A 60,948-nucleotide genomic window follows, 5' to 3' on the forward strand; every position below is an offset into this window, starting at 1 on the left:
GATTATGTTAGGTACTACACAAATATTTTTGTAACTGATTTTGGAATATATTAAGACAAGGATTAGTAAGCTGAGTATTTTAAACTGATTAAGAAAAATGTTAGCAATTAAAAATTTCTTCCAGGGATTTTGAAAATGTGGTAAGAAGCAAATGACATCTGGTTATACTGACATCTTTGAGAAAGCCTGAACCTTCTATATAGTGTTGCTCTGAAGGCTCTAGTCTTGATGAAGACATTTCAGCAGCAGTTCTCATATGGCAAGGTGAAAAAGTGAACAGAGAACTGGCATAATTCTCGGTGCAGGTGACAATAGAGCTGCTGGGTTTACTCACAATGTCTGGATTAAAAGCCCCTATGCAGATTTCAGGCATGTCTTCATCTTGCTTGTGAAACCACCTTAACAATAGAGCCTCTCCTGCCATGTCTTCCAGGATGTGTTGTTTCAGTGTTAGCATGAAACTACTAATGAAAATGACACATAAGCAAAAATGTTGTGTTCTGCTCTGCTACCATTAGCACTAATGGTGTGACTAGATTGCTATTGGAAGATAAAATGGGTTACAGTAAGAGTTGGATTCTCTCCTTCCAGACACAGTTGTAACATAGGACTACTGCCATCAGATTTTGTATATGTGGGAGAATGAATATCAAAATGAACCTTTGCAAATACACAGAACTCTAAAGACTCTTGGGTGGAACCATGACAGACATTTCCACGGGGGATGGTTGTGCTTTTGAGGATCTTAGTAGTTTGTGATTGCATTTTAAGTTGGAAATTTTAATTGCTAAGCAGAGGTATAAAGAGAAATCTAACTTACTGGTTTCATGGTTTGTTGCATTTGTGAACAAGGTTTTCGAAGCTCCAATATTTGTGCAGTAACATCTGAAATGGGCCTTTGCATAAAATAATTTCCCAAAAGCCTAAGTTACCTAGAAGAACTGACTTCCTACAGTAAAAGATTTTTCTGAACAGTTGTGTAACATACATTTCTTACAGTCTGATAAAGGGAACTAAAAATTGACCTTTCAGAGTTTGGAGCAATTACTTGCTCTTCAGCAGTCCCTCTGAAGCTTTCTTCACAGCATTAAACCTTAGAGATTCCTTCCTGTGTTTTTCCTCAAGGCATGTGAAGTTTGATCACTGACATGCTCTCTCTGTGGGCTAAACCTAGTTTTTTTCCCTAAGAAAATGCTGAACTCCCTGGAGCATATAACTTGCCATAATGCATTATGCTCATTTAGCCCAGTTGTGTACCTCTAACTGTTGTCAATTCCCAATGCTTCTGCAAAGTTGCAAACCCAAACGTATTTTCCACAGAATAGGGGTGATGAAGACTTCATCCTAATTACTAATTAACTTGTTTAAACTTTGTGTTTCAAAGTGTATTTTTTTTCAGTAACCCTCTTAGACTTCTTGCTGTGTGCTTAGACTTCAGTAACATCTGAAGCAGTGAGTTTGAGAGTCTTATTTTGTTCTTCAATGAAAAGACAACCCTTAATTTCAAATATACAAGTTGGCAGCTACATAGTTTGCCTCCTCATGTAGTACAAGACTAAGAAAGCTCACAGACTATATTCTCTATTCTATTTCTATGTTTGCATGTCTTTTGCTAGATCTTGACCCAGATTTTCTAGGGAATATTTACTAAAAAGTGACCTAAATAATACTGTACTTACCATTTACAAACAGCTTAAAACAGAACTTAGAAAGGAGAAAAGTAAAGGAAGGGAAGTGGAACAGCAAGTACACTTTCCCTAAAGAAAAGCAGTAATAATTTAGAGTTGCCCTCTGATTTCTTAGGGCAAGTGATAGCTACTTACCTCCTTGAGTGGTACTTTATTCACTGGTACTTGTGTCAGTTCCAGCAGATTGTCCACCTGTTTTAGTTTAGGCTGTTGCATGCTGAATTGTCACTCTGTAATTTGGGTTCCTAAATTACCTCCCACTCACCTGCTGCCTTTTCCTACTTACAATCCTGCTGCCTGTTTCTTTTTGTTTGTCACTCATTAATGATTTTGTGCATTTTAACATAGGTGGTCACATATGAAGACACAAATAATCCTTGTCCAGGAAGATTGATTTTACAGAGCTTTCCATTTCCCCTCTAGAAGCTGCTACAACCCCAGGTTGAGAGGAGAGGTTTTAGATTAGGATGACTGCTTGCTCCAAGCTCATTTACACTGAGTTAGTTTGCCCAGGCTTTTCACACATTACTGCAATTAAACCACTGTTCCAAATTTACCATGCCTGCCCATTTCTGTTCAGCAACTTTTCTATCCAATGATGCCAATGGAGCACTCATCCTTAGTTGTTCCATAGATCCATGTCCCTTAGATTCAAGCCATTCCTCAACACTCTCTTGGTTTCCTGTTCCTCTCAACTGATCAGGAAAAATCTGGGGTTTTGTTGTTTTGGTTTTCTTTGTTTGGTTTAGGTTCTGATTTTTTTCTGTTTTTTATTATTATTATTTTTTCTCCTAAGCCTCAAGCTTCCTATTTATTTTATTTCTAAGGCAAAAAGTTCTAATTAATTTTGTTTCTTTTTCATGCCCTTTCAGTAGTTCTAAATCTCTCTTAATTCTGTAATCTTTTAGGCTGCAACAATCAGAGCTGTACACAGATTTCAGCTGAGATTTCATGTACATATTTAGAATAAACCTTTATTTAGAATAAACCAAACCAGGTTGGAAGACACCTTCAAGATCATCACGTCCAACCTATCAACCAATCCAACCCACCTAAACAACTAACCCATGGCACCAAGCACCCCATCAAGTCTCCTCCTGAAAACCTCCAATGACGGGAACTCCACCACCTCCTTGGGCCGCCCATTCCAATGGGCAATCACTCTTTCTGTATAGAACTTCTTCCTAACATCCAACCTGAACCTCCCCTGGCACAGCCTGAGACTGTGTCCTCTTGTTCTGGTACTGGCTGCCTGGGAGAGGAGACCATCATCTGCCTGTCTACAACCTCCCTTCAGGTAGTTGTAGAGAGCAATAAGGTCCCCCCTGAGTCTCCTCTTCTCCAGGCTGAGCAATCCCAGGTCCCTCAGTCTTTCCTCAGAGGGCTTGTGTTTCAAACCCCTCACCAACTTCATTGCCCTTCTCTGGACTCATTCCAGAGACATCCTTCCTAAACTGAGGGGCCCAGAACTGGACACAGTACTCAAAGTGTGGCTTAAGCAGTGCAGTATACAGGGGCAGAATATCCTCCCTGCTCCTGCTGGCCACACTGTTCCTGATGCAGGCCAGGATGCCATTGGCCCTCTTGGCTGCCTGGGCACACTGCAGGCTCATGTTCATCCTACCATCGACCCATATCCCCAGGTCCCTCTCTGCCTGGCTGCTCTCCAGCCACTCTGACCCCAGCCTCTAGCTCTGCATGGGGTTGTTGTGGCCGATGTGCAGAACCCGGCACTTGAATGTGTTAAATCTCATATGAACACAAACAGTTGATCATAGCCACATAATGTACTGTCTAGTTAGCTCTTCTTCTGGAAACAATATTGTTAACATATAATGTGCAAAAGCGATTTTTTACCTTCTCTACTCTGTTTAAACTTAATTTGCCATTGTGCTTCTAGTATACCAACACTGATTTTCCTAGTCTCCTGTAAACTGACAGCAGAAATCAAATTTGCTGGGCTCAGCTGAAGCAATGAGGGAAGCAATTCTCCGCTGTATTTACACGATAGAACATGATGTACAGAAAAAAGAAAAGGCAAATCTTCATGCTACCAAACTTCAGTTTTCATGGAAAGCCCCATGATGAGCAATCAGCATGGACACCAGAGTAGCTCTCCTCTTAATATGTTAAATGGGAGCAAACAACATATTTTGTTTATATGTTTTTGAACTATTTTCAGCCCAGCTTTTGCCATCAAACTTGGTTCCTCTGCAAGTTTACTTGCTAATTTTAAAAGCTATTAGCCAAATTCAACCAAATGGGAACAAAAAGTAGGGGCCTTGGAAGACATTAATATCCTACAAATTTCATGTAAGTAGCCATCAGAAAAGAAGAAAAAGACAACTGAGGTGTTCCCACCTGGGAAGGACTGACCAGGCAATCTCATAATCCACACCAGGCAGTGTTCTCCAGTCTGCCTCAGCCACAGAAAAGAACTACAGTTGAACCAAGTCATCCAGTTTCCAAGCACACACAACCTCAGTCAATGTAATTTCATTGAACAACTTAACTATTTTGTAATTTCAACTTCAGCAGCATTGGAAGTGTCAAATCTGTCCATATGTGCCATCCATTCAATCTCTGTTCGTCAGTGAACCTCACGAATGACGTGTAATAGAAACCCATTAGAATATAGAGCCTTAAGGGGACTAAGTCAAAGTAATTTTCCATTTCAATTTAATCTGGTACTCCTGTAGTATTTTGTCCCACCTGGTTCTTCAATTGCCTTTGAGGTATCCTTAGGGATAAACAAAGACTGTGGCTTTTAATAGTTCTTCTAAATGCAAATATATGTTCTTACATCTTCCAGACTCTCTTTATACACAGTGAAATAAAAAAGGAGCAGTCTTTAAAAGTATATTTGGAGACATAGCACACTGAAGTATTTGGAGACATAGCACACTAAAGTTCTTAGCAGCCTAGAATTATTTCCCCTTTCTTTCCTGCCTTATGTTTCTCTTCACTGAACTTTAATGGCAGGTGATTTGTTCTGTAGGATTTGATTGCAATGTACTAACTGCTGCAAGAGCAGGTACCCTCTTAAGGATAAATTATCTTCCCAGTTTCAAAATTGCATCTTTCTAGGTGTACTGATGATAAAGCCTTGAGGTTCATCTAGCTCTGCAAATTAAGTGCCTTGATACACTCCTCACTTGCTATGCTTGTGAGGTTAAAAGAAAAAAGAATCTGTGGTGGTATCCATTTCAAGCAATGGAGCTGTAGCTGTTTTTAATGACACATGCTTTTGCTAATACAAGCTGAATTATGATAAAGCCTTGAGATTAATCTAGCTCTGCAAATTAAGTGCCTTGATACACTCCTCACTCACTATGTTTGTGAGGTGGAAAATAATAGCACCTGTGGTGCTATCTACTGCAAGCAATGGCGCTGTAGCCGCATTTAATGACACATGCTTTTGCTAATACAAGCTAAATTCCTTCAGAAGGCCAGAATGTCTGTGGACTTATGACCTTGTACTCAGTACTAGCAGATTAACTCTGAAATAAGCCAGTGATTTCAGTGGAGGCACAACATTTAAAACAAGAGAGGAATTGTGTTCAGTTTCTACTTCTTGACACAATTCTCGTGCTAGGACTTCTCTTTTTTTGGCTACTGTTTTCTTTGTCAGAGTTTTGTGATTAAGGGCTGCACAGGGTTTAGCTGAAAATAGCATTGGCAGAAATTGCTGTTTTCTTCTGACAAACATTTTTATAATAAAAGTGGGTTGCAGGGAAGACTGTTCTGGAATATCCCCTTTAAAGAAGGGATGGGGTGTTTGTATCCTTCAGTTCTGCAGGCGTTTTTTCATCTTTTGAGATGCCACTGGCATGCTGTCAAAAATGTCCCGTATCTGGAAAAGACAAAGCTTAACAGTCTACTTTAATTTTCACTCTTTTTCTCTAAATATATGACAATATTCCAACATTCCACAAAATTCCCATCTTAAGAAAGGAGTCTTAGCTACTGTATTTGGCTAGAGTTGAGGGGGAAAAGTGGACCTCTGTTGTGAGGTTTTGACATCTCCATTCTGGTAAAATATTTGACCCATTTTCCACATGACAATGACAATATCCCAGATGACACAAAGGCTTGAGAATATAGTTTGCCTGAAAATTTGTAACTCTCTTTCCACAGTCTTTCCTATTTCTGCTTATTGGAAGCCAAGGAAATGCAGTAAAATTAAAAGGGGTCAGGACCTAAAAATACTTCAGTAAAAAGTTCTACTTTCTAGTATGATTTTGTTTATTCACCAACTTGTATGTCTATCTCAGAACAGTGTGCAAAACAAAACAAACCCAAAAGCATTTGCTTTATCTCCAACAGTTGTATATATTTGTCAAGCTTTAAAACACTTGCATCCAATTCCTTGGTAACCACTTTCCTTTTTCTTTTTCCCCCACAGATGCAGTTATCTTAAAGGAGCTGTTGTCTGGATTGGTTTAACTCTGCCTATACTTTACATCCTAATTTCATTGTAAACACTTGTCATTATTTCACTGAAGTGAGTGCCTCCATGATTATCAATTACTTTGATTTCCAGTGCCATGGACGTGACCCAGCTACAGCCATGTTATAAAATAAACGCTGTCACTAAAAAAACAATGCTGTCATTGAGTAACAACTTGCACTTGTCATAATAATTATAACCATGAATGAGATAAAAACGTGAAGTGGCCAGAAGCAGGAACTGCAGCTAAGTGTCAGCTGTTATGTGACAACCTTATGTATCAGTGAAGGCATGTTTGGGTGACATGACACAGGAGCAGTGACATTAGCAGATGATGTCCCTTCTCAGATACAGGAAATCAGACAGCTTGTCCCAACCTTAACTGCAAAGCAGCTTAATTTTTGTAACTTGTCCCTTGTGCAGTTACCAATGGTTACAAAAATCATAAAATGATGATGGTGGTTGAAATAGATTGAATGCAAAGACTGCATAATAGATATTGTGTGTGAAAAAGAGATATTAGCACATTATTACCACCGAGGTGGAAATACTAATTCACTTAGAAGGAACTATTATGAACTGTATTTGATACTGTCACATAAACAAACTCCTTTACAAGTGATTTTACTACGTCCTGTGGTAAGCAGTAAAGGTACTAAAATTTGCCCCTAAGATAGGCTGACACCCCTGTGGTATCTTTGCTGTAGTACCAGAGACTAAATATTCAGATGCACAAAGATGTCTCATTGGAAAAGATGCTGACATCTGAGAGATGCTCAGTGGTAAAGCCACAGGCTGTAGGCCAGTTTAACATGTCTGCTTCTGGTGGGCAAAGCCATCAAGAACAGTGGCCTCCTTAAGCCTTTCACTGGCAGGAAGTCATTTGGCCCCAGGACAAAGCTTTTGCAAATAACCTTATAGACTTTCAATGGGAGAAGTGTCTGCTGGCCAGCCAAGTTTCAGTGTCAATGTCAGAGGCTATGCCTCCTCAGCTAGGTTATTAAAAAAGGCAGAATGGCCTGACACCAAGCCAGCTGCCAACACAGCAGTTCATTAGTAATTATCATGACTGCTGTTTTTCAGCTGTTTTGGTCAGGTTTTGGGGTACTGATTCATCCTGTTTCCTCTGTGTCCCTGATGAGGAAGAAGAATCTCCCCTCTATGTAACTTTTTGTGCACTAGGTCCTTCATCTGAACGCTCCTGCAAGGGAATACATACCCAGCTGAAGAGTCCTGGATCTGGAGTCCCTGACGTCTTCCCTGGAGCCAAGGCTCATGGAGGTGCTGCCAACTGGAGGGTCATGACACTGAAGGACACCTAAGTGAGCTTCACACAGCTATGGTATTTTGGAAGGGAAAAGGATAAATCCCTCCACACTCATACCATATTTTGCCTTTGAACTTGATCAAAGCAGGGATTATATATATGCATGCAATAAAGGCAACTCACAATGCTCAGTGTTGCTACTGGAACCCTGACATTTTTATTGCAACCTAGCATTTCAATAATGTATGAAAGATACTTTCTGTAATTAGACACATTTTAGTGGAAATGACAGGCAGATTTAACAACAGATATAAAAACTACTATACCAGACATTTATTGTAGTTTCATGAAATATTTAAAATAGCTGTGAATGGAACTAATCTAATAACCACCACATTCTTTCAGTTCCATTTGTTTCTGGCAGACATTAAAAGGCACTCTAATATAACTGTTGGGAATATAATCACAATTAGTGTCAAGGTAATGTTGTTACTCAGGTACTAACAAAAGAATACACAATTTGTGTTTAGACCATACAATTAGTAATAATAAAATTACCCTGTGATTTCTAGACTATGTAAGGTCTGTTCCTGTAAACATATTAATAGATGAGTATGTGTGTTGAGTCATATGCATAAATATTCCCAGCCACAGTGGCTAGCTTCCAGGCTTGTAGACTAAGTCCATGTATAACTTTTCATCTTAGGGGCACGACACAGGCAGAATTACACTTCTATCCTAGCTGATAGCATATCTCTTCATTGAATTAAAAGAAGTGTGTTGCATACCATTTAAGATTAAAAAAAAAATCAGAAATTCCTCAAGATGATTTTTTTTTTTATCCTTAGTTCTCCTTTCCAAAATATCCTGTCCAGCAAATGCCCCTTAGGTAGTACACTGAGCATTAATAAGAGTAGATTCTAATACACAACTGGATCTTCACGGAGTAATGCTTTATGCCTTTGCAGGTGAACTGAAAAAGTAGGGAAGCACTGGCCTGGAAATGTTTACTTTCAAAAGCGATTGCAGGATTGATTCCTCAGATAGTGCAAAGAAACTTTAAAATCTGTTGTTTGGGGTTTTTTTCCTACAAAGAACTGCTGGAAGAAAATCTTTTGCTATCTTGCAGCTATGGCATCCTTATCATTAAGTTTATCTTTATAACCTACCTCTTACAGAAGTGTGTAATTTAAGTTGATATGAGTATCTGAGAGCTCTCTTTATTGCCTGTAGTTTCAGTTTCATGGTTAAAAAAGAATCCGATCCCCAACTACACTTCTGTTTTTACTGCCCTGTTTTATCAGGCAAAGTGCAACTTTACACCTTGTTAAGGGAGCAAGGTGAGAAGAAAACCACATTATACTGTTGACAAGAATGATAAGGCTATTATTTACCTTGACATTTTTGAGCAATAATAATCTTCACGTAACAGGGTAGGAGATAAAGCGTATCCTATGGCAATAATGCACAAATTGAAAGGAACTGTCTTCCACATCGACACTAGCAAAGAAACTACGTCCTAGTGCAATAAGCCTATGTTTGAGCCAGCTCACAATGGACTATTTTGGAAGAAAACTGAGTCCCTAATTCAGTCAACTAAAGTAAATACATTTTATCTGTGCGCTGCACTGAATCCAAGACAATCTTTTTAGGTGACTGTATGAAACAGGGTTTGGTTTTCCCTGTTGGGTTTTTGTTTTTCATTTCCCTTGGAACTTACTCTGACCTGCAGGGAAAGGTTGTCTGAACACGGAAGAGTATGTTGCATACTAATGGTGTCTGGTCAGTGGAACTGCCTATCTGCAGAGGCTGCAAGACACTTCAGAAGTTTAATGTATTGGAAAATATTCAGTTTCAAGCCAGGATGTTCTTCATGATGAAGAACAGAGAAGGAAGCATCACTGTCACTTCTTACTTGGAATAAAATGGCATAAACGAAGCTGGAACTGGAATTTTAGCCCACAGGAGGAAACTGCACATCCCTTTAATAGATTGAGATGTTCAGGTTCTGTGGTGATGGCTGCTAGAGAAATGCCTCTTTGAAATACACAGTAAAATGCATAAAATCATCACAGGTTAAACTCATTAAATGCCTCCAGAAGAAGCAATTAAACTCAGTCTGACATAATTTAATTTCATCATAGATTTTATTATGCGGTCTAGTTTATTGGAGTGGTCTTTAAAATTTGTCCAAATGAACAAAAAAATTTAGTCACTGAGGCTGCCACAGGTTCTCTGGAATAATATTCTGGATGCTCTCCTCATCCTTTCCAACCTTCAGTTCATCCTAAAATGTTACTATTCTTTTGAAGCAGCTTTAATTGAAAATTCCTCTTAGTTCTTCCCCCAACCTTCCCTTCTTTATCAGACAGCCAGAGGGTGAGGTGTATTAATAGCTGCTGCATGACTCAGGGTTGGTAGCTCAAGTGGATCCTCTTGCACTGAGCTTTGCTGTTTTGGCCTCTCTGGCTATGCTGCCACAGAGCTCATGGAGCACCTTCACTTTCTTGCAAAAAAAACCCTAAACTGCAGAAGCCAGTGGGGGTTGGGATTGTCTCAACCTCTGTCCATCAGAAGGATTCTTCTTACTGCAGTTTTCTTCACTGCCTTTAGGGATTGTCCAAGAAGAAGTTAAAATATGCATATTTAGGGGAAAAAAAAAAAAAAAAAAGAAGTGTGATTCCCATCCCACAGTATGACTCTTTCCTCCACCTAAGTGATGAAAACGGAGCTACAGTCCCGTCACTTCCATGAGAAGGCAGAGACAGCACTCCCCGTTCAAGCTGCAGGATGTGCTCTTTCTCTTAAGGATTCCATTTTCTCATGAGCCATCACAGCTTGACCATTCTCAGCCCCTATCTCATCACAACCCGAATCCGGTTCCTGTCCGCTAAGTCCCTCCCGACTGGTGATATCGCCAGGTCCGTGCCCCTCTATCTGCCGGAGCACCCTGAGCTCCCCACCACGCCCCAGCCGGGCCTATCGCGCCCACAAGGGCCCCTGAAATACGCGCCTGCCAAAAAATGAGGGCGAGTTACTTCCTCGCGGGGTTTTGAATGGAAAACAGCCACGCTGCCAACTGCCCCCTCCCTGCCTTAGGCTTTACTTTCCCGTCTGGCCTTGGAGCTGGCTGTGCTCACGGGAGAGCTCTCCTCATCTTCTCACTTAATGTCAGCAGAGGTTTCCGAGGACCGCTGGACGAGCAAACACGCGCGGGTCGAGCGGGCTCCGGTGATTTCGGCGGGACACTTGTATTTCTCAGCACGGGTTCAGCGCGAGCGTGCCGGCTCTCGGGGGCCTCGAGCCGCCGTGTCCTGGACACCGTCTCTCAGGGTGGGTGCTCGACATCCCTATCCTCACCGTCGCTGTACCTCTATGAAAGATCTTACCCGCCCCGAACCCCATGGTGGGCACCCCGGCCGCTACCTCCTCCTCATGGCCGCGCACGGCTCTTTCCGCGCGCGCGGACCGCTCACGCGCTGCCAACCCCCGCGCCCCTCCGCCAGCGCCGGTACTACGGGCAGCAGCTTCGCCCACCTGACGCGCATGCCCTGATGCTTTGCGCATGCCCAGGACGCAGGAGCAACATTTGATAGGGGGGAAAATCTGAACGGCGGCGGTCGCCGCCATATTGCAGAGCTGTCAGCGGCGGCAGCGCTTGGCGCCTCGTCCCCGGCAGCGCCGTGAGCAGCACGGGGCGGCCCCGCAGCGCTTGCTGCCCCGCTGCGAAGGGGGAGCTGCGCGGCGGGGGGGCGGGAACACGACATCGCCTCGCCCCACGAGGAGTGGAGAGCACCGCGCCCAGCACCCTACCCCGGGGTCCCGTCCCCCCCTCCGCCCGACGCCGCGGCCGCCCCGCTCACGGGGGAGCAGAACCCCAGGTGAGGTGGGGGCGCGGGGGTCGACTGTGCCGAAGCCGGCGCTGCGCTGGCCCGGCGGGGTGCTTAAGCGAGGGGAGCGCGGGAGGCTGTCAGCGGGCGCGGGGGCGGGGTCTGGGTCTGCCCTGCCGCGACTCCCTGGAGGGCAGTGCGGGGGCGGTGGGCAGTGCGGGGGCGGTGGGCCGCGGCCGTGGAGGCCCACTCCTCTCCCGCGCCGTCGGGGGCTTGAGGAGGGAGCTCTCCCGCAGCCCTCGGCTGTTGTGGGAGACGAGCGCGCAGCGAGGCGACTTGTTGCGGCGGTAACGCCGCGTTGCGACGCGCTGCTCGTGTACGGGGCTCGCCTCCCCCTGAGACGGGGGTCCGGCTGGCGCCCCCGCCGCCGCGAGGGGGTGGAGGGCGGGCGCTTTGTTGGGGAAGCCCCGGGAGCGCGCCCTCGGCGTGCCTGTGCCGCGCAGCCCCCTCTGCATTATTCATGCTCCCGAGCGTCGTGGCTCTTGAGGTTACCGTAGACATGTGGCAGTCGGGTCGGCCAGCTGACTGTGGCAGTGTGGAAGAATAATAAGGAATTACTTCATAAACAAGTGCTGTGAAGCATCTGTTGCTGTCTATTGTTTTCAACAAACGCACATTTTTGGAGTCCTTAAATACTGACCGACGTAATGGGCACAGCGGCCCTGAATGAGCCTTTGTGCATTGTTGTTTTTTTGAATGGATTAATGTTTTGTACAAGTCGTGGGCATTTGTAATTAACCTTGCCGCTTAAAAGTCTAGCTCCGATAAGAGGTTTAGTTTCAACTTTGCGGAGTTCATTTCTCTTTTGCCACTTTTCTTGATTTGAACGTGGGGGGGAGGAAACCCAACCAACAAACCTCTGGATTTTATGCCAACACAATTAATCACATCAGTTGCAAGGTGCTATTAAGCTGTCTTTTCCAGTCTGTGTAACACCCTGGGCGAGTATTTCATGTTCTTCTTTCTTGTACAGGCTTTTGAAAAATTACTTCTTTTTTTTTTTAACCGAGTTATTAGAGTTGCAAGTCTGAGTTTTAATTAATTCCACCTTTGTGACTGGTGTGTGTCAGGCCTCAGACGTGTTCCTGCTTCTTACTCTGTTTCGTTTTCATCAGTGCTGCTTGTCATCTTGTTTATGCCACAGAAGTGTTTTGAAGGTGCATCAGCCTGCACAGTACTTGACATATTCAGAAGACTGTAGAAATACCATTGTTGCTGTCAGCTCTTGTGTAGTGCGTTGGCACAGTGTTGCTGGGCAATGTGTGTTGCGAGGGAAGACGTGGAGTTGGTACACAGTAACATGTCTACTGTGATGAGGTAGTGTTTTAGTCATTAAAGATGTGAGACAAGTAGTTACTGTTGATTGGATTACAAGACTTACCCCTATTGATCTATTGATTCAGCATAAGAGGGGCTGTGAGAAAAATAAACTACGAGTCAGTCCAGTGTTCCCAGATAAGCAACTTCCCAGGAACTGGCAATTGCAGGGGCAGTGGCCTATTTCCAAGCTTTGTGCTGAAGTGACACAGCTCTTTTATTGGGTTGGGAGACTAGAGAGTTTAAATACAACAAACATCTTTAGAAAAGACTTGAAAAATGGCGTGGTATGACACATCAGGAGCTGTCCAGAGAGTTTTCCTTGAATACTGACTAAAACAAAAGATGTGAAAGTATTTGTAGAGATGACAGAAAGAGTTCTGGTCTGTCCCTTCCATTGCAGTAGAGAGCATTGCAGGGTTTAATGTTAATACAACTGTTAGAAAAAAGTTGATTCACAGAGAATCAGGTAAAACTGAAAAGAGAGAATATGGATCCACTTACAAGATACCAACTTAAGAGAGTTATGAACTGTAGAGGTTTTGATATTAGAAGGCAGTTCCTGGTAAAGAATGTTTATTTAGCTATTACTGGGGTTGGGTATACAACTGGCCTTTCTTAACAGCCTTGCTCTGCTTTTTTTGAGAGGGGGTACTTCTGCTGGCAGAAGTGGAGAGGGACGCTGTTTAAGGTATTGCTGCCTTCTGTTGGATGCATTTAATGCATCAAAGCTGTCCTGTCACTTTGTATTGCATTAGGAGTCTGTGGGAGTAGAGGAAAGAGAAGATTTTCAAGACTCTAAATGTAAACAAAGCTTTATACAAATTTCTAAAGAAAGTCCTGATTGTTGAAAGATACTGACCCATTGAAGCAGCACTCAATGTATCTTACATACTCAGTCCACTCAAGAGTCGAAGGGATCGAGGTAAACTCGTTCCTTTCAAGACTGAAGGGCTGCATTTGTGGGCTGATTTTACCAGCAAGCTAATTCTTAGCAGTGCTTTGAATTTAATTTCTCCTCCCCCCTTTTGCTTTACATATTTATTAGTCACTTTGAAATGAAACCTTCAAGTTGTGTAGTACAAGGAAAACCAAACATTACATTTGCCTTAAAAATCAGTTGTTAATCTTTACACTGGAACTTTTCTCCTTAAGAACTCTAGCTGGTGTTCTAACACTAGTGTTAAGAACCCTGCCTAGGAGACTGATGTGAGTGGCCAGTTCATGTTCATAAGTTTCCTTTATTTTATGGAACTAGTTGTAAAAGTCTTAACAGCATCATTTAGAAAATAGAATGCCTAGTTTTGAAACAGAATTACCTATAGTTTTGGTTATGTCATAATTCTTCACTATCTAATTTCAGAGAAAGGTTTTATTTCACTTTGAAACAACAGAGCACTTAAATCAGTCACACTTCTTAAATCCCATTTTTCTTGTCTATCAGAGGTACAGGGGAAGACTGGCCATCCTGTCACTGTAGGGCTTTTCAAACAACTTACTCAGGTAGTGTGATTATAGGTACTGTGAAGCTAAAATTTGAAGTTAAGATTACTAAATTTAATACATACTAACTGTATGTAAATTGTGTGGCACACCTATGGCATACTAACTGGTAAAACTGCAAGTGTTGCACAAAATAGTCTCTGGCTGCTCTGTGTTGCTTTTTAACTAGTGTGTTGGCAACTGCCAAGTTTTCAGCTGAACTTTGGAAGTTCTCAGGAACTCTAGTTTAGAAGCACTTCACTCTTCAAAATATGTTTAACTATAAATGCATTTAATGTATAACAGTTGTACTATCTGTATTGTAATTGTTTTTCAGAGACACAGCAAGCCTATCTCAAGTGTTTCAGGGGAGGAGGGTTTGGGGGAAATCCAGCTCTTTATTTTTTATCATTTTCCTTTTTTTCATAAGACATAGCTTTTTGGCCCCTCCTTACATCACAGACAATTGTGTAGACTGCTTCTCTGTCTGTAAAAGATGCATGCAGAAGGAAAGTCTGCCGCGAATGAACTTCTTCATTGGACTGCTGCAAGTGTGTCATTAGGGAGCTGTTAGTGTGAGCGATGGTTGCCCTGCAGGTTGTTCACAGGCTGCTTTGGAACAGAGGGAAGTTTTTTGTGAAAAAACTGAGACCAGTTAGTCAGGTAGAGCAGCCTGTAAATTGCCTATTGCTGCCTTTTAGGTATCACAAAAAAATGGAATGGTGTAGGGCTTGGAAAAGAAAAATTGTATTATTTTAAAATAAGTCCCTTTAAATAAGTGAGTTGGTTGTGTTGCTGTGGCTGAAGCTCTGTGGGCCCTGCCATCTCTAGAAAAACACATGATGAACCTCTTGAGCTCAGGATGCACACTGCTGAAAAGACTGCTTCTGAGAGAAGGTCTTCAGCTCAGTCGGATAGGGTTCCTGCTTTTGAGGGTTTGTTTGCTCCATGCTCCAGACAGGCATTCTGCTCAAGCCTTCTGCCTCCTACCCCATCCTCACCTGACCTCAGACCCATGGCTGTTGTGTATGAATGTTTCTTTTGAAAACAGCTGCTGCATAAATTATTTGGCAGATTTTTGGCATCAAGCATTTTATGCACCATCGTTTTCCAAAGAAAGCTTTCTTTGTCATCTTTCAACAATTGCTTTATTTGTTGGCTTCTGTGACATAACTGGAAACATGGGTGATGCTTTGCAATGAAACGAATTGAAATCACAGGGCATAACTTCAAGAGAATTTGTTAAATTCTGGATGGCATTTTGTTTGTTTGTGATGTAGAGCTTGTTGATATTTTGGCGATTTGGTGGTCAAGGTTCCAGGTTACTGTGCATAGTTGTGAAGGTCTGGAGGGCTGGAGTGTTGTAACGGTAGGATCTCTGCAAAGTCACAACCCTGCTAATCCTGACTTGGAAAAGGCACCTTTGGGAATTGAAATGCCGAAGTGATGAGCCTTTATGTTCAGTAGGTCACAAGATGGTTTCAGAGTGCAGGAAGTGACAGGGATACCATTCCTAATCCTGTTTGGATGGCTGAGGTTTTTTTGACTGTATTTGCAATGCTGTTTCACATGAGTGTTAAGATAAAAGTAAGTCTAATTAATGCTTACAAAGATAAAAATTCAGCAAAACATATGCTTGCATCTACTAAATATAAATGTATTGGAAATGCCTAAGTAGCAGAAGTGAACTCCCACTCCAGCAATAATAGTGGTGATGCAGAGTATTTTGCCTGGCAGGGATTTTTAGTTTCTTTTGGCCAAATATTTTCCTTACATTTGTTCTGATGTTTTTGGCGTGAGCCAGTGCCAATAACCGGGAGAGATAGGGTGTTGTTTTTTTAGTCAGTACATCTTTTATTGAAGCTTTTGCACAATTTTGAGACCTGTGAACTCTTTTATTTTTAGATAAGTATAGTACTTAGGTGTTTGTATGAATATACGGTTGTGAAATTGAGTAACATCTTGAATATGGAGGCATATAGACACATGGTGGTTTTGGTGTTATGTATAAAATGGAAACAATGGGCCATGAATTTGAGTTGTAGACCTTACCAGTTGAGTATATTTTCTTTCCTCATAATTTGGCACAAGGCATGATCTGAAATAGAAACAACAATGCCTGCTTCTAAATTTATTCCATTTGGTTCCTAAAGAAATGGTGGTAGGGTTCTAATTTTTTTTCAATTACTCAAATGATACTAGAGCAAATACCTCAACATTGTTGTGAATATCAGGCCCACGAGATCTGAAGCTGACAATGACACTTCATTTTGGTTGTGTTTTGCACAAGAGGATTCTTAATTTTAGCTCATAGCTTTGTTTCATGGCTTCATCTTACTGAATGAGGTGGTGGAGTCACCATTCCTGGAGGTGTTCAAGAAGGGATTGGACGTAGCACTTGAAGCCATGGTTTAGTAGTCCTGAGGTCTTGGGTGACAGGTTGGACTTGATGATCTTTGAGGTCTTTTCCAACCTTATTGATTCTATGATTCTATGAATATGAACAATAAATGTTACTTCTTCAAACTTGTTTAAATTATGCCTGCCACTTGTGATTTGATGACGGAATTATCCTGTAAAACTTTCTGATATTAAAAATTACCTTGAGGTTTTCCATTGTGTTTTCAAATAAGTCATTTAGGGTTGGTTGGTAGTGGTTTTGCCAAATGTGTGGGTAAAACCCAAAGCAAGTTTGGATATATTTATGAAAGCATTTGCAGTGATGAAATGGCTTTGACAGTGACTTAAAAGTCATGTTCTCTCTTTAGCAATATCTCACGGTATTCAGCTGAAAACATGGATTTCAGCCTTGTGCTGAGTGCTGTCATTTGCCTCCTGGAGAACGAATATACTGACCAGTCATCTTAGCATACCCCTTCTTTTCAGTGCTAATGTAACTATTGCCACATAAAAAGACTTGTATTCTTTGTAGTACTGTTGGCACTGTTACTAAATGATGGGTGAGAATCAAATTTAGCTTTTGCATCGTTAATTAACTGAGTTTAACTCTGGGGCTTCAATGTGCCTTCAGTTTTGCAAGCAATGAGCCTCTGTTGTCAAGAAGGTGAACACAGGAGTTACCACAGCTCGGACTGCAATTAAAGCCAAGCTTGTTTTAATTACCACTCGAATTTTTCAGAGGAGTGCATTAAGAAAAAGAGGAGAAAGGAGGGCCATGTCTTCTGTGAACTGGAAATGTGCTGCTGAATTTTATCAAAAGTCAGTGTCATGAGCACCCAAAGAAACTTTTCTCCACCCTCAAAAACTTCTTCTGGCTTAAAAAAAAACAGAGGGATGGGATAGAAGGAAATTGCAGAAAAACACATTCATAATTGTCAAGAAATATATTAACAATACCTTAGAATAGCACTCTTACTGATACTCTACAATACTTTAAAGGATCTTCCATAATTAAAAAAAGAATTTAAAAATCTATTGGAATGTAATTGTCTTTGTGCTAGGCAAATGTAGTAGTATACCTTTCTAGTTGTGCTACATTAATTATGTCATACCATAATTAATGTAACTCAAAAGTTACTGTTCTAATTTTTCAGGCTGATTTTTCATTAAACAAAATGTGCTCCATATCTGCATGACACTATCTCCCTTTCTGTGATCTTTACTCTTAGCATTCATTTTTCTTTATCATCCAACACCACTGTTGTTTCTTAAATTCTGTTTTCTTCCTTTATCTCTATTTCCAGTCCCTTTTCTCAAAGATGTATCTACTGATCAGAGAAAGAAATTAAGATTAAATGCTAGCCCATCGTAGGTTGCTGTGCAGATGTTTCTAATGCTTACTGTATTTTTCATTGCCAAGAATCAAGGAAAAATAACTTTTCATCAATACACAGTATCACAGTACATTAGAGGTTGGGAGAGACTTCAAGAGATCATCAGGTCCAACCCCCCTGCCAAAGCAGGATCAATTAGGGTAGTCTGCACAGGAATGCATCCAGGTGGGTTTTGAAAGTCTCCAGAGAAGGAGACTCCACAACCTCCCTGGTCAGCCTGTTCCCGTGCTCCGTCACCCTCACTGTAAAGAAGTTTCTCCTCATGTTGGGGTGAAATCTTTGAGTTTGAACCCGTTGTTTCTTGTCTTATTATGTGTGCTACTGAAAAGAGCTTGGCCCACTCCACTTGATGCCCACCCCACAGATGTTTATACACATTGATGAGATCCCCTCTCAGTCTTGCAAGACTAAACAGACCCAGGGATCTCAGTCTCTCTGCATAGGGGGGATGCTCAAGTCCCCTAATCCTTGTGGCTCTCCATTGGATTCTCTCCAGCAGTTCTCTGTCTCTTTTGAAGTGGGGACCCCAAAACTGGATGCAGTATTCCAGGTGTGGTCTCACCAGGGCACAGTAGAGGGGAAGAAGAACTTCCCTAGACCTGCTGGACACTTTTCTTGATGCATTCCAGGATACTATTGGCTCTCTTGACCACAAGGGCACATTGTTGTTCCATGGAGAACTTGCTGTCCATCAGCACTCCATGGTCTGACAATACTTTATGACAATATGACAATACTTTGTATTTTTTTTGGAAATGAGAAATAATTTATACAGAATCTCACATTATTCTCAGTATTGTGTCACTTTCATTCTTCTTAGGATAAATATAAGTTAATGTTTTTGAAAGCTATGCCATCCTTGGTAGTCTTGGCAGACCAGTGACAGGACTGACTCATGGAAGTACTTAAAAGTGTGCAAGCCTGGAGGAGAGGAGTCTCAGGGGAGACCTTATTGCCCTCTACAACTACCTGAAGGGAGGTTGTAGCCAGGTGGGGATTGGTCTCTTCTCCCAGGCAACCAGCACTTGAACAAGAGGACACAGTCTTAAATTGCACCAGGGGAAGTTTAGGCTTGAGGTGAGGAGAAAGTTCTTCACAGAAAGAGTACTTGGTCATTGGAATATGCTGCCCAGGGAGATGGTGGAGTCACTGTCCTTGGAGGTGTTCAAGAGGGGATTGGATGTGGCACTTGAAGCCATGGTTTAGTTAGTCATGAGGTGTTGTGTGATAGGTTGGATTTGATCTCTAAGGTCTCTTCCAACCTTATTGATTCTGTGATTATTCTGTTCTGAGTTAGGATGAATTGACAAGGAATCAGGGTTCTGTCTGTTAGTAACATTGCAGACATGTTTTTTTAAGGCATAAAAACTTTTTTGGAGCAGAACACAGTATTGAATACTTTCATTACCTCACAGACATAACTTCCAGCTTTTCAGCTTAAAAAAAAAAGCAAGAAACTATTTTAAGCAGAGCATATTTTCTTTCTTTTATTTTATTTTCTTCTTTCTTTACTGTAGTATGCTTCCATTTCTCTTCATTTGGGAAAAATCACCATGTCATTCCTTCAGTTAGAGAAACAGGTGCTTTTATAGACATAAAATATAGCTTTGATACTTTAAAGTTGTAGAATAGTTTCAACTAGAAAAGACCTCTAAGATGAAGTCCAACTGTCAACCTAACACCATCATGGCCACTAAACCATGTCCCAAGGTATCATGTTAAATTTTTCCTTTGTGTTCGTGCTATTTCAATGACTGGAGTGGACAGATTAGGTTGCAACTTTGGAGTAGCTTGTGCAAATTTTACTTCCTCATTAATCATATTAACGTTTTTTAATGCTAGATGTCTGATGTCAAAAGTTTTAAAAAGCTTCTAGCACTTGGGGAAGTCTCTCTTTATTCTAGTGGTGTATTAATATTCTACTAAAACCAAGTAGATTACTACTTTGAGACTTGGAAGATTCTGGTACCGGCTAAGAGTTGCTTTTCGTGTATGTCATCTGCTGAAAAAATCTGTTGTGTACACGTAGAGCACTTGTTTACCTGCTTTGGCATTTCTGCTATTTGCTTGCTGTGATCTACTTGAACTTTGTTTTCATAAATTCAAACCCAACTCTTTTCATTTTGTTTTTAGCAGAAGGGGACAAACAGTTTGTAGAAGGTTTAAGCGGACAGGACACTAAAGAAAACAGGAAAAATGCCGAAACCAGTAAGTATCTTTTTTTTAATACTCATCTAAAATCTAACAGGGTTTTAGAGTGGTGATGTTTTAATAGTTTGAGTTCTTTTGAGCCTGTCCTAAGAGCTGATAACACACAATTGGAGTTGAGATAGTATAATACCAGCATGGGGAAAAAGGTCCAGAAAGCTTGGTACTGCAAGTCTCATGGAGTACACTTGGAGATGAGGGCAGTACTTAAACTACAATGAACTTGGAGTACATTTGGCTGGCAGGAACAATGATTTTTCAAGAATTGTTGAATTTGAGATGAGATGACACATAGTGGTTAATGAAGGCATAATTTGAGCCTGGTTGAACATACCTGAGAATCAGTGGAGGGATTTGGCAAGGGAAGACAGAACATGTGTTAAGCATCAGATATGACAGCAACAGCACAAAGTTGGGTGGTAATTTTACCATGGTAGAGGGTGTAACCTAGAGAAGGTAAGTATCAAATGGAGGAAATAAGCAATATTTATGACCTCTTATTTTTCTCACTTGATCTAAGCACTCATCTACTTTGTATCAAGGGGAAAAAGACATCTCCAACTTTTGTTTTAGAATTCTGTTTAGCAGCTTATTTCTTTTGCTGCTGATGTAGCATCGGTAGGTCAGGATTACCCTGTGTTAAATGACTTCTGGTTGCCTCTGCCCCCTGTATCCAGTAGGTAAAGCATTCAGAAGTGGCACCAAATTGTCAGGATTCAGCTCAGTTGGTTTGTGTAATAGTCTTGAGGATTTTGTTTGTCTTTTTTTATTGTGGTAGTGGATTATAAGCAGGGCAAATCTAAAAATATAGATGTGTAAAAGCTTTTTGCTATTAATCAGAAATTACCTGGGTCAATAGTGTGTATTGCATGCCAGTATTTGGAACTGGTTCAGCCCAATGAGTAATATAAGTATGGGACTGTTCAAGGGTTAGAATCTCTGTTCTGGAATAATCCAGAAAGTCACTGTGAGTTTGTGTGGTTCCTGAAGCCCCTAACTCTATGCAGCTACAAAGCAATGAAGTCACAGAGTGTGATGACTAGGAAAAATAACCAAAAAGGCTTGTGTGAGGTTACTGCCTTTTAAGTTCTGAAATTGGCACCATGAAATTTAAGCAGGCAGGGTTCCCTCTATTTTAAGGACCTGAGAAAATTGTAGGAAATAGAGTTTGTGGTTGTTCACAAGAAAAACATTATCTTTAGAACTGAGGTTGCAGAAGTGTTGGAAGAGCTCACAATCCACCCTAGGAATGGAAATTAGCTGCTGGGTCTTAGGAAAAGCTGGACTCATGCTACAAATGAGATAATTATGAGATAATTGTTTGTTTGGTTTTTCAGGAGGGACTTTATATAAAGAGCTCTCATAAGTTGGGCTGTTTTTGTATGTCTCCTGACAAAGCAGATGCATATGAGATCTTAGTGGGAAGCCATGTGAGAGGAGCCATTTAGAAATGTCATAAAATGTATTATATTTCTCAAAACAAAAGGCCATATGGATTCCTTCTTTTAAGTTACAGGATGCTGTAATTATCATTGTTAATCAGTGAATGAAGAACTAGCACCCATGCCAAAGATCTTAACTATCAGCTTTACTGATCAAACCTCAGATTTTGATTTAAGAAAGAGCCAGAGAGCTTTACAATCCTCCCCCCCACACACACTTTGGAGTCTGGTCACTGGTTGTGTTTAATGAATCCAGTGTTCTTTGAAGAGTTGTGCTGTTCTCTTAGGGTTTAATAATACTGGGCTGCAGAAGGTCTCTTGCTCTGGAGATTCACTGCAGCTCTTAGCAGTTGTCTCTAAAGACAATCCACAATAACCAAATGTACTTCTAGTCCGGAAACTGTTTGTGCTTCAACTCTTTGTTCTCTTTTGTGACAGCTGTTGAAATACATGTTGTCAGTGTTCTGTAGTTTTGTTATTGGAGGTCTTTTAACCTGAAAGCTAATGAAAAAATCATGGATAAGAACTAAGAAAACCCAGTTAACATAACCGGTGAGAATTTTGACAGTGTCATTTTATACCTTTCTTCTCTGTATTACTGTGACCTATTTAGGTATTCATTACTTTGATTCTGGATTGTGCTGTAAAGATCCAACTGATAGTTTTCAGAAAATCTGGTCATCTTGTATATATGTGAAGTGTGCAGTACAACTAAGTTATTCCTTTTTTTTTTAATCATTGGGTTTTTTTTTTGTTATGGATAAGAAATAGTTAAGCTGTAGATAGGTTTAGTGAAATGAGTAAAAGCTAAATCACAGGAGAAATGGTGGAATATGTTTCAGTTTCACTGTTTTGCTTTCATGTTGGACACTTAACATAATATTCCAGACAAAATTAGCTAAATGAAGACCAGTAAAGGGTCTTGACATAGTTGAATATTAAAGCAGAAGACCTTTTGTTTATTCAAGAAGTCTCAGCCTGAGATAGGGTTCATGCCACTGTGAGTGATCTTCTTATACGTGGTGGTAAAAGGTCACTGTTCTTACGTGTTTGGGATTGTCTCTTAGAGGCTAGTAGGTTAAATAGCTTGAGTGAAAAGGCTGTTCTGAAAGGGTAAAAGTGACTCTAATGTATTGCTCTGATGTATTAATGTAATAGGTATATGAAAAAATACTCATTATTGAAACACTTTCTTGTTTGGTTGTTTCAATAGCAATGTGTGTTCTTTCTGGCTGTGTTTGTAACGAAGTGGCTTTCCTTTCTTTCAATTCACTCAGCATCTCCTACTTTTAAAACAAGGTAATTTTGAGACTTAATATTCTGCATTCTGCTTAGCAGTGCAGAACGAAGTTTCATTTAGTTCCTGTTGTGATACATCTTAAAAAGAAAAAAAAAGACTACTTTGTTTAATTAGGTTTTTGCTGCTGTAATCAGAATCAGAGCTCTCAATAGGACTGTTGTCAGTGTACTTAGTTCTTTGCTTACTGAAGAGTAGAGCTTTTGCTGAATCTTATTCCTAAAGGAAGAGATGCACAATGTTTCTCAACTGTATGGTATTCTCCCAGATCTTTACCAAAAATAGTAACACAGAAACTATAATTAGCCATCATTAGTTACATAACTGTTAATCATTTCATAGGCTAAGAGGATTAGGTTTAATTGACTGAAATATTAGTTGTATGTATAGGGTGTGTTGTCATCCGGTTTTGCTGGTAGTTCGCAGCATTTTTGTACAAGACTTCAAGGCATGAAAAGAGAAAGCATTAGGCTGGATAGTGCCAGGGGTAGATAGAATCATAGAATCAATAAGGTTGGAAGAGACCTCAAAGATGCCAAAGTTACTAAGATTAAAAAAAGAATTTAGTTGTTTTTTTCAGACTTCTTCAACATTTTCCAGTGTTGTTTATTCAGAAGGAGTAGATGTTAAATTTTGGAATAATAATATCTAAAATTTGAATTAATATTTGCAAGATCAAGTTAATTGAAATAGTTTATAAGCTAATTTTTGACTAGAGTATTTTTACAGGAAGAGACATGTAGAGCAGTGTTTGAATTTTGTTTTGAATATATAATTGATTTCTGCAGCATAAATAGACAACTGATACCAGTTTGGAGGACTGCTTTCTTTTGTTTTGTCTATTGGTAAAGCCTGTTTGCTGTTGTCCTGTAGCTTTCTGTTCCTCATGCTTTTTACTCCTTATGTTTTTACCTTCCCGTCTTCATTAATTTTTCTCTTGCATCTCTTCTGTCTGCCTTGAGGTTGAGTGTGCTGGGTATATATTTGTGCAGTGTGTAAAGCAGTGGGACTCCACACTGCTGCTCTTTAATACAAATAATATAGTGTCCAAACTTGATACAGTAATTAGCTGAGCTAGTGTGAAGAAAATTCTTTATTATAAATGATTTTCTTATATAGATTAGAATAGAATAAACCAGGTTGGAAGAGACCTTCAAGATCATCACGTCCAACCTATCATCTAACACCACCCAACCAACTAACCCATGCAACCAAGCACCCTGTCAAGTCTCCTCCTGAACACCTCCAGCGATGGTGACTTCACCGCCTCCCCGGGCAGCCCATTCCAATGGGCACTCACTCTCTGTCTAAAACTTCCTCCTGACCTCCAGCCTGAACCTCCCCTGGCTCAGCCTGAGACTATGTCCTCTTGTTCTGGTACTGGTTGCCTGGGAGAAGAGACCAACCTCTGCCTGTCTACAACCCCCCTTCAGGTAGTTGTAGACAGCAATAAGGTCACCCTTAAGTCTCCTCTTCTCTAGGCTAAGCAGCCCCAGCTCCCTCGTCCTCTCATAGGGCTTGTGTTCCAAGCCCCTCACCAACTTTGTTGCCCTTCTCTGGACACGCTCCAGCAAGTCAACATCCTTCCTAAACTGAGGGGTCCAGAACTGGACACAGTACTCAAGGTGTGGCCTAACCAATGCAGTGTACAGGGGCAGAAGATACAAGAATATAAGTACAGCAATAGGAATTATTAGCTAACAGTCAGGTTTTGAGCGTATCCAATGGACTAGATCTGTTTGAGGCAAGGTCCAAAGACTGATGCAGTAACTGTGTAATATTTCATTAAGTTGTGGAGGGCTGAAGTTAGATTCAACAAGGAAAAGTAGTTGTTTCAAGTCCTTAAATCAGTCAAAGAATGAACAAAAATATAATTCCCATATGAAATGTGAGCATCTAATTTGTGCACATGGATGTTTATTGTTCCAGGTACATTCATTGACTGTACTCTGTATTGGTTTGGGTAAATGATTTAATAGATATATTGCTTTAGATTGTTTTATAGAAATACTATTTTGTGAGCTGTGGCAAATGTTCTCATAACCTATTAGCAGCATTTGTTAGAAAAACATCAGCTGCTTCCTCCACAATGAATAATCAACTTGTGGTCTTCTCTCAAACCATGCCATTGTGTGTAATCATTGCGGAGCAAATCTGGTGAAACACACACAAACTCAGACTGCCAGTTCTAAGTGGGCCTGTGTGTGAGCCTTGTGAGGTTCAACGAGGTCAGGTGCAAGGTCCTGCCCCTGGGTCAGGGCAATCCCTGGTGTCAGTACAGGCTGGGTGACGAAAGGATTGAGAGCAGCCCTGTGGGGAGGACTTGCAGGACTGGTGGATGAAAAGCTAAACATGAGCTGGCAATGTGCATATGAAGACTAGAAAGCCAACCATTTTGTTGGACTGCATCAAAAGCAGCATGAGTAGTAGGTCAGGGGAGGGTATTCTGCGCTTCTGCCCTGCCCTGGTGAGACCTTGCATGGAGTACAACATCCAGCTCTGAAGCCCCCAGACCAGGAAAGACATTGACCTGTTGGAGCAGGTCGTGAGGAGAGCCACAGAAATGGTCAGAGGACTGGAACATCTCTCCTGTGAGGACTAGCTGAGGATGTTCAGCCTGCAGAAGGCTCTGGGGAGATCTTATTGCAGCCTTTCAGTACTTAAACAGAGCCTGTAAGAAAGGTAGAAACAGCCTTTTTAACAGGACCTGTTCCAATAGGCCAAAGGGTGATGGTTTTAAACTAAAAGAGGGTATATTTAGAGAAGAATTTTTTTACAATAAGGATGATAAAACACTGAAATGTGTTACCCAGAGAGGGGGCAGATGCCCCATCCCTGGAAACATTCATGGTCAGGTTGGAAGGGGCTCTGAGCAACCTGATCTAGTTGAAGAGGCATTGCTCACTGCAAAGGGGGTTGGACTAGAAGACCTTTAAAGATTGCTTCCAACCCCAACTGTTCTGTGATTCTCTAGAAGGTGAAGAGGATAACTTTTGCAAGGGTTTAAAGCATTATTATTTGGGAAAATTTTATTGCAGATAGGTTAAAAAATAGGTCTGTGTACCCAGGCATTGGGACAAGACAATTTTGTCAGAAATAAGGAAAACCTATACTTTTCTGTATCAGTTTTCTCTGAATGTTTGGTGATTCTTTTATGGTGAAAGCTTTCTGCCCCTGGCCACTTGTTTATATTGTTCAATGTGGGCAAATGAGCCAAGCTAAATAGTCACTTTACAAGCTGTGAGGTAGGTATTGGTATTCTAAACAGAGATTTGGTGCTCTAGAACAGAGCCCTTCAGTAACGTTCTCCAGCAGACTCTTCTTTTCTGGGCTCTGTTTCACTGTGTTCTTTATACCCTCTTACAGCAGCTTTTTTTTTCTTTTCTTTTTTTTTAAATTTGTACAAAATGCACTCTTAAAGGTATTTAGCTGGAGAAAACCTCATACTAAGCTTTTTCCTCCTCTTGGAACTTCTTAAAAAATACCAAAGTAACTCACTAAATGTGTTCTTTTGTCTTTTACATTTTGGCCTTTAAAATGTAGACTGTACTTGTATAGATGCTTGGCTTGTGTAATTTAACCTGTAGATGCTTGGCTTATGTAATTTAACCTGTAGTTGCATAAAGGCCATATATTCAGGATTAAATTCTTCCAGAAAGAGGCAATCCCTAAAGGTGTGCATATTCTGCCCGTGTGTGGTGGTTTGAGCCTTATCTGGGACTTAAGAGCTCAGATGGGGGCCAGGCTGAGAATCTCTCCCCTGCTCCCCCCTCCTCTTTCCCAATAGAGAAAAAGTAAAACAAAACATGGCCATAGAAAGCCTACTTTTTTTGTTTAATTGCACATGGCAGTGTGGTGGTTTGAGCCTTAACTGGGACTTAAGAGTGCAGATGGAGGCCAGGCTGAGAATCCCTCCCCCGCTCCCCCCTCCTCTTTCCCAATAGAGAGGAAAATAGTTTGGATTCGGCTTGGAAGTAGAGAGGTAAAGAATTTTCTTTAAACGGGGTGTATGTATACATGTAACAATAATACGTGGGGTTCACAAGGGAAAGGAACAAGAATGGATAGGAAAAAAAGAAATATGAAGTACAAAACCAGTCCTTTGCAAAGTCATGGGTACAGCAGGGAGGACTATGTGGCAGAGAAGCAGGGGAACCAACGACAGTCCTCATCCAGGCAAAAGGCAGGGGCCAGGAGACCTAATGGCTGCAGTCTCCTCCTTTTCATAGCCTTGCTGGGCAGGGAGGGGGAGTGGAACAGACTTAGTTTCCCAGGAGGAAAACCCCCTGCAGGGAGGGCAATGCTCTCACAAGCCCTCCCCCCCCTGCTTCAAGGATGGGGGTAACCCACCCATCAGACTGTGGGTTGTGGGGTTATTTTTCAATGCCACGTTGGGGGAGGGTGGGACATTTGGTTGGGGTTTTTTTTGCTGTGTATGTCACAGTGACCCAAGTTTGTAATTTCTGGTGCTACCTGTAAAAACAAACAACAAAACCAAAAAAAAACAAAAAAAAAAAACCCCAAACCCCAAAAATAAAGGTCTAGGAGTGCTGTGTTGCCAGATGTCAATTCTGTCTGTCACTGGGGAGCTGCCATTCAGGTATGATGTTGCCTGATCAGTAGAGGATTGAGGGAGTATCTCTTACCACGTGGACCTTGACAGAGGATTCACAAAGTCTAAGTTACCCAGTTAGTAAGCTTACAATAGCATTTTAAAGTATTTCCCATATGGATCTCTAGGTCAGTAGTAAGTGATCAGAATTGTTAAATTGTGGCCTCAATAAAAATCTTTGCATCTTTGTCCAGTTCTGGGCCTCTCAATTTAAGAAGGACATTGAGACTCTTGAATGTGTCCAGAGAAGGGCAACAAGGCTGGGGAGAGGCCTCGAGCACAAGCCCTATGAGGAGAGGCTGAGGGAGCTGGGGTTGTTTAGCCTAGAGAAGAGGAGGCTCAGGGGAGACCTGGAGGTGTTCAAGAGGAGATTGGACGTGGCACTTGGTGCCATGGTTTAGTCGTCATGATGTCTGTGGTGACAGGTTGGACTTTATGGTCTTTGAGGTCTCTTCCAACCTTATTGATTCTATAGAGACACTTTTTAGCCTGTTTTAAAAACAAAAATAAATGTTTGGTCAGACATGCTCCTATGAATTGCAGAACCACCAAGAGAGTTTCTTGATTAGTTTACCAGAGTGGGATCCTTGGAAGGCATCTACTCAGAGTTCAGTCAAAATGATATATGAATGTACCATATGAAACCAGCTGCAGCTCCTACCCTAGGCCTGTGCACAGCAGAATGGGATTTCTCTCACGACTGAGCAGCTGTAGTTATTAACAAAGTCTTGCCCAGTGCTTTGTCATAGCTTCTGAAGTTTGAAGGAAGATTTGTAATCCTTGTAAGAGCAAGATTGACAAGCAGGCATTAGATGAGTTTTGTGGTAGTGAGTAGTGTTAGCATTCCAACACATGTTATGGGAAGCCTTCCCACATTTCTCTTGTCACCATTACAGGAGCTCCTTCCTGTTTCCATATTCATGTGGTAAAGTTGGTTCAGAGTAATTGTGTTTGGATTAGTGTCTGTCTTCATGCTTTGTGGTTCAGATAATTTCCCCCTGTCACCAATATCGCATCAGGAGCATTACTACAGAGTAGCTGGATACCCAACAGGCGTGACGGTCAGTTGCTGAATTTACTTTGCCTGTTTCTCCTCAATTCCCAGACTTATTTATAATGTGGAAACTTCCCCCGTGATTCCTATAATGTGGATGGATACCTTTATTACACAGACTCTGTGTCTCACACCAGAGGTTTTTGTCGAGACTGTGCTGTGTGATGGAGATCTGGATTAGAGCAAACCACCTAGGCTCACTCCTGGGTTTTGCCAAAAGTAACCATCTTGTTTTTCACACCCAGAAATATCTGAAGCTGTGAAATAACAGAAGATTGTAAAAGCCTGGTAGTTGTGGACCAAAAATCTGTCAGTCCAAATGGCTTTAGAAGGAAAATGATAGAGACTAAAGTTAACTTTGTAAGTCTTGTCTTCAGTAACTCATAGCATAAAAGGTATTCTTTTTAATATTGCTATCATTTAGTTTGTGATTTTTCTTAGTAGACCTGAGAGTGTAAATATGAATTAGCAGTTGGGTGATCTGTTACTCAGAAGTTTGAAGGAAAAGAAAATCATACTGAAGACTTAAGCAGTTACTGTAATGCATTTGAGTGACCAGGTGTGCCTAATGTGGATTTGTAGCTATCCCAGAGGTGGCAATTCTTTACTGTACTCAGGTTTTGAGGCAGTAACATCCAGAAGTGAACAGAATCTGCAGGCTCTCGAAGGTCTCTTCCAACCTGCCCTATTCTGCCCTATTCTGCCCTATTCTATTCCCTGATGAATTTGTTTCTGTATTACACTTACTATTTTACTGTTTGTAAAATTAGAGTATTTTAGACATAGACTTTCAGGGAATAATTCTTACATTTGTAGATTCCATTTGTTATGAGTAAGTCATGAGGTCTTGGGTGACAGGTGGACTTGATTTTTAAGGTCTTTTCCAACCTTATTGATTCTATGATATTTAAGAAGTTACTTTCTGCTTGGGCTCCCAAGAAGTCTGCTGCAGTTAGCTGAACTTGCTGTACTTTGTAGCTCTGTGAGCTTCTTGTTTTGGCAGTCATGCTGTTACGTAACAGTGCTTTGGCATTTAATAAAGTTACATTTTAGCTTTATTCTTTGTTACTTGCTTACTGGTAGCTGCCCTAAAGCAGGCTTAATTTTTAAGATTAAAAAGTTGTTTACAAAATAAAAAATCCACCCCTTGTAATTAGGGGGCAGCCTGCTGCCCTTAAACTAGTGCAGCTCTCAGTGAGTTAGACCTACCATTTAAAATGGGCTATTCTGTTGGAAACTGTCCAGTTCTTTTCTCCTCTTGAAGTGGGTAGAGTGAGAGAATCTACAGAAAACCTCTCTCTTTCCCCTCTTCAAACACACACACACACACTCTAATTTTTTTGCAATAAAAGTTTACTATCTTTTACTGCAAGGCCTTCAACTCTTGTTTATTATCAGTGGTTGCACAAACAAAAAAGTTTACTACCCCCTTGCTATCTTCCTTGTTTGCAGGTCTATAACCTGGAGGTCCTTAGACTCCTGCTACTTTTGTTTATTCAGCTCGCACCCAAAGTTGTTTACCTTGACACTGAAGAAAGGAGTGAACAAGCTTAATCTGTTGCATGAGGACAAAATTCTGTGCAGCTTGTGGTTTTGGTTTTTTTGCATCTCTGCTCTCTGTGTTCTGTTTTGTGGAGACTGTCCTGGACTCTCACTTCTCGAAGTATTCCACCTGGTGGCAAGATTAGGGAAAATAGTTAATGGAATGATTTATGCAGGCATAGATCAAGTAGTGTAGGAACCTGTAACATGAGTCCTAATTTATTCCTGATCCATACTTTATAGTAGTGAGAGAGAAATTAGGCTATATCTATGTGCCTTAAGTTTCATGTTTCTAGTTTTTACATTTATAGCACAGTAGATTTGATCTTTAACACTTTACATTCCTATTTGTTAAAGAGAGGTTAAGTTTGATATCCTGGCAGTAGGAATGGAGGACCATTCTAACAGTGAGAACACAGTACTGTGTGCATTTAGTACTTTTTGTTTCATGAAAATGCTCATTGATGTGTGTACCAGTGGGAGAGAAATTGGAACAGACTGTAGTACTTTCAAGTAAGGTAGGCTTCAAGATACCTTGTGGAATATTTTGGCTGCTTGTTTTAGAATAAATAAAACCCCTTTATTTAGAATAAACCAAACCAGGTTGGAAGAGACCTTCAAGATCATCGTGTCCAACCCATCAATCAATCCAACCCACCCAAACAGCTAACCCATGGCACCAAGCACCCCGTCAAGTCTCCTCCTGAACACCTCCAGTGACGGTGACTCCACCACCTCCTTGGGCAGCCCATTCCAATGGGCAATCACTCTTTCTGTATAGAACTTCTTCCTAACATCCAACCTGAACCTCCCCTGGCACAGCCTGAGACTGTGTCCTCTTATTCTGGTGCTGGCTGCCTGGGAGAAGCGATCATCATCTGCCTGTCTACAACCTCCCTTCAGGTAGTTGTAGAGAGTGATAAGGTCACCCCTGAGTCTCCTCCAGGCTGAGCAACCCCAGCTCCCTCAGTCTTTCCTCATAGGGCTTGTGTTCCAAACCCCTCACCAACTTCGTTGCTTATTTAGAACAAATAAAACCAGTGGCTGTTGGAAGTCATCTGGGAAGTGATCCTTTATTTCAGGGGAAATAAGAGGTTCTTTGAATAGTGGTGTGTGTTTTAGTCCTGTAGTAAGAATTGAATGAGATCAGTATACGGGGGAGCTTATCTTCCGTTGTTCTTTCCACTGATGCAGAATCTGCTATGAGTCTGTCCTGAGGTGTACAAGCTCCGTACTTTAAGACCCCTGAACTTCAGAATTTTAGAAATGGCAATGGCAGGATGATGCTTGAGTTTTTATACTATCAAGTATAAATACTTTAAAATGGTAGGTGTATCACTAGGAGTGGTGTTACATTGCACACAGTTTGGAAGCCCACTGAAATTGTGTCCAGTAGTCACATCTACGGTCCCATTAAATTGATTTTGAACTTTGTTCCCTGGTTTGACCTTCATACCTAGTGTTAAATATTACCCTGAATATACTTTCATACTAAATGAAAGATGAGATTTTGGTTTTTTCAGATTCAAACTTTCTGTTTTTTATAACTGTTGTGTTCTGTGTATACAAGACCATGGAAATTGTTGAATTTACTTGCCATGTGGTTCTTACAGGTTAATCACAGTCTGTGGTGGCATTACAATGCTACAGCATGATTCAAATATTTCTTTATTTTCTGTAGATCAATGTCAGAGTAACCACAATGGATGCAGAGCTGGAATTTGCCATCCAGCCCAACACAACAGGCAAGCAGCTATTTGATCAGGTAACTTCCATGTGTTTCTGTGTATGTATGTGTATGAGCTCATAAGTTTGGTGTGGATATTAAGGCATAGTTTGAGAAAGTGGAAGTGTCCTCATATATAGATTGTGTTTATCCTTACATTATGTAAACTGTGCTCTCAGATACTTCACATGGAATATACTAAATTCAAAGACAGCTCTGTAAATAGGTTAACAGTAATGTTTCAGATGAATCATATGTGTAGAATTGCCTTGAAATTAAAGGTATTTCTTATGTCTAATCACATTACAGTTGCAACTGCAATATAAGTGTTAGAATTATGTGTATGAGAAATTTATGTAGCCTTCACTATTCAATAAGGAATACAACAATAACATTTCATTAAGGAAAGCTAATGTCTTTACTTCTCCCCCCCCCCCCCAACAACAACACAACCTATAGATAATTTTTTAATTTCCTGAAGTAATGTTATCACAGTATAACTAAGGTTGGAAGAGACCTCGAGGATCATCGAGTCCAACCTATCAACACAGACATCATGACTAGACCATGGCACCAAGTGCCACGTCCAGTCTCCTCTTGAACACCTCCAGGGACGGTGACTCCACCACCTCCCTGGGCAGCACATTCCAATGACGAACAACTTGCTTGGTGAAGAACTTTCTCCTCACCTCGAGTCTAAACCTCCCCTGGTGCAGCTTGAGACTGTGTCCCCTTGTTCTGGTGCTGGTTGCCTGGGAGACCCCGGGAGTCTCCTTCCTGGCTACAACCACCTTTCAGGTAGTTGTAGAGGGCAATGAGGTCACCCCTGAGCCTCCTCTTCTCCAGGCTAAACAATCCCAGCTTCCTCAGCCTCTCCTCGTAGGGCTTGTGCTCAAGGCCTCTCCCCAGCCTTGTTGCCCTTCTCTGGACACGTTCAAGTGTTTCGATGTCCTTCTTAAACTGAGGGGCCCAGAACTGGACACGGGACTCAAGGTGTGGCCTAACCAATGCAGAGTACAGGGGCACTTCCCTGCTCCTGCTGGCCACACTATTCCTAATGCAGGCCAGGATGCCATTGGCCTTCTTGGCCACCTGGCCACACTGCTGGCTCATGTTTAGGCAGCTGTCGATCAGCACCCCCAGGTCCCTCTCTGTTTGGGAGCTCTCCAGCCACTCTGACCCCAGCCTGTAGCTCTGCATGGGATTGCCGTAGCCAAAGTGCAGCACTCGGCACTTGGACTTGTTGAATGCCATCCCATTGGACTCTGCCCATCTGTCCAGTCGGTCGAGGTCCCTCTGCAGAGCCTTTCTACCCTCTAACTGACTAACATCTGCTCCCAACTTGGTGTCATCTGCAAACTTGCTGATGATTGACTCGACCCCCTCATCCAGATCATCAATGAAGATGTTAAAGAGGACGGGGCCCAGTACTGATCCCTGGGGGACACCACTGGTGACTGGCCGCCAGCTGGATATGGCACCGTTCACTACCACTCTCTGGGCTCAGCCCTCCAGCCAGTTCCTGTGATCCAGCCAGTTATCCTGTGATTCAGTTTGAAATTTGAATTTTAAAAAGCAATACAATAAAGCTAAGTGAAAAACTGAAAAAGATGTCTTTAATGTGCTTATGGATTGCAGACCCATCAGAACTACACATTCTCCCTTGACAGTGTCACTGTTGTACACAATCCAACAGGCGAAATGTTTAATTTCTTAGGGTTATTCTCACATTTGTTTCATATGATGTTTGCCATCAGAATCTTGAAGCAGTTTTTAATCTGCATTGTGGAGCACTCTGGAGAATGTTAAGAATAGAATCTTTTCAGTGAAGTTTTGTTTTTCCTTGAGAAACCACTAGATGCATGTTCTAGATCCAAGATGCATGCATGTAGTTAAAAATGCATACATATTCAAAATCGCTTTCCAAACCCAGTTTGTTTCTGACCACTCCAGTATAGATGCTTAAAGTATGTAAAGATGGGTATTAAGAGAAAGTAACACACTGAGCTCTTAAGCTTTTAGTTGACCTTTTAAGAGACAATTAAATGTCCTGGTTTATATGCTGAAGGGTGGAAAATGCTTATTGGTTTGTAACACAGCTTTTTATTTTAGGTGAACAAAATTTCAGTTACTCTTTTTGGTTTGAAATGAATGTCTGACTCTTTCGCTGACATCAGTAGCAGTATAACTTCAGCCTGTGCATAAGAATAGGCTTAATGACTCCAGTAAAGACTTCTTGAAGAGAAAGGGCTGTCCTCCTTTATATGTAACTACATCACCATCAAAAAAAAACCCTTACAGTATTTTCTGACACATAAGCCTCAAACTGTTCCTTGCCTTTTGCCAACCTTTGCTATCTTCTGCCATCCAGTATTGGGTGGGGTAACATTCAGCTGTGTAACGTCTTATGCCCAGGTAATCAGGTTCATACAAACTGGGACATTCACAAACAGAGAACAAAGATACAGCTCGGACTTCTTCTTCGTGCTCTCTTCAGCTTTGTTCCTCAGTTCACTGCGTGGTGTTTGACGTCTCGCCAGCTTTTACAATCAGCTTCTGGAAGTTTAAATGGAAAAGCTGTTATGTCAAGCAAAATCAACCAGTATAGCTGTGGGTGAGGAAAGAAGCATTTTCAGCCTGACCTTAAATTCATGTGTGAGTTCCACAGAGTAACATCAAGAGCTGAACTGTACTGCAAAATCAGCCTGAAATTTTCAGGCAGAAGTCCTGCTGTTTCTCCAAAAGATAATTGAATAGCAATGTTATTGAGAGGATTTCTCTTCAAAGTTTATGCAGAGGTGGTGGATATGACAGTAGGCTGGCTGTTTCTTTTAGAGAGTAACCACTTCATGAATTTAGCTATTGTCTAGTGCTCCTTTGTGGGTTTGGTGAACAGCTTGTCCTTTTCTTTTTCCTTTCTCTCTCTTTCTGTATTAAGCTTTTAATTGGGTTTTTTTTGGAGTTGTTGATTTGTTTCCTGTTCTGTATGTGTGTTCATCATCTTCATCTGCTAGCAGACAAGAATGCAGCATCCCATGTCTGTGGCTTTCTTTTTTCCACTGTGAAACTCAGTACTAAGTTCTTATTTATTGCACAAACCTATTTTTGTAATAAATTACTTGTACTTTGGAAAGTGTCTTTACACTTATCATTAGTCCTTCTGCCTATCCTGTTAGGGCAAGAGAGGATTTTTCCTTCTTTTAATCAGCCATTTAACACCTTCCTAGAAGAGGAAGAACCCTGTGCTGGGTATGTTTCCACACACTTGTGGTAATGATGGCGGTTGTTTGTGTTTTGGTGCTTTCATCAAAACATGTTTGGTGTTAGTACTGAGTATCAGTACCTCTTGGTTTGCTGTAGTTGCCATTCTTTCTGAATGGCAGGGTTCTCTCCTTGATTTCAAGTTACATTCCACTGTATTATCCAAACATCTCAGAAGCCTCTCTTAGGATCTTTTGGCAGCTGACTCACTGAAATTCTCGCTCGGCTCTCTATGCTTTGATTTGCAAAAACATGTATATTGTTCTGGTTGCTTTTCTTCTCCAGGAAGTTATTGCCTATCAGTAGTCATGTTCTAAGTGATGGTGGATAAAAGTGTTTTACAGGTTTGATGAAAACATGCCTGAAGCCATTTAATGAATCATTTGGGCAGAATCAAACTTGTCAGTTTCTTCATCTGTAGTTATTTTTCATAGCCAGCTACTGTGGTGCTTAAGCACTCATATTACCTTGGTACAAAGTTTCAGAAACATTCTCTTTCCTTTGAGCTGAGGCAGTGACAGATGATGTTCTTCTCTTATTTATGGAGTCTGAAATAATGCAAGCTAATGTGAAAGCTGTTGATTTGCAAGCATGTATAACTGTATTGTAGTAGACAAGTTGTCTGTAGTAATGTGCATCTCCGTTGAAGGGCTGCAGTTAGCAGGTGAGAGAAAAATGTTTTGACATGAGCATAAGCACTTCTCTCTTTGTGCCTTATGGGCAAAGCTGTTGAGCATCAGCAGTTCCTACTGACTGCTTTTGCAGCTCAGAGAGCTGATCAGGTACAGAGGCTCACCTTGGGCAGCTGCAAAGTAAAAAGCATTTTAAGTCACATCATAAGGTTTTAAGTAGTTTGGTCAGCATCATATAGGAGGCCACAAGAAGCAGCAGGTCTGAAGTTTCTGATTTGGAATACAAAATGGAATGTTACTCAGAACCATACTGGTAACATAAACTTAACATTTCTTCTGTTGTAAAGTAAATGATGTAGGAGTTCTAGGGAAAAAAGTAACTGTGCTTGCTAAAGCAGTCAGGTTTGGATCCCTGAACATTGTCCATTCTGTGTATTTTGGAGCGTGAAAGGGTGGAGGAGGAGAAGTGCACAGTTGAATGATTTTTTGAAATGAGAATGCAAATGTGCCAGGCATCAGAAGTAAGCTTGCACAGCTATCTTGTGTCACTTTCTAATTTCCAAAATCTTAATTTTGTAACCTGATAGTACTACTTTAAAATGGAGGAGGATCTATGTGTAAAGTTCTGTTTGCTTCACTTGCATCTGAATGCTCCCATAAAACAGCCTTCAGTAAACCAGCTTGCCAGCACAGTCCAACCTCAGAACATATATAAGTACTGCCAAACTGCATCTTCTGGAGCCAGAGTTTACAGTTATTTTAGTAATCTTAGCTGGACCTTTCTGCTTAACTGCTCACTGAATCCATGTGTACTTTTACTGTGCAAAAGGCTTGTCAGATAGTTCCACAGTTTCGTTATAATCTGTGTAGTGAAAGTGCTTCTTTTGTGTTTGGTTTGTTGGTGGTTTTTTTTTAACCTGCTATCAAATGATTTTGGCTGATTATCTTAATTCTTACATTGTGAGAAATTATGAATAATTATTCTCTCTTTTCCCCTCTACATGTCACACAAGTTTTATAGACCTATGCTGCATTTTCCCTTGTTTCTCTGTCAGTAGCCTTAGTTGCTGCCTTAGCTACGCAGAAAACATTCTGTGTCACTGATCATTCTTTGCAACGTTTCTGAAACCTTTCCAGTCCTGCAGCATCCTCTTTAAAGTCGATGTGACCAGTCCTTATGTAGTATTAGAAATCTGGGAACACCACAGATGAGATCATTACTATAACAGCTTTGTTGTTTTTTAACTTTACAATGAGAATTTTGTTCACATGGTTAAAACTGTTGTCTGTAGTACTTTTATCTTTCATCGAGTTTCATCTGCCTTTTTACTGTTCATGCACGGATCTTTATGGCAAGTTTTCTACAGCAGATGTTGTCATATCAGTGCCGTTCCTTTTTTGCAGATCACATGAAATCCTAGGGGACTTCCCTAGTGGTTACACCACAAGTCTGTTCTGAAAACAGGTTGATTGGGGTTTTTTCCTTTCTTTCTTCGTTTTTTAACTAGTACATCCACATAAAGATTTCCCCTCTATTCAAGGACAATTTTATTTCTTTAGTACCCTTTGGTGATAGACATGATCAGAAATCTTGCAGGAAATCCATGCATGGTTTATTAGCTACTTCATCCCTATCCTTTTTAACTCTTGGAGCACCTCAAAAATATTTGAAGGAGGTGGTTCATCCTCATTACCTCATACTTGTCCACAAGTGTTATTCTTTACTGGAGTTTCACCAGCCATCTTGTGTTAATGTGGACTTCATTGTGGGTCTGCAGATCACTTCCCAGCTGTGCTTTCAAATAGCAGGGTCCTGTTTGTATTCCTGTTTGATGTACACGGTTAGCAGCAGGCTCCAGTTGGTAGTTTGGCAGCATGGTGTATGAGCTTATTTATAGCTCTGAGGTGAATGCTTCCCTGATAAATGATGTTTTGCCACTGTTGTAAATTTTTTGGTTCTTGTGAAGCTTGATTGCATTTCCTTAAGAGATGGTTTCTGTAGCTTATTTACCATATAAAAACCCCAGTCCTGTTGTAGCAATTGTTAATGATTATGGATCATTTATCTTTAGGTGGTGAAAACTGTTGGTCTTCGTGAAGTCTGGTTTTTTGGGCTGCAGTATGTGGACAGCAAAGGCTACTCAACCTGGCTGAAGCTAAATAAAAAGGTAACAATCCCCTAGTATTTCAACAAGTTTACAGGTTGAAATATGCTTTTATAAGGCTTGCTGCTTTAATGTTGTAGATGAGGTATAGCTGGCTTCAAATGTGAATGAAAGGTTGTTTTTTATTTGCTTTAAGTGACAAAGCACAGTTTTGAGTTTGCTTAGTTATAAAACAGTATGCAAAGCTGCATCCACATTGAGTTTGAGAAGGAGATACCAGTTCCTGTATTTCCAGTACCATGGTGATGCATGAATTGAGAAAAATGAAATTCATATTATCATCCTATTTTCATGTAGCAAAATACAATAGAATGAAGGTTTTCCTAAAAGTCAGTGTGTGAGAGGTATTAGGCTTTGGGGAATTTGCATGTATACAACCATAGCTCTTTAAACAAAGCACCAACAACAGGCTTCTAAACTTGTGTTTAGGTATGTCAGGTGGATTGTAGGAAGGGTAATGAAGTTGGTGAGGGGTTTGGAACACAAGCCCTATGAGGAGAGGTTGTGGGAGCTGGGGTTGCTTAGCCTGGAGAAGAGGACACTGAGGGGAGACCTTACTGCTCTCTACAACTACATGAAGGGAGGTTGTAGCCAGGTGGGGGTTGGTCTCTTCTCCCAGGCAACCGGCAGCAGAACAAGAGGACACAGTCTCAAACTGCACCAGGGGAGGTTTAGGCTGGATGTTCGGAAGAAATTCTTCATAGAGGGAGTGATTGGCCATTGGAATGGGCTGCTCAGGGAGGTGGTGGAGTCACCATCACTGGAGGTGTTTAGGAGGAGACTGGATGGGGTGCTTGGTGCCATGGTTTAGTTGATTAGATAGTGCTGGATGATGGGTTGGACACGATGATCTTGAAGGTCTCTTCCAGTCTGGTCTATTCTATTCTATCCTTTTTGGTTTGGTTTTCCCCAATAGCCCCAAGCATCCTGTATTTCCCAGCTATTGGGAGCCAGGTCATTTTACTTTAAATAGTATTTGTGAATTTGAGTGGTCACTTTTAATATTGACTGTCAGGTTATTGATGGCACTGTTTAGGATGAAAAGTTTTTTCCAAATTTGACTTACTGAAGATTAAAAAGGTAGTATTAAGTATTAGGAGGTAAATTTTAGGAGCAGGTCCCACTGCCTGCACTTGTATAATCTTTCCTTCTCTGTGGTAAACCCAGCAAGTTAAACCTGCTAACCACAAAAGATGTTTCCTGGATTTTCTGATGTCTTGTTTTATATGCCATAAACGTTGTAGTGCTGCAGATAGATTTTTAGCCTTAATGACTTGCCTCCAGTGGTTGGAGACAACAGAATTTGGTACATCATTTGCAAAAAATGCAGAAGACATTGCTCTCTGAGAGTATTTAGCTAGTTAAATTGATGCTGCAGTTCAGGAACATCAAGAATGTGCTAATTTCTTTCATTTTGACCAAGGCAGCGTGGGATCTTTTGTTTGGTTGGGTTTGTTCCTTTTTTTTTCCCCCTTTTAAAAAATAACACAAAACTTCTAACATCTGATTGTTAAATGCATCATCATAAACTGGCTTTAACATGCCAGTTGCTGTTTAAATATTTGCAGTAAATACAGGCAAGAGCTGATAAATTGCAGAATAGACGTGGCTTTATAAGTGGCTAGAACACAACTGATTGTCTCCTGGTGACATTAAAGTGAAATATTGTGTATGTGAGTAAGAATCAGGTGGACAATAATGCAAAACTTTTTAAACCTGATGTCTGAAATGCTGAATAAAACACTTGTGCTGCCTTACACAATTAAATGGTTGCATTGTGTTTACAGGGGTGGGGTTTTATGCTTCCTGCAAGTCAAGCAAACATCTTATCTTACATGCAACAAAGTAGTTCTAGAGGGGCTACTGTACACATAAAATGAAACGTGTAATAAAGTGCTTGGGGAATTTGGATGTGAGATTTATTTTATTATGGATGTGCTTTCTACCAATCACTGTATTATTTGATGCTACAAATAGTTCAATTTTGCTTTAATTTGATGTTAAAAATAGCATGTTTTTGCTGTAGCCATAGTTAGTGCTTGAAGCTGAGCCTAAATGGTAGGGAAAATTCTGCATACAAAGCAGTTTTGTTTGAACTTTGAAGTAGACAGAACTTAGGATGACTACACCTGATCTTTTTACAGACTTCATGATTATAATGCTTATCTGCTCCACAGAAAGAATATGATTAGTGGCATTATGTACTTTTGCACAGGAACAAAGCACATGTGTTTAATTCAATAGTTCAAAGACTTCAGAAAGCATCCAACTTTACACTTAGATTGAAGAAATGCACTTGAATCCTTGCTAAAAACCTTTGTTAGACCCTAATTTGTTACTTCTTGCAGATCATCTTTGCATTTAGCTGTAGTTGTTTTAATATGTACGACAACTTTTAGGCTGGATGTTAGGAAGAAATTCTATACAGAGAGAGTGATTGCCCATTGGAATGGGCTGCCCAGGCAGGTGGTGGAGTCACCATCATTGGAGGTGTTCAGGAGGAGCCTTGATGGGGTGCTTGGTGCCATGGTTTAGTTGTTTAGGTGGGTTGGATTGGTTGATGGGTTGGACGCGATGATCTTGAAGGTCTCGTTCTGTTCTATTCTGTTCTATTCTGGATTGACTTTCTCTTTTCCTAGGTTTTTGTGATAAAGACAACACAAGCCTGCAAAAAAAGTCATTGAGAAGTATTTCAAAGTTTACCCAAACAGGTGTACTTGACTGAGTGCCATGTGAGCCTTTAATGAGTTCTGTCTACAGTTGCCTTGTCGGGAAACAGTGGATTTCAGTGTAGAGGAGCTAAAGACTTTGTTACTACTGAGTTAGTTATATTTAACATACCATTGAGTGCTTTTCTAATTCATTGCTCTTCCTCAGGTAACACAGCAAGACGTAAGGAAAGAAAACCCTTTGCAGTTTAAGTTCAGGGCCAAGTTTTTCCCAGAGGATGTATCAGAAGAACTAATTCAGGAAATAACTCAGAGACTTTTCTTCCTGCAAGTCAAAGAAGCGATCCTAAATGATGAAATATATTGCCCACCGGAAACTGCAGTTCTTCTGGCTTCTTACGCTGTCCAGTCCAAGTATGGAGACTACAGTAAGGAGATACATAAACTAGGCTACCTAGCCAATGACAGACTTCTCCCTCAGCGGTGAGTGAGACTGGTGTTGAATCATCTGCAGCATATCAACTCAATTACAGTACATATTCTATAATTAAAATAGTAATTAATAATACACATGTAATGATCGCTCTCTTAAGAGGGCATGTTTTGCTAGTAAAACTTGGAGATGCTAATTTAGACTCTGAATAACAACCATGAGACCTTTTTCCTGTCCCATCTGCAACTTGTCTTCACAGATTTAGTTCAACAAATTGCCAGAGTGCTCCAAAATGATGTTCCTGGAGGCTTGCTTTTGCTAAATTGCAATCAAAATACTTTTATTTGATACTCCCTCCTTTTTTTTCCCCTCTTTTCATATTTTGCTCCCCTCTTTATCCCTTTTTTGCTCCCCTCTTTATCCCTTTTTTGCTCCCCTCTTTATCCCTTTTTTGCTCCCCTCTTTATCCCTTTTTTGCTCCCCTCTTTATCCCTTTTTTTGCTCCCCTCTTTATCCCTTTTTTTGCTCCCCTCTTTACCCCTTTTTTTGCTCCCCTCTTTACCCCTTTTTTTGCTCCCCTCTTTACCCCTTTTTTGCTCCCCTCTTTACCCCCTTTTTTGCTCCCCTCTTTACCCCCTTTTTTGCTCCCCTCTTTACCCCCTTTTTTGCTCCCCTCTTTACCCCCTTTTTTGCTCCCCTCTTTACCCCCTTTTTTGCTCCCCTCTTTACCCCCTTTTTTGCTCCCCTCTTTACCCCCTTTTTTGCTCCCCTCTTTACCCCCTTTTTTGCTCCCCTCTTTACCCCTTTTTTTTCCCACATTTAAATGATAATTTCTTTTAAATAATTGTAAAATGTACCACAAAATTTATTGTAGAAAATTGGTAGCCTGGACAGAAAATTTAGATACTAAATTGAACCATTGCTATTGAGCATAAATTCTTTGTCAGTCACTCATCTAATTGGTTAGGAATGGTAAGCACCAAGATTATACTTGTGTTTCTTTACAGAACCAAAAGCATGCTTCTGGCATGTTTTGGCAGCAAGAGCAGCACTGTAACACAAATGGACAAATTTAGATGATATTGTTAGTGTAGAGGAATCCAAAGTGATGGATCATGGACAAATGTGTGACAAAGATATGTAACATTAATGCATCTTCAGAGAAATGAGAGCCATGAAGTCATTGGAGGTTTCTTTAGAAGTCATATGCTTTGTCTCCTTGGTTTGAAAACTGAGAGTGGAAGCTCACCTATTAGTGTAACTAAGCCTGAGAATTTTCTAGCAAGCAAAAAAAGCCTTTCAAAGGACTGTGGTGAAGTATGGAAAGAAATATTTCTGAAAATGCTTCAGATTCTTGAAAATCCTCTCTAGGAGTTTGGGTTTAACTGTTTGCTCCCTTCCTGTGACAGTAAAATCTGTACCTCTTCCTTTGTTAGGAAGACAGGGAGATAGAGAAGACAGTAAAACTGTCATTGAATGTGTTAGGTCACAAACCTTGGGTTTTGCTCAGTTATAATGACAGCCTATGAACCACTGTGTGGGGCACAAATTCAAATACTTGTGATGCTCCTTTTCAGTAGATACTCAGGTGGTTTCCCTGCATATGCTTTCAACCAGTTGTGCACCAGTCTGCACTGAGTGAGCACACAGCTTCTGTATTCATTCTGACACAGTTATTCCTGTTTTCCCTCCTGTCACCAGGAAATTTGCCAGAAAACTACAAAGTACCTCATAAAAGTACTTCAAAACTATATCTAATATAATGTCAAAAATGCTTGTTTTCCAAAGTAGACTAGCTTTGCAAAGTTCTACTCAAAAAGGTGAGAAAAGATGAGCAGTTTGCATTCATCATAGTCTTAATGTTCACCTGTCAGAACTACCATGTGTTTCTAACTGTTCTCATGCTGAAAAATCTTCTTCTGGAGTCCAACTGGAATTTCTCCAGGAGTAACTTGTACCCATTACCCCTTACCTTTTCCATGTGACTCCTTGTAAAAAGGGAGTCTCCATCTTCTTGGTAGCCACCCTTTATGTACTGGTATGTGGTAATAACAACTCTCCTAAGCCTTCTGTTCTCAAGACTGAACAAACCCAGTTTGCTCAGCCTTTCCTCATGTGGTAGGTCTTCCAGTCCTCTGGTCATTCTTGTGGCCCTTCTCTGGGCACTTTTCAGCCTGTCCACTTCCTTTTTGTACAGCAGGGACCAAAACTGAATGCAGTACTCCAAGTGGGCCTGAAAAGCACTGAGTAGTGTGGGACAATGAGTTCTTTGTCTCTGGTGATGCCCTTACTGATGCAGCTCAGCATCCTGTTGGCTTTCTTTTACACTGAGGCATGGTGTTGTCCAGGTCCCTGGAAGTGTATTCCTGTCTGAGCTGCACTCCTAGGTTATATATTCCCAGATGCAACACCCTACAGTTTTCCCTGTTGAACTTGATAAGGTTCTTGCTAGCCTACTCATTCTGACTATCCAGGTATTCCTGGAGGGTGGCTCTCCCTTCTGGAGTGTAAACCTCCCCACTCATTTTGGTGTCAACTGCAAACTTCATTAGGGTGCTCTTGACCCCAACATCCAGATCACTTAAGATATTAAACGGTGTTGGACCCAATATTATTCCCTGAGGGACCCCACTTGTGACTGGCTGCCAGTTTGAGAAAGCTGTTTATGACCACCCTGTGGGTATAGCCTGTCAGCCAGTTCCCCACCCACTGCACACACCTGTGCTGTTAATTGGCAGCACTGTCATATGAGAAGACCTCACCTGGAGTACCATGTTCAGCTCTGGGGCTCCCAAACTAAGAGATACATGGACCTGCTGAGTGTGTGAAGAGGAGGACCACAAAGATAAGAGGGCTGGACCACCTCTGTATGAAGACAGGCTGAAAGAATTTGGGCCATTCAGCCTGGAGAGGATAAAGCTACATTTCAGTAGCTGAAATGGACTTACAGGAAGGCTGTAGAAGGACTCAAGGGGAAGTTTAGGCTCGAGGTGAGGAGAAAGTTCTTCACTGACAGAGTCATTACCCATTGGAATGTGCTGCCCAGGGAGGTGGTGGAGTCACCATCCCTGGAGGTGTTCAAGAGGGGATTGGATGTGGCACTTGGTGCCATGGTTTAGTCATGAGGTCTGTGGTGACAGGTTGGACTTGATGATCCTTGAGGTCTCTTCCAAACTTGGTGATTCTGTGACTCTTTAGAAGGACTTGTAGCAAGAGGATGAAGGGCAGTGGTTTTAAACTGGAGCAGGGTGGATTTACATTGGACAGAAGGAAAAAGATCTGAAGCTCTTTACAGCAAGAGTGACAAAATACTGGAACAGGTTGCCCAGGGATGTGGCTGAGGCCTCATCCCTGGAGATGACTTTTGAGGGTCCACTCCAACCCAATGCACTCTATGACTCTGTGAGGATTTTATAGGCTTGCATTTTCATGTTCTGAATGTTTGATTTTATGACTTTTCTGAATGCAGAGATGTGCCATGGTGTGACTTTTATATTACAAAAAGCAGAAAATACCATGAAGATATTTCAGAGTATTTTGAAAGTGCATTTGTTGAAATGCAAAGTTTCTGTTAGGGTTAAAAAGATTAATATTGTACGGGAAAATCATGTATAAATTTCTTCAATTAAAGCATGTGTTATGCTGCATGAGCCAATGATTTCAACTTCACAAGGTTGAATGGGTTGTCAGTGTCATTTAATAGCAACAACTTCTGTTTACAGTGTGTTAGAGCAGCACAAACTGACAAAAGAACAGTGGGAAGAAAGAATACAGAACTGGCATGAAGAGCACCGAGGAATGTTAAGGTAATTGTTAAAAAATCTTTTTAAAGCCATTAAAGGTTTTCATTAATGTTGTTGTTGTTGTTAGGATGTGTTTTGGAAGGCAGCATAGAGGTATACTTGCTTCCAGGTGTTGATCTTTTAGAGGGTAGGAGAGCTCTGCAGAAGGACCTTGACAGGCTGGACAGATGGGCAGAATCCAACGGCATGAGATTTAACACATCCAAGTGCCGGGTTCTGCACATCGGCCACAACAACCCCATGCAGAGCTACAGGCTGGGGTCAGAGTGGCTGGAGAGCAGCCAGGCAGAAATGGACCTATAAGGGTTGATATTAGGCTGAACATAAGCCAGCAGTGTGCCCAGGTGGGCAAGAAGGCCAATGGCATCCTGGCCTGTATCAGGAACAGTGTGGCCAGCAGGAGCAGGGAGGTCATTCTGCCCCTGTACACCGCACTGGTTAGGCCACACCTTGAGTCCTGTGTCCAGTTCTGGGCCACTCAGTTTAGGAAAGATGTTGAGTTGCTGGAACATGTCCAGAGAAGGGCAACAAAGCTGGGGAGGGGTTTGGAGCACTAGCCCTATGAGGAGAGGCTGAGGGAGCTGGGGTTGCTTAGCCTGGACAAGAGGACACTCAGGAGAGACCTTATTGCTCTCTCCAACTACCTTAATGGAGGTTGTAGACAGGTGCACATTGGTCTCTTCTCCCAGGCAACCAGCAGCAGAACAAGAGGACACAGTCTCAAGCTGCACCAGGGGAGGTTTAGGCTGGATGTTAGGAAGAAGTTCTTCACAGAAAGAGTGATTGGCCATTGGAATGTGCTGCCCAGGGAGGTGGTGGAGTCACCATCATTGGAGGTGTTGAGGAAGAGACTTGATGGGGTGCTTGGTGCCATGGTTTAGTTGATTAGATGGTGTTGGATGGTAGGTTGGACTCAATGATCATAAAGGTCTCTTCCAACCTGATTAATTCTATTCTAATCCTATTCTATTCCAGCCAATGGGCAGGCAGTTGTCATAAATTTCCCAGTAAGCTTCAGTGAGCTGTTCTTACCTGCATGATTTCTGGTAGAGTTGTCTGTTGCCCACAGTTCCCTGCCTCTAAAAATATGTTTACTATTTCCGTAATTCATGAGGTGAAAAACTAAAGTGTGATGATTGAGCTGTACTTGGGTATTAGGTCACAGAGCTTTACAGGTATCTAAGCCAACATAAACATGAATTTCAAAGACAGTTGAACTAAATTTTGCACTGGTTAGTTACTCTGCAGTTCACTTATTCCTACAATGTCCTTTTGCTTTGTCTACATTATGCCATTTTGGTTTTTTTTTTCTTTTATCAGGGAAGATTCCATGATGGAATACCTTAAGATAGCACAAGACTTGGAAATGTATGGAGTCAACTATTTTGAAATAAAGAATAAAAAAGGAACTGAATTGTGGCTAGGAGTTGACGCTTTGGGTCTGAATATATATGAACACGATGATAAGTAAGTGGCTCAAACTCATGTTGCTGTTCTGTCCAAGGAGATCCTGTCTGAGATTATACAAAAACTACCTTATTGTGTGTTCAGGAGCAACTAGCAAACCAGATTCTCGTGTAAAAGGTAAAACCAGAGAAATAGAAGATAACTGCCAGAGTATTTGAATTTTAAAGTTTAACTAGGGATGCAAAAGTAGGGAAAGGAAGGACATTTCTGTGTCTTTTAATACGGATGCATGATAGCTGGACCAACTTTGTATGGTTTCTTTCTGTAGTTTTCACTCCCTCAAGACTTCCTCAATCAGGATGAAAAGGCTGTTGAGAAGCTGAGGAACATTTTGTAAGAGCAGTGTCTAGGATGATAGATGGTAGAGCATGAAAAACTTTGGTATCTAAAAGTGGAAGCTTTCAGACATCAAAGAAAATACAGGAGTCTTGTGTCCTCATGAAGAGATCAAACATTCTCTCCTAATTGAAGAGGGATAAAGCTGAGATGTACAGAATTTGAAGAATCTGAAAACAGAGCAGACTTGCTATGTTGTTTCTTTCCACACACTTACTAGTGTCTGATGTCACCAGTCCTTTCACAGTGATGTGAAGTGTCAAACACCAGACAAACAGTTGTCAATTTAACTGAAACGTGAGGCTCTTCAATGTATGTACTCTGTAATGAAATTCTGCAAGCCTTAATTGCCATTAGATGGCAACACAACGCCTGAAAGATGTTAATACTCAGGAAGTGTTCAGATCAGAGTGAAAAATGAAACAAATTTTGTTATGCTTTAATGCTCAGTAGTTAGCAGTCAAATACTTAAACGTTTTCTAACGCTGTTCAGTCTGGAGAAGAGAAGGCTCTGAGGTGACCTCATTGTGGCCTTCCAGTATCTGAAGGGGGCCTACAAGAAGGCTGGGGAGGGACTTGTCAGGATCTCAGGTAGTGATAGGACTAGGGGGAATGGAATGAAGCTGGAGGTGGGGAGATTCAGGCTGGATGTGAGGAGGAAGTTCTTCACCATGAGAGTGTGGAATAGGTAGTCCAGGGAGGTTGGGGCCCTATCCCTGGAGGTGTTTAAGACCAGGCTGGCTGAGGCTCTGGCCAGTCTGATCTAGTGTGGGGTGTCCCTGCCCATGGCAGGGGGGTTGGAACTAGATGATCCTTGTGTTCCCTTCCAACCCTGACTGATACTATGATAATATAAATTAACAAAACTTTCCATGCTCATGGAGTAAAATACTAACACTTCTGCAACTGGTGCATAACAGTATAAGAGTTTAAGTTATTTTACCTGGGATGCAAGGGAAATAGATTTAACTTGAACGTTGGAAATGCGAGAACGCTTCCCTTGCACCTTAGCTGAAAGGCTGCTTTCATTCCACTCTTGGAAATGTCAGACTTCTCAGATTGAACTAGTTATTTTCATTGAAAATGAAATTACCAGTAGGTTATAAAGAATCAGTACAGGGTTGTGGTGTTTGGCATCTACTTAAGAGAAGTGGAATAAGTCACAAATGGAAAATCCTCAGTGTGCCGTGTAATTTATTTGATGATGATGATAATGATGATAATAATAATAATGTGTAAAATAAATTGCCTACCAAGATACATTTCAACTGTTGTTATATTTTGTGAATGTGGCTAAGTGTGATAGTGAAGATAGTGTGGAGTTCAGACTTGGTGAACATAAGTAAAATGTACACCTTCACTGCTTCAAGTAAGAACTTTTTTTTTGTCTTTGAAGGCTGACACCCAAGATTGGTTTTCCTTGGAGTGAAATAAGAAACATCTCTTTCAATGACAAGAAATTTGTCATAAAGCCAATTGACAAGAAGGCTCCTGTAAGTAGTGTGCAGAGTAGTGTGCCTTTGTGGATGGAGGGATTTAAGCCTGCAGGGGCTTAACTCTGGCATTACGGCATGAGTAAATATTTAGTGATGCTTTCTGTTACTGGCAGAAGAGTCAATGGTGGGAAGGAAATTGTTATTTTTTTCTTTAAGTATGGTATGTTTATTTTCTCTGTTTTTATTCTGGTTGATACTCTTTAAAAACTCTTCTTCCTCTTGTAAATTTGTTTCATTATTATGAAGTCAGCTAATGTTCTGTGATGCATTGAAAAGCCACCGTGTAAGAAGATTCCTTTCTCTGTTTTAATCTGGGGTTATCTTGGGGGGGATTTGGTTTGGGTTGGTTTGGTTGGTTTGGTTGTTTTCCTTTGTTATTTTTTTTCCTCCTGTTGCTGCAGCACATTTTGTGAGACTTTCTAGGTTCAGGAGCATGCAGAAATAAGCTCACTTGTTTTGTTTAAATAACTATTTTTGAGTAAACTCCCCAAGCTCTATGTGGAGGAATCCTGACGTTCTTCTGAATTTATATTGCAACTTCCTGACTAGGAATTACAGATTATGGTGTTGGATTGCTCAGAGGATGAATGTTAAAATAGCTCTGAGTTTAAATTTCACAAGGGTAAGCGTGCAGTGATGGTTTGAGTTGTGCCACAACTGTATTTCTGGACTAATGGATAGGTTGCCATTATTTTTGCTAGGATTTTGTTTTTTATGCACCCCGACTGAGAATTAACAAGCGAATTTTGGCACTGTGTATGGGAAATCATGAATTGTACATGAGAAGGAGGAAACCTGATACAATTGAAGTGCAGCAGATGAAGGCCCAAGCTCGAGAGGAGAAACATCAGAAACAATTGGAAAGGTAATTAACAAACTCTCATGAAACAGGGAAAAAAATTCTTTCTAGCCTGTTAAGAAAACTAAGTCATAGAATATCAGACCGCTTAGCATTCTGGAAGAGAGCTGCTTTTCCTTCTGTAACACTGAGCAGGCTCACCTGTCCCAGTAGAAAGCTGTATATTTTTTGAGCTTTCAGCATAGTAATAGTAGCTGCACTGCTGTTTCTCATTGTGCTGTTGTGAAACAGTCTTAACTCTCTCTTGCTTGATCCTTAGGGACTTCTGTGCTCTACGGGTGAACCTTTTAAAGCAAGTTCAGTGAAGAATGTCATGTCTTACCTTCTGTCTGTTTTAAAAATACTGTTGCCATTTCTAGCCCAGCAGTGTCTGGAATGCAGATAGAATTGTGGATTTACCTGCTTGAACTGTAAGCAGGGTTACTCATCAGTTCTGTTCCTAGGTAGTTTGTCCTCAATTTTGAAACAGAAATTTGGTAGTTCTTGCATTGTAACCTGAATTTTAAGCATTTAAGGTGTGCGCTTCTCTGCTAGATGAGTAAGCTGAAAAATTGCCTAGCAGCATCCTGAGAGTAGAATTTAATTTGAGAGTAAAAAAAAAATCTTTTTTTTTGTTTGTTTTAGGGCACAACTAGAAAATGAGAAGAAGAAAAGGGAGATAGCAGAAAAGGAAAAGGAAAGAATAGAAAGAGAAAAGGAGGAATTAATGGAACGCTTAAGACAAATCGAGGAACAAACAATGAAAGCACAGAAAGGTGAGTCTTACTGGGTTTCTTGTCTCTGGCAGTGCTCAGTTCAGTGGGGTAGAGCAGTGCTGCAATTCTATTGGTCTGAATTTCTTTGTCTTATTTCATTTGTAAGTTTGTATTACCGTTAGTAACCATAATATAATGGTGCATTTAAGGAAGATACTTCTTCAGTGTTAAGAGATAAAAAGATGGTGTGTATGTATTTGTAATATAAACCCAATTCCTAATATAGCAAAAGCTTCAGTTTATTAAAAAACACTTAATCTTACACAGTTCAAGCCAGAATTATGGCATGAAATGCTGAAAACTTGGACTTGAAGGGAGGAGGGAAATTAGGAAGATTCAAAATGCTTCCTCTAGCATGTTGTCAAATTTGGCTTTTCATTTGAAAGTTCTTTGTTCCTTCATTTTTCTATGCTCTTGTAAGGTGTGAGAATTTTAAAACTGATGATGTCAGATTTCAGTGAATAAACAATCTGACCAATCACACTTCTTTCTGCTGAACCACCCTATGGAGTCTCTGCCTCCACTACTTCACAGTATCACAGTATTGCCAAGGTTGGAAGAGACCTCAAGGATCATCAAGTCCAACCTGTCACCACAGACCTCATGACTAGACCATGGCACCAAGTGCCACATCCAATCCCCTCTTGAACACCACTAGGGATGGTGACTCCACCACCTCCCTGGGCAGCCCATTCCAATGACTAATGACTCTCTCGGTGAAGAACTTTCTCACCTTGAGCCTAAACTTCCCCTGGCGCAGCTTGTGACTGTGTCCCCTTGTTCTGGTGCTGGTTGCCTGGGAGAAGAGACCAGCTGCCACCTGGCTACAACCACCCTTCAGGTAGTTGTAGAGGGCAATGAGGTCACCCCTGAGCCTCCTTCACAGTCCCTCCTCTCCATATTCTTCTTTTTGCCTCCAATTTGGTTCATATTTCTAAGTTTTGTTCCTTTCTTCTGTTCATAACTGTTGGCTTCAAGCATGAAGCCAAAATGCATAGGCCTGGCACTGTTCCCCATCTCTGTCCCCATGTTTTTCACTTTCAATGCAGAACAGGTTGTATATGCACAGGTAACACATGAACTGTGCCTTGGCATTGTTTAAGGGAGAGCTATTTTTACCCAGGACAAAACAATGTCAGGATAATTTTAAAGGGTTTAGCAATGTACATTGTATCACAACTTTTGTAAGCAATTATATGCTCATGTGCTGCTTGTGTTTATAGCCTTCTATTCACATGTGGAAAGGTGTTTACCTAAAAAATAGCTGTGTTTTGTAGTTAGCTTGGTAGTTAGGAGTTCTCCCATCCTCATGGGAAGATTTTTGAGTATTTTTTCTTAAATAATTATGCATTTTATTTAATTTTTCTAAATGCTGCATTTGTACAACTCCACATACTTGGAATGCTGTTCATTTAATGTTGTAACTGATGAAGTAGGCCTGGGAAACCAAATGAAGAATATTTATTATGTGACACCTAATTAGAACTACAGGTGCAAAGATTAAGCATGTGGCAGCATTCCTGGGGAGATGTGTGTTTAATATTAAGGCATATGGTGAAGGACAAATGGGTTGTTCCCACAACTGAGAAATTGCTGAGGCTTTTGAGTAAAGAAATCTGACAGCTATGCCTAGACAAAAGCATAATCACAACTTTATCATTAGAGTCAACCAGGAAAGACTTTTTTCATAGCCACTTCATTTTGCATGTTGGAAGAGCGTGTTTTGGCTGTGCAAATCTTACCTTTTAGTACTATTAGATTATTACTCCTTCCTATTTCACTCGTGGGTCACAGTATCACAGTATAACTAAGGTTGGAAGAGACCTCGAGGATCATCGAGTCCAACCTCTCAACACAGACCCCATGACTAGACCATGGCACCAAGTGCCACGTCCAATCTCCTCTTGAGCACCTCCAGGAACGGTGACTCCACCACCTCCCTGGGCAGCCCGTTCCAATGACGAATGACTCGCTCGGTGAAGAACTTCCTCCTCACCTCGAGTCTAAACCTCCCCTGGTGCAGCTTGAGACTGTGTCCCCTTGTTCTGGTTCAGCACTTCAGATTGCAGTATTTTGCTAACCAGGCAGCTAGACAGCTATTTTATCCCTCCCTTGATTTAAAATTATGTCTGTGTGATCTTTTTGGCTCTGTTCTACATGGAATTTTTCTGACCCCTCTAATGAGTCTTAGCTCATTTTGCTAAAGGCACACCCCTTCACTGTAATGATTAAGGAATTTTGTCAGGAATTTCAATAAAGTAGCAAAGTTGTTCCCTTTTTTTTAAATATAGGTTATGTATTGTATATAAAATCTCAGTAGCAAGAGTGAGGGTTTCAGTAGAATAGAATAGAATTAACCAGGTTGGAAGAGACTTTTGAGATCATCAAGTAGAACCTATCATCCAGCACTATCTAATCAACTAAAACCATGGCACCAAGCACCCCATCCAGTCTCTTCCTAAACACCTCCAGTGATGGTGACTCCACCACCTCCCTGGGCAGCACGTTCCAATTGCCAATCTCCCTCTATGAATAACTTCTTCCTAACATCCAGCCTAAACCTCCCCGGGTGCAGCTTGAGATTGTGTCCTCTTGTTCTGGTGCTGGTTGCCTGGGAGAAGAGACCAACATCCGCCTGTCTACAACCTCCCTTCATGTAGTTGTAGAGAGCAATAAGGTCATCCCTGAGCTGCCTCTTCTCCAGGCTAAGCAACCCCAGCTCCCTTAGCCTCTCCTCATAGGGCTGGTGCTCCAAACCTTCCCCAGTTTTGCTGCCCTTCTAAGGACACATTCCAGCAGCTCAACATCTTTCCTCGCCTGAGGGGCCCAGAACTGGACACAGTACTCGAGGTGTGGCCTAACCAGTGCAGTGTACAGGGGCAGAATGACCTCCCTGCTCCTGCTGGCCACACTGTTCCTGATACAGGCCAGGATGCCATTTGCCTTCTTGGCCACCTGGGCACCCTGCAGGCTCATGTTCAGCCTAATATCAAACAATACCCCTACGTCCCTTTCTGCCTGGCTGCTCTCCAGCCACTCTGACCCCAGCCTGTGGCACTGCATGGGGTTGTTGTGGCCGATGTGCAGAACCCAGTACTTAGATGCGTTCAGTCTCATGCCGTTGGACTCTGCCCATCTGTCCAGGCTGTCAAGGTCCCTCTGCAGAGCCCTCCTACCTTCTAACAGATCAACTCCTGCCCCCAGCTTGGTGTCATCTGCAAACTTACTGATAACTGACTCAATCCCCTCATCCAGATCATCAATAAATATATTCTGTCAGTGAGGTGACAATTTTCTGAAACACTGGGCTGTTGGAACACTCAGGTGAGCTGAAGTATATCCAAAGTATGTCTTGGAAGGTGATGGGACGATGAGACATGGAGCATAGCTCCAGGTAACATGCTGAGCAGCCCTTCTTAGCTTGAGGCAGCCTTCAGAAGTTTGTCTGCTTTCTCGGTTGCCTTATTTTGAGCATGTTGCAGCTGCTGCCTGTGTTGCGAGTGAGGAATAGCTGGGTAACGATGCCTTATCTGCGAACTTTGCTTTTGGCAGAGCTAGAGGAACAGACTCGAAGAGCTCTTGAACTGGATCAGGAACGAAAGCGTGCAAAAGAAGAAGCAGAGCGCCTGGAAAGAGAGCGTCGAGCAGCTGAAGAAGCTAAAGCTGCCCTAGCCAAGCAGGCAGCTGATCAAATGAAGAACCAAGAGCAGCTAGTAAGAAGCTTACACCTGTTTTGAAACAAACTTTGAAAGATAGTTGACATTTTAGCCTGTGTTCTCTGTTCTGTCAGTTTTGTCAGAAGAGCAAGTGCATGGATGCTGTTACTGGTTGTTGTGGGAACAGTTTTACATAACTACATGAGATTCACCATTTCTTGCAAGAAAGAAATTAGATTCTGGAATTCTGTAGGAAATGAAATGATGAAGTAGACATTTCAGACTGACAGCACTCTCCACATTCTTCTTGTAGCAATACCAGGCTTATGCAGCTGAGAACAAGTGTAGCATCCTTATGCAGTCCATTGGGAAGCCTTTTCTCTGAGGCCAGGCTGGTGGTGGTGGGGAGTTGGTGACACAGTGGTTTGCTGGGCTTTGTTTTTTTCTTTCATTTTTTCTTTCTCCTTTTTCTTTTGTGTGTGTGTTTTATTTTTCCACCCTCTTTCCAGCATTTACAGAATCTTCTCACGTTCTGTGCTAGACAGTTTCTAATTCAGGATTTTTCACGTGACTGAGAAAGGAATGGAAGGAGTAAAAGAGATGATTTCTGAACTGTACACCAGCTTTTGATGTTCTGTAAACTTAGGAAACAATTCTAACAGCAAGACTTAGCTTAATCATACTGAGGTGATGATCTAGAATCATAATCTTCACAGTATCACCAAGGTTGGAAGAGACCTCAAAGATCGAGTCCAGCCTGGTGTATTAAACTGAATCAGCCCTGAATGCTAATTCATGACTACATCTTACTCTTTCCAGCAAACATTAGAAGTGTGGAAGAGAAAATATCTCTCTCTATATATCTATATATTATTTTCCCCTGTATTTATTTCCCTCAGGTAAGAGTACTGGTTATATGCTTAAAATTTGTGGTTTTTTAACTGAGAAGGGATAGATGGTGACTAACTCTCTTCAAGTTGGATCACAGCAAAGGTTGTGCTTTCTTCCACTGCAGAGCCAAGATGATACCAGTTTAAAAGTCTGCTTTGTTTTGTTTCTTTCAGGCAGCAGAACTTGCTGAATTCACTGCCAAGATTGCACTTCTGGAGGAGGCCAAGAAAAAGAAAGAAGAGGAAGCCTCAGAATGGCAGCACAAAGTAATGAGCTCATGCTGTGTGAAACCACAACTTCAAAGAGACTAAGGGACATGAGTGCAGAAATCCCACTGGAAGCCCATGGGGTTGAATCTCTCTTTCCCTTAGGCTTCAGAGAAGCCTTTCTTAAAGGTTTTTGTTCTCCTGTCTACTGAAGCCAGCCTATACATCTATTTAACTTCTTAATATTAAATAGTCATGAAGTGGGGGGAGGAATTCTTGTCACAAAGGTATGGTCAAAGATTTAAAGCAGCTGCCTTTACATACGGTGAAGAACTAGATGGGAGCTCTGTGTTGGAAAAGAGAACATGGCAGGAGGGAAGCATATAAAATCATGAGTGGTGGTTAAAGATGGGCCTTTGCTATTGTTCTGGCTCATGAAATGTAGTGGGACAGTAGTTTAAAGCAAGAAATCTTTCTTCATAAAAGCTGTTGTTACTTATGGGGTGTGAACACTAACTGTGTGCACAGGTTCAAAAAGTGGCTGAACGAATTCCTGTAAGTTTTGGTTGGATGTGAAATTTGAAGACATCACCTTTAATTTAGGAAGTTCCTGAGCCTTGAATGTCAGGAGGCCAGTGAAGCTGGAAAGCAATCAGTGTGACTCCACTGTTTTTTCCACTCTTCTCTTGTCTGTTGCTGCAAACAGCCAGACTCTGCTACAGCTGATTTTGAGTCATCTCTCTTCTACTCTGTATTCCTGTTTGACATTTGTGGTGTGTAAGTTGGTCACATGTAATCTATAGAGGACGAGTTTCCGTGTGTCTGAAAACACCTCAAATACTTATTTTAACTTTTCTGAGTATTTATAAACCATTTTAAAAGATGCTAAGTACTGTTTACTATATTTAGGCCTTTGCAGCCCAAGAGGACTTGGAAAAGACCAAAGAAGAGCTGAAATCTGTGATGTCTGCTCCTCCTCCGCCTCCTCCCCCACCAGTTATCCCTCCGACAGAGAATGAACACGACGAACACGATGAGAACAATGCTGAAGCCAGTGCAGAACTGTCTTCTGACGGTGTCATGAATCACAGGAGTGAGGAAGAGCGGGTAACAGAAACACAGAAAAATGAACGTGTTAAGAAGCAACTCCAGGTAATGAAGATTCATAGTCATAGCAACATAACTCAGGCTTTGGATTTTCATTCTTTACTGGTCAAAAGTGGCTTTGGAATTATGACATGCCAAGGAAGCAGCCTTTTCATCATTTACTAATTTACTGACCAATAACAGTCCTAATATCCTAGAGCTGGAACAAGTGCAAAGATTGGATGTAAGGTGGTGCTTTATAGCTTACAAATAGCAGTATTTTGTGGCATTGGCCAGTAAATATTTCTAATCATTATATAACGTCCTGGATGCTGAGTGTGAAGAGTGTAATGTTTTCCTTTCTCAGTACTGAAATTCATTAAGGGGTATGAACAGGTGCTGTCTTAATAGCGTTTATTTGCAGTCACTCAGAGACACTGTAAATGCCAAACCTGCATGATGCCCATTTTGGATTCATCTTGCTTTCCTAAAATGGAGCATTTCCTCCTAGACTGGTCTCGCCCTTCAAATTATAGTAATCCATCTAAGGGGCAACCTTTTGCCTTGTTATGAAATGTCCCTTTGGAAAGGACATGAAAAACAATATGAAAAGCTCCTTCTTTTTCTGGCAGCAGTGTCTTAGTAGTGTGTGTGTGTGTGTGTGTGTATGTATAATATCCCTTCTGCTTAACCAATTGGTGAACAGGCTCAGGGAGATAAACAAGACCTCTCTTTAGTCAAGCAGGAATTGAAAAGTAAGGTCATTCTTTTCTCCTGTCCTGCTGGTCTCCTCCTTGCTGGTCCCATTGTTGGATGTTATGGTATGAGGCCTTTTTTCTTTTTCCTTTTCTTTCTCTCCAGTTTCATGCCCACAATTGCACAAGGAAAGAATCCTATGCTCTCTCTCTCTTTCCCTCTGCAGTCTTGCTGCTAGACCTCACAACTTGAGTAACTGAACAGCAAAGCAAGCATTTGATAGTTTGGCTTCAACAAACCATTCCCCCAGTTGCAGTTGTCAGAAATTCCAGAATGGTTTACAAGATTAGTCAAAGCACTTAAATGCAAATATTTTATTTAACAGGCTTTAAGTTCTGAGTTGGCTCAAGCCAGAGATGAAACCAAGAAAACACAAAACGATGTCCTTCATGCTGAGAATGTTAAAGCAGGCCGTGATAAGTACAAGACTCTTCGACAAATCCGACAAGGCAATACAAAGCAGCGTATTGATGAGTTTGAAGCAATGTGAGAGCTGTTATTTTGCATTTATGTTCCTCCTAAAGCTGAACCACCAACAGAGAAACACAAAAAAAAAGCAGGCCTTTGCAGATCTGATGGATTGCACCCCACTTTGCCAAAGCACTTCATACCAGTTTGATTACAGTGGCTATGAGACAAATTTAAGGGAAGCCATTCAACAGTGAGGCAGTCTGTCATCTCTAACTTTTTTGGGGGAGGGAGGGTGTGGATAATGATAGCAGTTTTTTCCCCCCACCATGTTTTCAGGTGGGTTTTTTTTTCCCCCCCATAATATTTTCAGGTTGTTTTCCCCCCCAACATGTTTTCAATTCCCCCCCCCATCATGTTTTCAGGGGTTTATTTTCCCTTTCATCATGTTGTCAGGGTTTTTTTTCTCCCCCCCATCATGTTGTCAGGGTGTTTTTTCTCCCCCCCATCATGTTGTCAGGGGTTTTTTTTCTCCCCCCCATCATGTTGTCAGGGTTCCCACCCCCACCCCCTCATGTTTTCAGGGTGTGTTTTTTTTTTTTCCACTCCCCATCATGTTTTCAAGTGGGTTTTTTTTCCACTCCCCCCCCATGTTTTCAGGTTCCCCCCCCCCCCCATGTTTTCAGGCTGTGTTTCCCCCCCCCCCCCATCATGTTTTCAGGTTGTGTTTTCCCCCCCCCATCATGTTTTCAGGTGGGGTTTTTTCCACTCCCCATCATGTTTTCAGGTTGTTGGTTTTTTTCCCCCCCATCATATTTTCAGGTTGTTGTGTTTTCCACCCCCCCATCATATTTTCAGGGCTTTTTCCCCCACCATGTTTTCACTTCCCCCCCCATATCATGTTTTCCAGTTTCCCTTTTTCCCCCTTTTTCTTTCTCTTTGCAAACTGATGTGAAGTATATCACGACTGACAACTGTATATATTGCTTAAACATAAAGAAACAGAACAAACCCTGGAACTGAGCCTAAACTGGATAGGTACTATTTCAGTAAGAAGTTTGCAGTTGCATTTTTCAATATAGCAACTCCATTAAGACTTTGCTATTGCTGACTTTCAGGGGTTTTGTTGATTTGTTTTGTTTTTGTTTGGGGTTTTTTTTTCTCCCCTCCTTCTTTTTTTTTCCTTCCCTCCCAAGTGAAATTCTTTGGTGTTTCATGTCCTGTCATCATTGATGGTTTTCTTTGCCTGCCTGTTCACAAAGGTCTGGATGGCAGGTGGTAGTTCCAGAAAAGTGTTGCTTTTTTTCAATGGAACGCTACCTGTGGGCAGCCCGTGGCTGCTGTTAGGCTTCAATAAGTATTGCTTTGCCTAGGTGACTTTTATTTCACTCTGTTTTTTAGCAGTGCAAAATGTTCTAAATGAAGCAAAGGGGAAAAAGCCCACAACCAACCAAAAGAAACCAAACAAGAATCCACTAACAAACAAACAAACCAAACCTCCAAACACAAAACCCCCAACTAAACCAACAAAGCTTCAGATGCTGTTTGCTTGTAATTATTTTGTTTGCAGTAGGGAGACCTGGACCTTTCTGGCAAGGGAGCATATGAAAACATCAGTCCCAGGGAGGGGACAGTATCCTACCTCACTACTATGTACATGATGACTGGTCCTTCAAACACCATGAAAAGAAACTGTTTAAATTGACTATCACTACACAGTGATGTCACAGGATGCTAGGAGGCCTCACTCCTAGGATTTTCTTTGAGATGGATTTACAGTGCTAAATACTGTTTTAACTGCCTTTTGTTGAATTTAGATTGTAAAAGCATCTTGTGTGTTTTAAAGCTGTAACCTGTCACTGGTATGCTCTCTCTCCTGGGAGGGGTGTAGAATGTGCATGTCAGTGTTAGCTTGGGTTTTGGGTTTCCAAATACAAAATGAAAGCTCCCAGAACTGGAGTTAAGCGTTGCATAGCTTCAGTTGTCAGTGAAGCTAGTATCGTAATTGTCATACCTGGTGTCACATCCTTGTCACCAAGTCCTTTTCCTCTTGAAAAGGAGACCTGCTTTTTTTTCCCCCCCTTTTTTTTTTCCCCCCTTTTTTTTTGCTTAGAAATGGAACTTGAGAAATAACTTCACAGTTAATGTGAACTGCAGTTATTCCTTCTATTATAGTACCCTAGTCAATACCTACAGTGGAAGAACCCTGCTTTCTCTGAGGATGGTTCAGCTCCTTTTTCTGTTTGAATATTATGCACTCATCAATTTACACTTATCTATTAAAATTTGCCATTTTATTCAACCTTTTTTTTTTTGGGGGGGGTGGGGAGGTTGGGTTTTGTTTTTCATGCACATCAGGTTGAAATTTATTATGAACAGTCCAACCGAGGGGGTTTTGCTTTGGTTTTTCTTTTAGTTTTGGTTTTATTTTGGGGAGCACAAAGGTTGGCTATGTGGGGTGACATCCTGAAAATAAAATAAAGATACATTAATATATTTTTTTGGTTTGGGGGGGGGGGGGGAGTAGCTAAACATACCTGACCTTGCAGACTGATGTGCAGGGGGTGTGCACATGCTTCAAAAGTGCTGCTCGGTGGAAGTCGCAGTGTGTTGTAAGAGCAGTTTTTGGTTTCGCAGGCTTCGTACAGCGAAGCTATGAGGAAGTTGCTGAAGTATTGGAACAGTTTGCCCTAGCAGGTGAAATGCTGTGCTTCCAGTGAGAGGTGTTCATGTTTCCCTGGAAAGCGTGCACTAACACTGATACATCAGTTTCAGTCTTGGCGGGGGGAGGGAGTGGGGGGAAATACCAGTCAAGTTTGCTGTTCATCAATCTACAATCCATAGAGTAGGGCAGAATGGATTAGATCCATTCCTAAAGCTGTGTGATTTGATTTTTATTTCATTTCATTTTGGGTTTTTTTTTTTTTCTAAACAACCAGGAACAACCATTTGTAATATGGCTTTTCACAATGAACAAAGTGGTGTAATAGCTGCTGCTGCCACCAGCAGTTGGGAACACTTAACTGGTGCAGAAATACTAAGAATACTTTTAATGATTACTTGGTGAAGCAATTTTCCACATGCTTTTTTCCTTTAGCCTCATGTTTTGTGTTGTACAATTAAGCTACAATGACATCTACTATTTTGGATAACATTCATTGGTTAACAATAAAGAGATACAGTTAATTTCTCTGAGGTCCATTGTTGTTATTTAATACCTTTTCTTTCTGACAGCTTTGCTAAATGTACTGTAATAGCCTTTTTTCCACCCCCCCCACCCCCAGAGCAGTGTACAGAGTTTTTGATAATCTTTTCTTTCACACTCTGGTCAAAATGGAAAAAAAGACAATAAAATTCAAACAATCAAATTGTATCCCTAGGGAACGGCATTCTGCTTCAGAAGTAACCACATGCAGTTGGGAGGAAGCACTGGTGATTGTCTCTTCAAAACAGATTTGCTCTCTTGAGAACAGAGGGCAACTTTGGCCACACAAGAGCTCTAGGGGTAATGTAAGAACTTTCAATCACTGCCTACATACTGCTTAGCCCCAGGTTAGGAGACATTTAGTTTAATGTGTTGATGTCTTAAGCATTGAGAAATCTTGGAGCACTTTTTGGATGCTGCACATTGTAGAGGACAGTGCTGACAAATCACATGCATGGCCATGTGTTTTAGCTAATGGCAAGTTTAAGGGCTTTTTTACCTGGTTAATCCATTGGAGGAGGCAGGAGCAGTCTCGTATAAATAGGCATACAAATTAATCTAAGCAGCTCTCACATAAATTAGTCCTCTCGAGTGACATTCCATTCTATGTTGTGTTTGTTTAGCTTTTCACTCAGTGCAGGCACATGACCCTTCTCTTACTCCATATGGCAGAATTGCTATGATGAATTCAAATGTGCACTTAATAATTCTACCTGTGCATATCTCCAGCGTTACACTTCTATCTTTTTGGAGCCCCTCCTGCTGAAACATTAGATTTGAGGTTTCTCATTTGTTAGAGCTTCTGCATAGGTATGCAACTTCAGAATATTGTACTTGAGAGGGGGAGGTAAGTGCTTTGGAAGGCTTTCTTGTATTTTAATGTGCTTGAGGTGGAGAGAAGGGGATATGAAGTGGTGCCACTACTTCCAGGGCAGACTAGGACAATCACCCAGAATGCCTTGATCTATGAGATGTTCAGATACTACAACTGAGAGATTCATAGAAACATGCAGAGTACATTGAGCAGTTTGTTCTTACTCCGATTCCTCTCTGGCTCCCAGCAGACTGAGTCTTAAACCCTTGCTGCCTTTCTTT

General features: G+C 41.3%; 1 protein-coding gene across 3 annotated transcripts; it reads left to right on the plus strand.

Moving 5' to 3' along the window:
- Positions 1-11,011: 11,011 nt before the first annotated feature.
- Positions 11,012-59,843, plus strand: RDX (radixin). Of its 3 annotated transcripts, XM_068144545.1 has the most exons (15): positions 11,012-11,286; positions 14,057-14,115; positions 20,025-20,096; positions 31,725-31,808; positions 37,735-37,830; positions 40,705-40,979; positions 44,652-44,735; positions 46,053-46,199; positions 47,932-48,028; positions 48,733-48,896; positions 49,515-49,645; positions 53,198-53,358; positions 54,366-54,458; positions 55,308-55,550; positions 56,566-59,843. In XM_068144545.1, the coding sequence occupies exons 3-15, from the start codon at positions 20,085-20,087 to the stop codon at positions 56,728-56,730; spliced, it is 1,752 nt and encodes a 583-aa protein (XP_068000646.1). In that variant the 5' UTR covers positions 11,012-11,286; positions 14,057-14,115; positions 20,025-20,084; the 3' UTR covers positions 56,731-59,843. The 3 variants fall into 3 exon arrangements, with proteins under 3 accessions (XP_068000646.1, XP_068000635.1, XP_068000628.1); XM_068144534.1 differs by lacking the exon at positions 14,057-14,115 and having other exon boundaries at positions 20,022-20,096; XM_068144527.1 differs by lacking the exon at positions 14,057-14,115.
- Positions 59,844-60,948: the final 1,105 nt, after the last annotated feature.

Source organism: Melanerpes formicivorus, unplaced genomic scaffold, assembly GCF_026170545.1.
Source record: "Melanerpes formicivorus ecotype bairdi unplaced genomic scaffold, bMelFor1.0.p_v2 SCAF_1, whole genome shotgun sequence".
Lineage (NCBI taxonomy): Eukaryota > Metazoa > Chordata > Aves > Piciformes > Picidae > Melanerpes > Melanerpes formicivorus.

Bases quoted from the DNA above. Each gene is read 5' to 3' on its own strand.
- RDX (XM_068144545.1), top strand. The intron at 44,736-46,052 runs GTAATTGTTAAA...TTCTTTTATCAG, and splicing joins GAGCACCGAGGAATGTTAAG to GGAAGATTCCATGATGGAAT. The intron at 55,551-56,565 runs GTAATGAAGATT...TTTATTTAACAG, and splicing joins GTGTTAAGAAGCAACTCCAG to GCTTTAAGTTCTGAGTTGGC.